At 42.6% G+C, this 72089-nt stretch overlaps 1 protein-coding gene across 1 annotated transcript; it reads left to right on the plus strand.

Moving 5' to 3' along the window:
* The first annotated feature begins 370 nt into the window (after positions 1 to 370).
* LOC134358939 (tumor necrosis factor receptor superfamily member 6-like) lies at positions 371 to 51092 on the plus strand. Its single transcript, XM_063071640.1, has 11 exons — positions 371 to 691; positions 5231 to 5402; positions 23265 to 23396; positions 27686 to 27797; positions 33539 to 33609; positions 37554 to 37640; positions 40301 to 40329; positions 41540 to 41558; positions 42140 to 42162; positions 44127 to 44142; positions 47435 to 51092. Exons 1-11 carry the CDS (start codon positions 650 to 652, stop codon positions 47740 to 47742), a joined length of 1011 nt encoding a protein of 336 aa, XP_062927710.1. The 5' UTR covers positions 371 to 649; the 3' UTR covers positions 47743 to 51092.
* The last annotated feature ends 20997 nt before the right edge of the window (positions 51093 to 72089 follow it).

Here is a 72089-nt window from a genome sequence, read left to right on the forward strand (position 1 = left end):
TGAATCTGGTAGGCTTCAATGTGATTGACTATCTGTTCTCTCCATTCCCCTTATAATTTATATAACCCACTATCAGTGTATTCCCCCTTAGCCTTCTCCATTCCGGGAACAACAAAGCCAGCCGATCCAGTCTCCCTATAACTGAAACTATCTCATTATGGCAAATCTCCCTTTCACCCCCTCCAATGCAAAATATCCTTCCTGGGGTGTAACGACTAGAACTGCACACGTTTCTCCAGGGGTGGTTTAGACAGCTTTTAAAACGACACCACCGGTGAGCCCACTCCTGCCGAGAGAAACCGGGACCTTGTAAACATTCATCCCAAAGGAGCGTCTCTCCGGTTAAAGGAAGTAGTTCTCCCTCTGCCCGAACACGGAAGCAGCAGTCGCAGTTCTGTGCTTTGATCTTTGAAGCTGAACTTGAACCCAGACCCGCCATCTGCGACCCAGAAGCCCAGTTTGGGCGCAGGGGAGGGGGGAGGGAGTGTGAAGGATGTAACAAATTTTATGTATTGGCGAGGGAAGGGCGGGTCTCGTGTGCCTGCAGACGGGTTATTTCCAAAACTGGATTCAGTTTGTTTCACTTTTTGTTCAGTCTCTTTTGCTTTGGAGGCGCAGGGACTTCACTCGGTTCGACTGGTTTGGGAAAATGAAGCTACTCCATCTCACGGCCCTGTTAGTTGTAGTGCAGGTAAGCGCACGAAAACTGCGACTGCTAGGGGCTCAGAGACCTTTCAGTCAACACTCCAGATCTCCAGCGGTCGGGAGAAATAGCTGAGTCACTCTACGATAGCTGGCCGTAGTTGTTTGTTTGTGTATTATTATGACGAGTCGGGTTGAATGCCCCCGACAATCCTCAACAGTTCGGTCGTACGGCGAATATTGCCAGCCTAGCCCGTTGTACTCATTGCATCAGCCACTTCGTCCCGGGTGCGTTGTTCGGGCTTGTTTCTTCGCCGTGGCGACAACTCCCTAGGCTGACCGACCGGGACTCCTCTTGGGCTAGTGATCCGCACCTGTGTCGCCGCGTGGCGGAGAAGTCTCGATGTGTTTTCATTTCTGACTCTAGCCTTTATTTTAGTCGGCATTAAAATCCAGAATTCATGACAAGTTAACAGGTCGCTGCAGGGTTTGAAATCGTTCATACAAGGTTAGAATGGGGTTAATGTCGAAGTGTCGGGAGGCCCGAATTATTAGTGACAGTGATCGAAACACGAAAAAATTGCTGGAGTACACTTTTCACCCATTCTTGGGATGTCGACATCTGTTTATAATAGTAACTTTAGCCATATCCTTCTGAGGGGTGAATTAGAATCAGATTTCAAAATCAGGTTTATTATTTCTGTCTTGGAGGACCTGAAATTTATTGTTTTGCGGCAGCAATACTGTGCAAAACATAACATTGCTATGAATTACAAAATAAATAAGTAAATAGTGCAAAAAGAGAATAATGTGGTAGTGTTCATGGGCTGTTCAGAAATTAAATGGTGGCGAGGAAGAAGCTGTTCCCGAGTCGTTTGGTGTGGCCTTCAGGCTCCTGTACCCCCTTCCTGATGGTAGTAGCAAGAAGGGAAGAAGAGGACATAATCTGGATGATGACGGTGTTTAAGACCATAAAATATCGGAGCAGAATTAGGTCATTTGGCTCATCGAGTCTGCTCCGCCGTTTCAATGTTTAATGACGATGTCGCCTTCTCGGGGGACTGTCTCTTTAAGATGCCAGTTACCCATGTTGTAACCGGGAGGTGTGCTGCTCGATTTCGCTGGCAGGAGACATGACACCAGATTTTCTACCGTAAAAGTTATTAGTGAAGTAGGATAGTGAGGGCAGTAGTGAAGTGAAAAGTTACGGGTGAACTCAGTCCCGATGAAGGATCTCGCCCAGAAACTCTTTTCCGTGGATGCTGCCTGGCCTGCAGAGGTCCTGCAGCATTTTGTGTGCGTTGGTCTGGATTTTCAGTAGCTTGAAGACCATATCGCGTTTGTAGTGAACTAGGTTGATTGGTATGATCGTGGCAGTGTATTGAATTGATTGAATTCCCCAGCTCTGGCTCGAAGGGAATTCCCCACCTCTGGCCCTGAGGATTTGAACGTACACTGTCAAATTGTTAGTAAAGGGCTCTTGTTTAGCAGAAACCACACCCAATATAAATTTGTTTAGCTGCTACTTAGGCATTTCTATGACTTAGTGCCAGGCCAAAAGATATTGCTAAAGATTTCTTCATTTTTGGGATGAATTTTAGCAATGGTTTTGGATTAATAAGAATATCTGCATTCAAACTTATTTAAATATCTACTACTTCCTGTGCTAAATATACATAACTCTTCGAAGAGGGAGATTTTAATAAAAGTAAAAATTTGTGAAGGCATTAATGAAATGAAAATATTTTAGTTTCTAGTTAATTTTGTTTTTTTTAATGGAAAACATCAGGGACCAGTACATTTTGGCCCAGTTAAGCCACTGCCCCAGTTAACTGAAGTTTCACAGAAATAATAAAAAGGTTATAAAAAGACAAACTACTTTTTAACTGAGTAATAGATTATGTATTTAAATAAAAAATCAAAGAAATTGGAACACTGAATACTGCTGCAACACTATAGAACTATGTATTGGTTCCTAATAGTTAAAGGAGTAATTTGTCCAGTGTACACTGCGGTTTTCTTTTGATTAACTGTAAATGAACATGATCAGTGCAGATAATGGACTGGCTTCATACAGTGCTTTTGATATTTGTATCCTCAAATCTCCATTTTCATTGTAACATTCAAGATGATTGTAGATATCTTCAAATTCTTTGTAGGCCCTAACTTGTAAGTAGTGAAATTGTTTTATTTTCATTCCCGGCAGTTTCTGGCACTTCCAAACCCGAATGCTTGAAACTGCAATGAGTAAAACAGTTCCAAATTATCTTACTGCTTATTTCTCACTACTGCTCTTCCGGCACAAACGCGTGAAACTAATACTAATTAAAAACAGCTTGCTCAAGCAGAGTGTAGTGTCCAATGGCCACACAAGTGCATGTGACTGGCGCTAGCTGGAAGCAGTCTTCTGTTCAAATTAAATGGCATAGTGTCTCAAATAAATGAAGGAAATTCCAGCGATTTTCTCAATTTAGCTTTTGTTCTTTAAGAGTTGTCCCAAATAAATATTGTAATTTATGGATTTTTTAAAGTACTGTACTGCTGCAGAACAATAACAAAGCAACAATTTTAATGACATTTGCTAGTGATATTTAACATGATTCTAATTTTGATTTTTGACAAATTAGACTCACTGAAGTCTTACGTACCATAAATGTCTGATGCTGCAACAAATACAGTCTATCTGTAGCTTTCAAGTTCAAGTTTAATCTCTTGGAGGCTCGGCTTCTGGTTTAGAAGGGGGGAACGCAGAGTGGCAGTGGTGAGGAGAAAGTGAGGGCGGTGTAGAAGAAGATGGGGAGAGTGGGGAGAGTGACGGAGTAGCGGGTCATGTGAGTCTGTGTCTGGTTAAGCTTATGTCAAGAGGGCAGTATTGCAAGTGGTATGAGGATCACCACCTACCAGGCAAGACCTTGACATTTCCTGCAGTATTGCTTCATTTTGTGGGACATCACTTTTCCCAAGGCTCTAGTAACTGTGTCACTGGTGGGGGAGGGGTGGTAGGGTAAGGGGACGCCTGTCCCTTCATCCTCTACCTACTGCTGTATAAAGTCTCCCTAGTGGAATATTTCCCACTTACTGGAACAACAATGACTCTTTTGCTAAAGTTACATTTTCTCCTTCTCCCTTGCATCGACAATGATTGTTGCTGCTACAGTATGTGGCCTCTTTGAAGAAGGAGTGGAAATGTGGATGCCCCTCTGCAAGGTGCTGACTGCTGTGCTTAGCCGAGCATGGCCCTACTGGGGTCTGTGCAGATCTTATTTTAGCTCCTCTTTCCGGGTGTAAATCATTTTAAATTGCTTTCAGTGTCTTTTTGGGAGAGAGGTTTTAGTCAAGTACACTGTTGACATTGGAGTACATACACGGGGTATGTACCATGAAAATGGGGGCAGTAGCTGCACAGAACGTTCGAAGATGAGCACAAACTAATGTTAACATAAATTATACATAACTTACAAGTGCAAAATAAACAGCAAAATATATTTAATTACACTACTGCAAGATTGAGAGAGAAAGGGGAAAAAAGTGTATAATGCGGTAGTTTTGAGGTTGTCTGGGTTGTTTAAAGAACTTGGTGGCACTGGAGAAGAAGCTGTTGTTGAACCATGAGGTGTGAGTCTTCAAGCTCCTTTACCTCCTCTTTGGCGGCATTGAGAAGAGAGGATGGCCTGGAGAGTGGGGTCCCATATGATGAATGCTATCTCCCTCAGATGTTGCATGTCCCAGATGGTGAGAACAATGGAAATAACCAAGTCCTCCATCCTAGCATTCCTGAGCACTGGAGTTTCCATGCCAGGCCGTGGTGCAACCTGTCAGATTGCTTTACATTTGTGTAAAGTGTAGAAATTTGTTAGAATCCTCGCTAAATTGCCAAATTTCTTTAAACTTCTAAGAAAGCAGAGGTGCTGGTGTGCCTTCTTTGTGGTTGCCCTATGCTAAGTAATTCTATAATGCTAAATGCAATAGTGTACTATTGCCACAAAAACATACAAAATCTAATTTTTCTTTTTTAAAAAATAGCTTTATTTGCCACATGCACATAACTGAAGCAAACAGTGGAATGCGTCACTTTGCGTCAAATTAAATCGGTGAAGTTCGTGTTGGCTAGCTTGAAAGTATTGCCATACTTCTGGCACCAACAAAGCACGGTCACAACTCACTAAACCTAACCTCCATGCCTTGGGAATGTGGGAGGAAACTGGAGCACCCTGAGGAAACCCAGGTGGTCACAGGGAGAACTCTGTACAGACAGCAGCAGGAATTGTTCTCCAATCTTACAGCTGGCCAATGTAAAGCAATATGCTAGCCACTACACTGCCGTGCTGGCCATGTGAATGTTTCAACGATTAATTGACTTACTGTATATATTTTTGTGAATGAGTTGTTGATATATAAGTACATAAGTATTTTTGGAAATATTGAAATAAGCCTAAGAACTAGTTCAAAACTCCATTAAGATAATATTTTAAACAGCTTGAACATGGTGTTATTTCATAATTTACTTTTTTAAAATATAAAATCCAATGTTGTCAAAGCATATTTTGTGGAAATTTTGCTCATCACTGTTGTGTAAAATGTTTTACAGAATACAAAAGGGGCCCACCTAACAACTTCAACAACTTCTGAAAATGATCCGTCGATTGCCAGCACCTACAGTTCGTCTCATTTCAGCTTGAGACGATTGAAAAGGCAGAGTAACTGCACGCCTGATCAGTATTTGTTTGAAGGTGTCAAGTGTTGCAATAAATGCAGGGCAGGTGAGTGTGAATTCTGAACAAGCACAATGCAATGTTTTGCAAGAACATGTTTGATCAATGTGCAGACTTTTGAGAGAAGCTTGTTAAGAGTAGCTTGGGCCACCTTAGACCTGAAATTCTCAGCTGCACAGCCCACTCCCCCAAGACAAATGTAACCCTTCCCCAAAATAGGGGGATTCACAAGCGGCAAGTGATTCGCAGTGGTGGACTTGATGGCTCCACCATTGGACTCCTTAATGGGCATCTAAATTAAATCCATAATATTAATTAAGACCAAAAATAGAAGAAGCAAAGATCCTACCTTCATTTACATGAAACACCAAATCCTCTTCTCATTACTACCATCAGAGAAGAAGTACAGGGGACTGAAGATGCATGTTTTAGGAACAGCTTCTTCTCTGCCATTGGAAGATTTCTGAAGTCTATGAACCCATGAATGTTGCCTGTCTACTTTTTTTTGCACTATTTAAAAAATTATTTTTATTGCAATTTTACTAATTTTCAAAATCTTGCCACAAACTCCATTGGAAGTTTGAGGAGAATTGGAATGAAACCAAAGACACTGGCAAATTTCTACGGATATACTGTGGAGAGCATTCTAACTGGTTGCTTCATGATCTGGTGTGGAGGGGCCACTGCACAGGATCAGAAAAATCTGCAGCAAGTTGCAAACTCTGCTCCATCATGACACCAACCTCCCTAGCATCGAGGACGCTTTCAAAAGGCGATGACTCACTAAGGTGGCATCCATCATTCAGGGCACCCGTCGCCCAGGACATGCTCTCTTCTCCTTGCTACTGTAACATCCTGGTAAAGGTTTCACTGTTAAAGTTGTAGGGTATTTCATGTAACGGTCTTTCTGTAGAAGCGATGTTTGGGTTATTGTTAGAGATGACGGGTGCTTAGGAATTTGACACACGCTCGGTTTCAGAAACAGCTTCCCTTCCACCAACAGATTTCTGAATGGACAATGAATCCATGAACACTTGCCCCTCTCTTTTTTGCATGACTTATGTAACTTATTTTTTATATATACTTATTGTAATTTATAGTTATGTATTGTGATGTACTACCGTCACAAATCAAATTTCACAACATATGCCAGTGACTTTAAACCTGATTCTAATTCAAACAAACAAATTTCATGACATACACTCTGGTCACTTTACTAGGTTCCTCTGGTATCTAATAAAGTGGCCACTGAGTGTATGTTTGTGGTCTTCTGCTGCTGCAGCCCATCCACTTCAAAGTCCAACTTGTTGAACTTTCAGAGCTGCTCTTCTGCACATGTTATTTGAGTTACTGTCTCCTTCCTGTCAGCTTGAACCAGTCTGGCCATTCTCCTCTGACCTCACTCATTAACAAGGCATTTTCACTGCCAAGAGCTGCCATTCACTGGATGTTTTTTTTGTTTCTCGCTCCATTCTCTGTAAATTCTGGAGTGTTGTGCATTAAAATCACAGGAGATCAGCTGTGTCTGAGATACTCAAACCACCCCGTCTGGCACCAATAATCATTCTATGGTCAAAGAAACTCAGATCACATTTCTTCGCCATTCTGAAGTTTCACCTTGGGTATGCAAAGCAAGTCAATGTCCTCACTCCTCTTGATTGATGAATTTTAATGATTTACCACTCTTCGGGTGAAGTAATTTCTTCTCGTCTCAGACCTGAGTGGCCAATCATTTATTTAGAGGTTCTGATATACCCAACTGCTTCAAGCAAGCTTCTATTATACCAGTACCTAAGAAGAATGTGCTGACTGCTTCCATGACTGTCGTCCAGTAGCACTTGCATCCGCTGTGATGAAGTGTTTTGAGAAGTTGGTGATGAAACATATCAACTACCTGAGAAGCAACTTGGATCCACGCCAGTTTGCCTACCAGCACAACAGGTCCACAGCAAAATGCAAACATAACGATGTCCTATATTGAATAAGCTCTGCATTCAACACTATCATGCCCTCGAAGCAAATCAATGAGCCTCAGTCCCTTTGAGTGCAACTGGATCCTTGATTTCCTCACTTGCAGACCTCAGTGAGTTTACATTGGCAACAACATCTCCTGCACAATCTTCATCGGTACAGGTGCACCCCAAGGCTGTGTGCGTAGCCCCCTGCCGCACTCGCTTTACACTTATAACTGTGCGACTAAGAACAGCTCCAATGCCATACTTCATTTTGCTGATGACACCACCATCATTGGCTGAATCAAAGGTGGTGATGAATCAGTATATAGGAGGGAGACTGAAAATCTCTCTGAGTGGTGCCACACCAACAGCCTCTCACTCAATGTCAGCAAGAGCAAGGAGCTGATTATTGACTACAGGAGGATGAAACCAGAGGTCCATGAGCAAAGAGATCGGAGGATCGGAGATGGAGAGGGTCAGCAACTTGAAATTCCTTGGTGTTACCATTTCAGAGGACCTGCCCTGGACCCAAGATTACGAAGAAAGCATGGCAGCTCCTCTACTTCCTCAGAAGTTTGAGAAGACTCAGCATGGCATGTAAAACTTTGACAAACTTCGACAGATGTGTGGTGACAGTGTATTAACTGGCTGCATCATGGCCTGGTCTGGAAACACCAAAGCCCTTGAACGGAAAATCTTACAGAAAGTAGTGGGTACAGCCCAGTCCATCATGGGTAGAGCCCTCCTCATCATTAAACACATAGAAACATAGAAAACCTGCAGCACAATACAGGCCCTTTGACCCACAAAGCTGTGCTGAACATGTCCCTACTTTAGAAATTATCTAGGGTTACCCATAGTCCTCTATTTTTCTAAGCTCCATGTACCTATCCAGCAGTCTCTTAAAAGACCCTATCGTATCTGCCTCCACCACCGTCACAGGCCGCCCATTCCACGCACTCACCACTCTCTGCGTTTTTAAAAAAACCTTACCCCTGATATCTCCTCTGTACCTGCTTCCAAGCACCTTAAAGCTATGCCCTCTCGCAATAGTCATTTCAGCACTGGGGAAAAAGTCTCTGACTATCCACATGATCAATGCCTCTTGTCATCATATACACCTCTATCAGGTCACCTCTCATCCTTCGTCGTTCCAAGGAGAAAAGGCCGAGTTCGCTCAACCTATTCACGTAAGGCGTGCTCTCCAATCCAGGTAACATCCATGTAAATCTCCTCTGCACACTTTCTATGGTTTCTACATCCTTCCTGTAGTGAGGCAACCAGAACTGAGCACAGTACTCCAAGTGGGGTCTGACCAGGGTCCTATATAGCTGTAACATTACCTCTCAGCTCCTAAACTCAATCCCACGATTGATGAAGGCCAATGCACCGTATGCCTTCTTGCTAACCCATCCCTCCACTTCCTCATCCAGGTTATTTATAAAAATCGTGAAGAGTAAGGGCTGCAGAATAAATCCCTGAGGCACACGACTGCTTACCAACCTCTGTGCAGAATATGACCCATCTACAACTACTCTTTGACTTCTGTGGGCAAGCCAATTCTGGATCCACAAAGCAATGCCCCCTTGGATCCCATGCCCCCTTACATTCTCAATAAGCCTTGCATGGGGTACCTTATCAAATGCCTTGCTGAAATACACATACAGCAAATCTACTGCTTTACCTTCATCAATGTGTTTAGTCGCATCCTCAGAAAATTCAATCAGGCTCATAAGGCACGACCTGCCTTTGACAAACCCATGCTGCCTACTCCTAATACTATTATGTCATATTCATAGTCATAGTCATACTTTATTGATCCTGGGGGAAATTAATTTTCGTTACAGTTGCACCATAAATAATTAAATAGTAATAAAACCATAAATAATTAAATAGTAATATGTAAATTATGCCAGGAAATACGTCCAGGACCAGCCTATTTGCTCAGGGTGTCTGACCCTCCAAGGGAGGAGTTGTAAAGTTTGACGACCACAGGCAGGAATGACTTCCTATGACGCTCTGTGTTGCATCTCGGTGGAATGAGTCTCTGGCTGAATGTACTCCTGTGCCCAACCAGTACATTATGTAGTGGATGGGAGACATTGTCCAAGATGGCATGCAACTTGGACAGCATCCTCTTTTTAGACACCACCGTCAGAGAGTCCAGTTCCATCCCCACAACATCACTGGCCTTACGAATGAGTTTGTTGATTTTGTTAGAGTCTGCTACCCTCAGCCTGCTGCCCCAGCACACAACAGCATCTTTCCAAATGTTTATGAACATCTTTCCAAATGTTCATACATCTTACCTCTCAGGATCTTCTCCATCAACTTACCAACCACTGAAGTATAATTTCCTGGGCTATCTCTACTTGCCTACATGAATAAGGGAACAACATCCTCAGCCCTCCAATCCTCTGGAACCTCTCCTATCCGTATTGATGCAAAGATCATTGTCAGAGGCTCAGCAATCTCCTCCCTCGCCTCCCACAATAGCCTGGTGTACATCTCATCTGGTCCCGGTGACTTATCAACTTGATGCTTTCCAAAAGCTCCAGCACATCCACTTTCTTAATATCTATATGCTCGAGCTTTTCAGTCCACTAAAAGTCATCTCTACTGTACCGTATAGCCTACTTTATAATAAGGGACTACTTTATGTTGTAGTAACATGTCGTTGCATGTGCTATTAGGCGCGTATTGATCTGTATGTGCACATCAAGTTCGGACTCTACCTGTAAAGAACCATGGAACTTTGTTCCCATCTCCAGCATTTTTATTAATAACCTAGTTGCGTAACCAGGCTGCATATACAACAAATTGGCGACGAGAACTATGAACCTACATCTTATCGGAACACTGCGTTTTAGTTGATAGCGACACTCGGAGGAGAAGAGAGAGAAGGGAGATGAAAAGGAATGACACACGCATCTAGATGGAGTGTGCTCGGGGCGCTAGCAAAAAGGTCACGTGAGTCAAGTGGAACGTGCAGTGACTGCAAGGAGCTAGCTAAAAAGAAAACAAGGAAAAACGGGGCTAAATTAACATAACAAAGATGGCGATGATCGGAACCATTACAGCATTTGATAGTAGTATTGAAATCTGGGTAACTTGCATTGAAAGAGTGGAGTTATATTGTGTTAATGATGAGAAGAAAGCCAGCGTCTTACTCAGTGTTATTGGAGCAAAAGCATACGGGCTGCTACGGAGCTTGTTAACCCCTGAAAAGCCAGCTGACAAAATGTTCAAGCAATTAGTAGACACTCTCCAACAGCATTTGAACCCCAAACCACTGGTCATTGCTGAAAGGTTTAAATTTCACAAATGGAATCGAAGCAAAAATGAAAGCATTTCTGAATACCGTGCTGAATTAAGCAAATTATCAGAACATTGTCAATTTGGAGCGGGTCTATCGGACGCATTGAGGGACAGGTTAGTGTGTGGCATGCACTGTGAAACCACACAGAAGAAGCTTCTGTGTGAAAAAGACCTTACATTAGAGAAGGCGCTGAACATTGCAATATCATTGGAAACAGCAGCACAGAGTGCTTCAGGAATACAACAAAAATCTCTGGAATATACTGCAAATAAAACGTCACTGAGCAGACATGAAGGAAAGAAATGTTACCGTTGTGGGAACATGTCACATGACCCTGAGGACTGTTGGTTTAAAGACAAAGAATGCAGAATCTGGCAAACAGGGCCACATTGGCAGAGTATGCAAAGCTAGTAAACAGCAGAAAAAGGGCAAAATACAGAGAAACAAGAAACCCCAGAAAGGAAAACACAACAATGCACACAAAATGAAAAAGCAGTTCTGATGAAAATGACTCAGACAAAAGTGAATTGTCTGGTCTGCAACTCCACAGCGTGAAAGAGACAGATGATCGAAGAGTAATATGGATCACTCCACAAGAGGCAGGCATGAGACTGAAAATGGAGTTGGACACAGGCTCAGCTTTAACAGTGATCTCTGTACAGGACTACAAACAACTGTTTTCTCACATACCTCTGAAACGAACTAAACTACTGCTAAATACTTACAGAGGACAGAAATTGCGTCCCAAAGGTAAAATTAAAGTGACAGTGACCTACAGAGACAAAACACAGCAGCTGAACCTCTATGTACTGAAAAATGGAGGACCGCCGTTGCTGGGACGTGAATGGCTTAGGAAAATCCAGTTGGATTGGCACACCATCAAGGCACTAGTTGTGTCAGCAAAGGAGGGCAGCAAGACTACATCTGAGAGACTGTCACAAATACTTGCTGACTCTGAGGAAGTGTTCATGAAAGGAATAGGAACACTTCACGGCATGAAGACAAATATTGAGATTGAGGAAAATGTATGTCCAAAATTTCACAAAGCCAGACTAGTGCCATATGCAATCCGTCCTACAGTAGAGGCTGAGCTGAAAAATCTGGAGCAGTCTGGGGTCCTGTCAAAGTTGGATTGGAGTGAATGGGCCACACCTATTGTTCCAGTGATGAAGAAAACCTCCGCACAAAACCAGGAAAACCAAGCAAGGTGCGCATATGTGGAGACTTTAAGGTAAATATTAACCCAATTGTAATGCAGTACATGCAACCACTAATCAGACTCCAGCGATGATGTTTCTGACCAGGAACCTGAGGTCCTGCATGGATCTTCTCAAACCAGATGTATGGCGGGATGTGGAGAACAGACAGTTCAAACACTTGAATGCTAAGTCAACACAGAGCTTCAGTGTGGGACAGTCAGTTCTTGCATGTGATTACCGGACTGAAAAGTGGCAGCCGGGTACAATTTTTGCCGTAGACGGGCCACTGATGTATACGGTGAAGGTTGGAGAGAACGTATGGAGACATCATGTGGACCAAATCCTGGATGCTCAGGTGAAAAACACGCCACTACCTTGCCCGGGATCCCCTGACATAGAAGCAAACACTCCTGATATGAGCACATCTGCCTCATCTACAGATAAGCCTGTCATCAGTGCTGATGACCCACCTGATGTACCTGTGGAGACTCACTCCCCAAAGCAAACATTTCAGGACAGACGTTACCCGGAGAGGCAGGGAAAATCTCCCCAGAGACTTGAGTTCTAAATGGGTCTTAGACCAAAAGTAAAAAAAAGAAAAAAGGAGGCTTGTTATAATTTGATATTATTAAGTTACTTCGTTATAATTTGTAAACAAATGGTAGGCGTTTGTATGTTAAGGGTAAATATATTTGTTTAGCATAGTGCCCCAGAAAAAAAAACAGTTGATACACTATTAAAATAAAAGGAGAGGAGTGTACCATATAGCCTACATTATAATAAGGAACTACCTTATGTTGTATTAACATGTCATTGCATGCACTATTAGGCACGTATTGATCTGTATGTGTGTGTCAAGTTCGGACTCTGCCAGTAACGAACCATGAAACTTCGTTCCCATCTCCAGCGTTTTTATTAGAAACATAGAAATATAGAAAATAGGTGCAGGAGTAGGCCATTCGGCCCTTCGAGCCTGCACCGCCTTTCAGTATGATCATGGCTGATCATCCAACTCAGAACCCTGTAACTGCCTTCTCTCCATATCCCCGATCCCTTTAGCCACAAGGGCCATATCTAACTCCCTCTTAAATATAGCCAATGAACTGGCCTCAACTGTTTCCTGTGACAGAGAATTCCACAGATTCACCGCTCTCTGTGTGAAGAAGTTTTTCCTCATCTCGGTCCTAAAAGGCTTCCCCTTTATCCTTAAACTGTGACCCCTCATTCTGGATTTTCCCAACATCGGGAACAATCTTCCTGCATCTAGCCTGTCCAATCCCTTTAGAATTTTATACGTTTCAATAAGATCCCCCCTCAATCTTCTAAATTCCAACGAGTATAAGCCTAGCCGATCCAGTCTTTCATCATATGAAAGTCCTGCCATCCCAGAAATCAATCTGGTGAACCTTCTTTGTACTCCCTCTATGGCAAGAATGTCTTTCCTCAGATTAGGGGACCAAAACTGCACACAATACTCCAGGTGTGGTCTCACCAAGGCCTTGTACAACTACAGTAGTACCTCCCTGCTCCTGTACTCGAATCCTCTCGCTATAAATGCCAGCACACCATTCGCCTTTTTCACCGCCTGCTGTACCTGCATGCCCACTTTCAATGACTGGTGTACAATGACACCCAGGTCTCATTGCATCTCCTCTTTTCCTAATCGGCCATTATTCAGATAATAATCTGTTTTCCTGTTCTTGCCACCAAAGTGGATAACTTCACATTTATCCACATTAAATTGCATCTGCCATGAATGTGCCCACTCACCTAACCTATCCAAGTCACCCTGCATCCTCTTAGCATCATCCTCACAGCTAACACTGCCGCCCAACTTCGTGTCATCCGCAAACTTGGAGATGCTGCATTTAGTTCCCTCGCCTAAATCATTAATATATATATTGTAAACAACTGAGGTCCCAGCACTGAGCCTTGCGGTACCCCACTAGTCACTGCCTGCCATTCTGAAAAGGTCCCGTTTATTCCCACTCTTTACTTCCTGTCTGCAAACCAATTCTCTATCCACATCAATACCATACCCCCAAAACCGTGTGCTTTAAGTTTGCACACTAATCGCCTGTGTGGGACCTTGTCAAAAGCCTTTTGAAAATCCAAATATACCACATCCACTGGTTCTCCCCTATCCACTCTACTAGTTACATCCTGAAAAAATTCTGAGATTTGTCATACATGATTTTCGTTTCACAAATCCATACTGAATTTGTCCGATGATGTCACCGCTTTCCAAATGTGCTGTTATCACATCTTTGATAACTGACTCTAGCATTTTCCCCACCACCGATGTCAGGCTAACCAGTCTATAATTAATGACATAGTTCTGTACCAAGCCACATACACTACACCTACAACTGCCAAGATCCTTTTCTGTAGTGAATACTGAAGCAAAGTACTCATTAAGTACTGATGCTGTCTCCTCTGGTTCCATACACACTTTTTCACTGTCACACTTGATTGGTCCTATTCTCTCACATCTTATCCTCTTGCTCTTCACATACTTGTAGAATGTCTTGGGGTTTTCCTTAATCCTGTCTGCCAAGGCCTTCTCATGGCCCCTTCTGGCTCTCCTAATTTTTTTAAGTTCCTTCCTGCTAGCATTGTAATCTTCAGGATCTCTATCATCACCTAGTTTTCTTTGAACCTTTTGTAAGCTTTTCTTCTTAACTAGATTTACAACAACCTTTGTATGCCGTGGTTCCTGTAGCCTACCATCGTTTCCCTGTCTCATTGGAATGTACCTATGCAGAACTCCATGCAAATATCCCCTGAACATTTGCCACATTTCTGCCGTACATTTCCCTGTGAACATCTGTTCCTAATTTATGCTTCCAAGTTCCTGCCTGATAGCCTCATATTTCCTCCTACTCCAATTAAACACTGTCCTAACTTGTCTGTTCCTATCCCTCTCCAATGCTATGGTAAAGGAGATAGAACTGTGACCACTATCTCCAAAATGCTCTCCATCTGAGAGATCTGTTGCCTGACCAGGTTCAGTTCCCCATACCAGATCAAGTACAGCTTCTCGTCTTGTAGGCTTATCTACATATTGTGTCAAGAAACCTTCCTGAACACACCTAACAAACTCCACACCATCTAAACCCCTGTCTCTAGGGAGATGCGAATCAATATTTGGGAAATTAAAATTTCCCACCACAAGAACCCTGTTATTATTACACCTTTCCAGAATCTGTTTCCCTATCTTCTTCTTGATATCCCTGTTTTATATATATATATATAAACACTCAGAAAAGTTATTGAACCCTTCCTGTTCCTAACTTCCACCCACAGAGACTCTGTAGACACTCCCTCCATGACTTCCTCCTTTTCTGCAGCTGTGACATTATCTCTGATCAGCAGTGCCATGCCCCCACCTCTTTTGCCTCCCTCCCTGTCCTTTCTGAAACATCAAAAGCTTGGCACTCTAAGTAACCATGCCTGCAGGTGAGCCATCCAAGTCTCTGTAATGGCCACATCAATCATAGCTCCAAGTACTGATCCACGCTCTAAGCTTATCCTCTTTATTTATAATACTCCTTGCATTAAAATAGACACATCTCAAACCATGGGTCTGAGCATGTCCCTTCTCTATCACCTGCCTATCCTCCCTCTTGCACTTTCTCCAAGCTTTCTCTTATTTGTGAGCCAACTGCCTCTTCCTCCGTCTCTTCATTTTGGTTCCCACCCCCAGCAATTCTAGTTTAAACTTGCCCTAATAGCTGTAGCAAACCTCCCCGCCAGGGTATTGGTCCCCCTCGGATTCAAGTGCAACCCGTCCTTTTTGTACAGGTCACACACCTGCTCCAAAAGAGCTGGCCCCTGCTCCAATCCCTCAGCCACGCATTCATCCTCCACCTCATTCTATTCCTATACTCACATCTACAAGGAATGCTGTTATAGGAAAGCAGCATCCATCATCAAAGAACCCCACCACCCAGGCATGATCGTTTCTTGCTGCTGCCATCAGGAAGTAAATACAGGAGCCTCAGGACTCACACCACAAGGTTCACGTACAGTTATTAGCCCCCTAGAGCCTTTGGGGATAACTTCACTCAACTTCACTCGTCCTATCGCTGAACTGTTCCCATAATCTATGGACTCACTATCGAGGACTTTTCATTTCATGTTCTTGATATTTATTGCTTATTTATTTATTGTTTTTTTACTTTTGTATTTGAACAGTTTGTTGTCTTTTGCACATTGTTGTTTGTTTGTCTTGTTGGGTGTGGTCTTTCACTGATTCTATTGTGTTTACTGGATTTACTGTGTGCCTGAAAGAAAATGATATATGGTGACATACAGTATATGTACTTTGATAATCAATTGACTTTGAACTTTGACCACTGGTTCTAGACAGGGACATATTAACCCTATGTCTACCTTGTCAAGCCATGTAATAATTTTATGCCTTTCAAAGAGAGCCACTTGTATTCTAATCTCAAGAAAGTATAGACCTAGTCTGCTTTATCTCTATTTATATGACATGGGTGTGATCCATCCAGTCAATCTGCTAAACCTTTGCTGCCTATGTTACAAATGCATCCTAGAACAGATTTATACAGAATACAGCAGAGATGGTCCTACATTGGTTCTAGATAACTGGCATGATATCTCTACTTCTGATGTCAAGTATTCTTGTGCCACAGACCATGCACTTAGAAACATAGAAAACCAACAGCTCAATACAGGCCCTTTGACCCACAAAGCTGTGCCGAACATGTTCTTACCTTAGAACTACCTAGGCTTACCCATAGCCCTCTATTTTTCTAGACTCCATGTATCCATCCAGGAGTCTCTTAAAAAGACCCTATTGTTTCCACCTCCACCACTGCCACCGGCAGCCCATTCCATGCATTCACCACTCTCTGCGTTTTTAAAAAAAAATAAATAAATTACTCCTGACATATCCTCTGTTCCTACTTCCAAGCACCTTAAAACTATGCTCCCTTATGCTAGCCATTTCAGCCCTGGGAAAAAGCCTCTGACTATCCACATGATCAATGCCTCTCATCATCTTATACACCTCTATCAGGTCACCTCTCGTCCTCCGTTGCTCCAAGGAGAAAAGGCCGAGTTCACTCAACCTATTCTCATAAGGCAGGGGTCCCCAACCTTTTTTGCGCCGCGGACCGGTTTAATATTGACAATATTCTTGCGGACTGGCCGACTGGGGGGCCGGGGGCGCTGTTCAAGTAGGGTTAGACTCACCTCAACATGTCTTTTATAGTTAGGGTTGCCAACTTTCCCACTCCCAAATAGGGACAAAAGTAGCAGTCAAATCCCAGGACACTTTACTCCAGTAAGACTACCATGACCATGAAGCCTTGCACGAACACCTGTGTGCGCATGCGTGACATGTGCATGTGATGTGCACATGCACGTATGTGCTAATTTTTTCCCCCAAAAATCAGTTTTGCCTTCATGTTCCCGACTATACTGTACATACATTATTTATACTTTATATAGGCTGTGTATTTATCATATCATTCCTGCTTTTACTATATGTTAGTGTTATTTATTTTCGGTTTTATGTGTTATTTGGTATGATTCGGTAGGTTATTTTTTTGGGTCTGGGAACGCTCAAATTTTTCCCATATAAATTAATGGTAATTGCTTCTTTGCTTCATGCCATTTCGGTGCGAAAGGTTTCATAGGAACGCTCCACCTTAGCTGGGGAAATACGAGACAAACCAATTTAGCCCAATATACGAGATGTCCTGGCAAATACGGGACAGTTGGCAACCCTATGTTCAAGTTCAACAGTGCGCGACAGGGAATGAGGAAAGATGCAGCTGACTCATATCGTTTCCACATGGCCCGGTAGCACATGCTTTGCGGCCCCGGTACCAGTCCGTGGCCCGGTGGTTGGGGACTGCTGTCATAAGGTATGCTCCCCAATCCAGGCAACATCCCTAATTTGCTCTGTGAATCTTTAGTGCAACACACACAAAACACCAGAGGACCTCAGGAAGCCAGGCTGCTCCTACAGAGGGAAATGGACAGTCCGCCGAAATGAAATGGCTGAAACTCTTTGTTAGGACTGGAAAGAAAGAGCAGATTCCAGAATAAAAGGCTGGGGGGAAGGGGAGGAGGACCTGCTCCAAGTAATAGATGAATCCAGGTGGGAGGGGAGAAAGTAGGAGGGTGGTGGGTAAAAATGTGAGAAGCTTGAAGAGGTTGGATGGTAGAGATAAAGGACTGAAGAAGTAATCTGATAGTAGAGGACTTGGAATAAAGAAGGGAGATGGGGAACCAGAGGGATGACTTTTAGTGATTTATGTATGACACAACACCTTGTTCCTTCTGATCTGTCACCATATAGAAGTCCACCAGTTTTCTATTTTGATTTTGAGAGGCAGGCCTATGCTAAATTTCTGAGGTCAGGCATGTTTGATGAATGAGAATTAGTGTGGGATGAGGTATAAAGACTTGAGTTTCCGGTGAGCTGAAGTTTATGGAAGGAAGGGGACGGGAAGCTAGGGGCCATTGGAAAATTTGAACCTGGAGGTGAAAACAACTTGCAACTGGGTTTGAGGCTGGGCGACATTTGTAACGGGTTAGCAGATAGAATAGATCAGCAGTGTTATTTAAATAGCCTTAAACTGTTAAATGTTCATGTTCTCATACAAGAATTGCAGCATGTAATTAAGAAATGCAAATTCTTTAATGCTTAAACAGTCTGGATTATTAGTCAGAGGAGGTCTTGTTTGATAGAGGTATACAAGATGAGAGGAGGCATAGATGGAGTGGACTGCCAGGGCAGAAATGGCTAACATAAGGAAGCATAATTTTAAGGTGACTAGAGGAAAATATAGGAGGGGGGAGGATATCAGAGGTAAGTTCTTTACATAAAGAATGGTGGGCACATGGAACAAGCTGCCAGTGATGGTGGTAGAGGCAGATAAAGCAGGGGCATCTAAGAAACTCAGGTACGTGGATGATAGAAAAATGGAGGGTTATTCAGGAGGGAAGGGTTAAATTGATCTTAGAGTAGATTAAAAGGTCGGCACTACATCATCGACTGAAGGGCCTGTACTGTGGTATGTTTGATAACCACACTAAGCTTTGCTGAAACTGCACTGAGATTCTACTTAGTGCTTTGAATTTGTTATTTGGAGAAAGACATGCTCGCCTTAGAAGCCCTGCAGTGAAGGTTTACTAGAATGAGATGGATTTGTCTTATGAAGAAAGATTGAACCAAATGGGCCTTTATGGAGTGTTGAAGAATGGGACAGAATGCATATTGAATTTGTAAGGAACTTGATACTGTAGATGTCTTGAAGAAGTTTAACGTGATGCCTTGCCTTGTGCCCTAACCTCCTGATGGAGTCGTCAGGGCACCGTCATGACAAGCTTTGCACCAGTCTGTTCCATTTGTCACGGTTGCGTGCCAGAGCCTGGGTCACCGCAAATGTTTTCCCTGTCCATGTGAGAAGGTCTTCATGGGGGCCAGCGTGGTGCTGGATGGTCTTGCGGACCTGCTCGTTTGTGATGTGGTCCAAGTATGAGATGCCCAAGACGTTGCGATAGCATCTAATTTCCAATGCCTGTATCTTCCTCTGTAGCTCTGCTGTGAGGGTCCATGTCTCACATGCGTACAGGAAGATGGAGAATACCAATGCACGCAGGAGTCTGATCTTGTACTTCACGGTGATGTTGCTGTCCCTCCACATTGTCTTGAGTTTGGATAGTGCAGTCATTGTCCGTGCCATTCTTGCCAGGACTTCTGGTCTCGATCCTTCATCACTCATGATTGCCCTCAGGTATTTGAACTGCTGCACCGTCTCAAGTTTCTGACCATAGTCTGAGATGTCTGTTGTGATGGCACCGATGGCATTTGCCATGAGCTTTGTTTTCTCGGCACTTATTTCCATTCCAAACTTTGTGGAGGCTCTGTCAAGATGGCTGACCAAGTTGGCCAGTTCGTTCTCTTTTCCTGCAAGTCCATCAATGTTGTCAGCAAATCTTAGGTTTGTGATGTTCCTCCCTCCGATGCTGACTGTGTCCACGTGATCTTAGACAATAGACAATAGGTGCAGGAGTAGGCCATTCGGCCCTTCGAGCCAGCACTGCCATTCACTGTGATCATGGCTGATCATCCACTATCAGTATCCAGTTCCTGCCTTATCCCCATAACCTTTGATTCCTCTATCTTTAAGAGCTCTATCCATCTCTTTTTTGAAAGCATCCAGAGACTTGGCCTCCACAGCCTCCTGGGGCAGAGCATTCCATATATCCACCACTCTCTGGGTGAAAAAGTTTTTCCTCAACTCCGTTCTAAATGGCCAACCCCTAATTCTTAAACTGTGGCCTCTGGTTCTGGACTCACCCATCAGTGGGAACATGCTTCCTGCCTGCAGCGTGTCCAATCCCTTAATAATCTTATATGTTTCAATAAGATCCCCTCTCAGCCTTCTAAATTCCAGAATATACAAGCCCAGTTGCTCCAATGTTTCGACATGTGACAGTCCCGCCATCCTGGGAATTAACCTTGGGAAGCTACGCTACACTCCCTCAATAGCAAGAATGCCCTTCCTCAAATTTGGAGACCAAAACTGCACACAATACTCCAGGTGTGGTCTCACCAGGGCCCTGTACAGCTGCAGAAGGACCTCTTTGCTCTTATACTCAATTCCCCTTGTTATGAAGGCCAGCATGCCATTAGCTTTCTTCACTTCAGATGCCATTACATCTTCAAGGGCAACACTCATGATTTGTTCCAGGAAGACGTTGAAGAGAGTGTGGGAGAGGAGGCAGCCCTGACAGAATCCTACAGAGGCATGGAACCACTCCCCGATGGTGTCCTGAGTGAGCACTGCACTGGTTGCCTTGGCGTAAAGCTGATGGATTGTATGAATCAACTTCTGCCCCATGTTGAATTTCTTCATGGTGGCCCATAAGGCATCATGCCAGACTCTGTCAAACGCCTTCTTGAAGTGTATGAAGATGTGGTAGAACTCTCTCTGGTGCTGAAGGTGTTTCTCACAAAGGGTGCGGAGGTTGAAAATCTGCTCAATGGTGCTTCTGCCCTTAGGGAAGCCTGCTTGTTCCTTGGCAATGATGTCTTCTGCCTGATGGGGGATTCTAATACCTGTGGTCATAGTATAATGATAAGATGTCAACCATGTAGGCTGGATTGAGGAGGAATTTCTTCACTCAGAGAGTCACAGATCTTAGAAATTCCTCAATGCAGAGATCTGTTGAAGGTGAGTTATTAAGTCTATTGCAGGGTGAGACAGATTCCTGGACCACAGAAGACTGAAGGGTAATGCCAAGACAATTGAGTCCGATGCGTGGATCAACCATGACTGTGGTGTTTGGTGGAGCAGGTCCAAGGGTTTCATTGATATACCATTACTTCTTTTCTTTTAAAATCTTTTTATTAATTTTCCAAAATTATAAGCAGAATAACAATATTGATACAGAGAGATTGGAATTATCTTATTGTTGATCATCTAAAAAAAACTTCAAATAATACAGGTGTAATAGATTTCCAAACTCTTAATATAGTTAATCATAGAGAAAAAAGAAAAAATAATGCAAAGAAACCCCCCCAAAAAACAAAAAACTAAATACTAAACCCAAAAAGAACAAAAATTCCATCCCCCTCCCACAAAAACCCAGAAAAAGCCAGAAAGTAGCCAATGTTAAATCTACTGCTAAATCTAACCCCGTCTTTCCAGAAGGCAACCCAAAAGAAATATCTTTATTGTAAGAAGCACCACCCATGGTCAAAAAAGTAAAAAAAAACAGTTACTATAAATTTGAGGAAAAGATTACAACAATTACAAACACAAAATAGTTACTTCTTACTCGTATTTCAAAAAAAAAGACCAAACGCCAGTTCATATTATTAGTTTTCGTATATAAATGATCGGAAATGACACAAGAAGAAGAAAAATTTCTGGGAAGGAGAAGGAAGCAATCCACCATCTTAAGATGTAATACTTCTCCAATAAAGATTCAAAAAAAAAGAAAAATCAAACATTAAAACTGTTACTAAATTGCTCTCAAAAGGAAAAATATTAAAAGTGAAATATACAAAATCACTAACAAAAAAGAGTACTTTCATTTAAAAATGTGATAAATACCTACACTACAGAATCAAGGCAAGAACCCTCAAAATATAAAAATCTAAATCTGTAAGCTAGATATTAGCTTTCTTTTCAAAAAAAAAAGGAAACGAAATACAGATTTTAAAAAAAAGAAGAAAAACAGTGCGTTAATTAGTCCTCAGCAGAGGAAGACAAATGTTCGAGAAAACTTTGAGCTTCGCCCGGAGTCTTAAACAAACGACGAGAATTATCCGCCATAACAACTCTCAAACAGACTGGGAACAGCAACGCTAATTTATAGCCCTTATGATGAAGTTCTGACATCTGTGGTTTAAAAGTCATCCATTCTTTCAATACTTACTGGCTGAAATCTTCAACGATACGAAATTTAAAACTTTGAAATTCGATCATGTCCTTCTGTCGAGCAGCTCGTATCACTTGTTCCTTAACATGAACGTAATGAAACCGAACAATGACTGGTCTTGGTTTAAATTGTTTAGACAGTTCAGAGTGTAAAGTACGCTGTGTGCAGTCTAGCAATGGGGGTTCGTCCAAAATTTCTGGACCAAACACATCCATTAACAATTTGGAAAAGTATTTAGTAGGATCTCCCGTCTCAACGTCTTCAGGAAGTCCGATTAATCGCAGATTCTGTCGTCGATAATCTTTGCTTTATAATGCTTCAACTGCTGAGTTGTCGAAGTTAGCTTTTTTCAAGAGATTCAATTTTTCAATCCCTTTTGCGACCAGCTTCATCTAGTTCCGAGAATCTAATTTGTTGTTGATCGACTTCGCGCTTTAATGATTTAACGTCATCTTGAATCATCTTCAAAACTTCTTCAAACACAGCAAATCTTTGGTTAAGTGTATTTTCATCATTATTTCAACAGTTAATGGAGTCTCTTTCGGTGCTTTAGGATCACCGTCTTCTTTCCGGTCCCTCCGGATCCCTTTCCGTTTTTAACTTCTCGTGCTCTGGTCAGAATTTTTAGTAAATTAAAATTAAAGTTCAAAGATATATTTATAGTATAAACCCTTTAATGTAAGTATAGATAAAGTAAATACAGGTACAGGTATAGATAAAGGTTACAGGTAAGAGAGGTAAAGGGAATGGAGCAACGCCAAAGTGTAGCTCACTCCATGAGCGCCTGCTGGAAAAGCTCGATATACCACCACTTCTATTGTGATTATTCCGATGTTCTTATCAAATTAGAATATTTTAAGAAAGATTCCATTTTCATGAAGGTTCAGAATTTGTAAATGTAATGTTTCAAACATATTATTTTGCAACTAGTTATTTGTAAGACCATTAGAGTTTTGCTTTGGTATTTCTGACTTTCAGTGCATTTCTTTTACTTGCAATTTAGGTACTTATGAGAAGAAATCCTGCAGCCATACTTCTCCATCTGAATGCCATCCATGTGGAGAACAGGAATATACAGATTCTGTTAACCGTTTGTCTGAATGTCTCCCATGTAACCAGTGCCAGGAAGGAAATGGTAAGTAAACTTGAGCAAAGGTGTCCAATCAGATTGCTTCTAAACAGAATGACAGTAAAATAGAATTGGGAGAATCCTACTCCACCATAGGTTCCTGAGCCCTTTTGCCCAGTGCCAACTCTTTGAAAGGGTCTTCAATTCTTGAGATGTGGCTGCCAGCATTCATTATCCTGCCCTAGGTTACCCAACGGTTGATAAAACTGGGCTGTTGCCTTTCCAGAGTCTTATGCCAATCTGAACTCTTCTTACATTTTACACACACACACACACACACACACACACACACACACACACACACACACACAATGCTGGAATAACTCAGCAGATCTGGCACACATAAAATGATGGAATATACAGTAAGGGCAATCTTTTTCCAGTTAAGTACCTAACAAGTAACGTGTAGACACAAGGGATTCTGCAGATGCTGGAAACCTTCCAGCTTTTTGTTCAAGGTTTTCAGCATCTGCAGAATCTTTTTTGTCCACATTTTGCTTGTTAGGTGCTTAATTGAACAAAGATTGCATTTGCTGTATATTCAGGGCTTACCCTGTTATAATTTAACCAACAAACACTTACATAGCTAAGGTTTCTCTTTAGTTTTCTGTCCACACCTCTTTTGACTATTACTGCTGCTTTTTCTTCCACCACGTGTTCTGTTAGTACATCTGAGATCCTAACAACTTTCCCTTCCTCTTTTAAACTTCTTCTGTAATTATGTGATCTGTATCCTCTTTGCTAGACCTCCTACAGTGGGAGCAGATTCTCCTGTTTCCTCTATCTGAAACTCCAGGGCCTGGTGACAACAGGAACAGCCCGTAACAGAAGCACCACTTGACTGTAGCAGGAAGACAAAGCATGCAAATGGCGAAGTTGGGCCAGGTGTGCATACCTGCATGAGATGGAGATGTGCTGGAGATTGTGCAGATGTGCGTGCTTGCTTTGGTGTGTAGGATGTGCAGCTACTGTTTGAGATGGGAGCCAGATGCAAATATGTGCAGTGTAAGTGGTGCAGTGGTAGATTTCTGTGTGTAAATGCATGCAGTTCAAAGGGGACTGAGGTAGAGATGACTGTTGCATGGAGCATGAGAGCTGACAGCTTCTGTACCTTTGTACAGCTGTACAGATATGCCCACCCAGAGGGGGCTCTGTGAGCTGCTGGCTCTGTAGCCGTACAAATGTCTCCAGTCTGAAGATGGACTGTGAGATATGGGCAGTTTGAAGATATTTGAATCTATGTTTGTTCCTTGTGTGGGAAAACAGAGATTGGTGCTCGTCTGATTTGTATTGCTTTATCATTACTCAATCTGTGGAACCATGTGCAGCAACGGAACATCATACAAGGCTTTTGTAAAAATTTTGGTGAGTATTTATGTTTGTAATTCAGCTCTCATTCCTGTGCGTGTGCATGTGTGTGTGTGTGTATCGCTGCGTTATTTGATTAGGCGAGGCTGTCTTAAGAGATTTCAGTTCATTACTAGTCGCTGGTGACTCAATGACCTGCTTTTATCACTCACACAAAGAATACAGTTACATTCCATTTACATCAAAAGAAATGTATTTGTAAATGCGAGATATTTATAGAATTCACTTTTGAGATTAAATCACTTTGCATGGCATCTTTGATTTTTTTTTAAAAAAAGAAGAGATTCATTAGCGGCATAAGATGGCTGTTAATGTTGAAACTGAAAGATGTGACAAAGGATGTATCGTGCCTTTGTACCTGATATTTTTACCAGCATTGAATCAGCTATTACTGTAACTTGCATCAATTGAATTGGATTTTAGGGCTTGGTGGAAAATTATCAGATAATTCTTTGAAAGAGCTAACGTGGCTACAGTTTTAGACTAGTTCAGAAGCTCACTTGGCCACCAGCTTACTCTAAGATTATAGCAATGGAACTTCAAAGTTCAAAGTAACCTTATGTATATGTCACGATATATTATCCTGAGATTCACTTTCTTGCAGGCATTCACAGTGAAACAAAGAAATATCACAGAATCAATGAAAAGTTTCACACAATGAATAACAATCAATGTGCAAAAGAAGACAGACTGTGCAAATCCAAAAATAAATAAATAATACTGAGATCGTGAATCGCAGAGTCCTTGAAAGTGAGCTGATAGGTTGTGGAGTCAGTTCAGTGTTGAGTGAAGTTATTCACGTTGGTTCAGGAGCACGATGGGTAATAAAGAGTACCAACTGTTCCCGAACCTGGTGGTGTGGGACCTAAGGCTCCTGTATCTCCTTCCTGATGGTAGCACGAGAAGAGAGCCAGGTTTGGGTGGTGGGGGTCCTTTTTAATGGATACTGCTTTCCTGCGACAGTGCTCTGGGTAGACATGCTCAGTGGTGGGAAGGGCTGTTTCTGTAACAGGCTGAACTATATCCACTGCTTTATGTAGACTTTTCTGTTCTTAGGAATTGTTGTTTTCATACCAGGCCATGATACAGCCAGCCAGGTTGCGTCATGAAGTTCCATCCATTAAGTTTGTCATGGTTTTAGGTGACATGCCAGATCTGCACAAACTTCTAAGCAAGTACAGGTGTTGCCATGACTTCTTTGTAATGGCACTTACTGTTGGTTCCAGGGCAGGACCTCTGAACCGATGACACCAGGGAATTTAAAGTTACTGACCTTTTCCACCTCCAATCCATGGATAAAGATTGGCTCATGGACTTATAGTTTCTTCCTCCCGTAGTGAATAATCAGCTCTTTGGTTTTGCTGACATTGAGTGAGAGGTTGTTGTTGTGCAACATTGAACCAGATTTTCAGTCTCCCTCCCACGTGCCCAATTGTCACCACATTTGATTCGGCCAACAACAGTGTCACCAAAGTAGTATTGGAACTGTGCTTGGCCTCACAGTCATAAGTAGAGCAGGGGGTAAGGTCACTGCCTTGTGGTGCACCTATGCTGCTGGCGATTGTGAAGGAAATGTTGTTGCCAATCTAAACTGACTGAGGTCTACCAGTGAGAAAAATCAAGAACCCAGTTGCACTAGGAGTCATCGGGGCCTAGGTCTTGGAGCTTATTCATTAGTTTCAAGGGGATGATAGTATTGAATGCTGAGCTGTAGCTAATAAAGAGCATCTTGATGTATGCACTTTCACTGTCCAGTTATTCCAAGGCTGAAGAGCCAGTAGAATGGTACCTGCTGCTGACCTATTGTGACGTTAGACAAATTGGAGTGGATTCAAGTCACTGCAGCCAGGGGTTAATAAATTTCACGACCAATCTGTCAAAGCACTTGATCACAGTGGATGCAGGTACTACTGGACAATAGTTGGCGAGGCAGGTTGCCACTGTCTTCTTGGACACTGGTACAATTGAATCCTACTTGAAGCAGGCGGGTACCTTAGACTACTGAACTGAGAGTTTAAAGATGTCAGTAAACACTCAAGCCAGTTAATTATCATCTGTACCTGGCTGACTACTGAACTTGCGGTGACAGAAAGCTGATGCATTGTGGAAGGGCTTTTTAGGGCTCTGAGCCAGCGTCAGCAGGGAATGTAAAGGTGTGTCAGTTTATCTAGAGTTTGACAACAGCAGATTTGATGTTAGTAAATTTAAATTATAGGTGTTGAGAGTTGTTTGTGAAAATGTTAAATATTTAAGCTGAATAACAAGTCTGAATCTTTCCTTATATTCTTATTTCACCATAGTTTCTTATAACTGATCAGGTGTATTCTGGCTCTCAAAGCATGTACATCAGTCCTATTTTTCCACCTACCTTTCTGCACCGTGTTTTCACCGGGCTGTCAAATCTCACCCACCGCGCTTCTCCTGTCAGCAGGGAACATGTCATTACTTCTCTAAGTTTCTGGTTCAGTGCTGTTCAGTCATTTTTTTTAATTGCCTTTGATTGGGCTTAATGTTAAAATGTGATATGATTGTGGATTTTAAAAAGTAAAACAGAAAATGCTGCAAACACTCAACATCTGTGAAAAGGAAAACATCACCTATAAAGAATCTTCAACTCGAAATGTTAACTCATTTTCTATTGCTGCAAATACTGCCTAACTTGCAAAGTGTTTTCTTGCATTTCCCAGTTTCCTTAGGATTTCACTTATTTTCTTTCTTTTTTTGCTGTATTGCTTTAAAAGTTACCTTATCCCTACAAAGAACTACCCTAATCATCCATGTGGTCAATGATATTTTCTCTGTCATCCTCCAATATTTAATCCAACTTTCTTGTGCAAGGTAGTCATGTAGAGAATTAGCCATATCGTTTCTGCATCTATCCATGCTCTTTGACTATTTCAAAACTATGATCTCCTTTACCTTCACAGGCCAAGAAGTAGAAATTGAATGTAGGGCAACCAGTAACACAAAGTGCCGTTGCATGAAGAACTACTTCTGTAAGACTCCTGAAAAATGCGACAGGTGTTTTCCTTGTAAAGAGTAAGTAAAATGCACTAAGATAATGCTTTGTATATTTAGCTACCATGCACTGCTCGGCTTCACGATGGCACCTTACCTCTTGAGTCAAAAGATTGCAAAATTAAGTATTTTTCCAGGGCTGAAGCAGGATGAAGTTGAGAAGAATATGGACTGATGATTCAGAATTGGGGGTGGGGGAAGAATGATGTGCTGTTGGTGACGGAATCTTTCAAATGAACTATTAAACCAAGGTTTCTTGAGCATTCTTGTGAGCCTTTATTTCCTGTCTGGCATTGTCAGTGCACAGCCCACTGAATCAAGACTAAATGCTTGAACCTTGGCTAACAAGAGCACAAGAATACAAAAAAATAGAAACAGGATTTGTCCTTTGGCTTAGCTAAGCCTGCCTCACCATTCAATATGATCATGACTGATTTAAGCAGGCTTCAACTCCTGTTCTGTGCCAATTCCCCCAAAACCTGTAATTCAAAGTTCGAAGTATGCAGACATCCTACCATGCAAAAACTCATTTCAGGGAGGTAGCACCACCATCCCCACCCCCCCCGCAACTCCGTATCCCTCCCCCCACCCCCTGGGTCAACCTTCTCTGTCAGACTTTGGTTTTCTGCTGAAAAGAACTGTGAAATACTTGAACAGCCTTCCCTGCACTTAGCCTCCCTGATACGTTGTGGTCCCCAAACGCATAAGGTGCATCCTTATTATATTGTCTTATGCAGAAAATGTGACATTAAAATATGTACTTGTATTATAATGGAGTCATTTTTTTTATTCTATTACAACTTTAAGTAAGATTACAGGGAGTTTGGCCTCATCACATAGGACATCAATAGAGTAGCTCCTTAGCAGCTGGCCAGCTAGTTTAAATAACGTTAGCCATGCTAATGAATGAATGACACATGTTAAACTCACCTCAACATGTCTTTTACAGTCATTTAACCCACCATGGACAATAGAAAAGTCACTGTTGCAAACAGTGCGGTGAGCAACACTGTCATTATTTTGGAACCCTATTAAGCGGGGGTGCACTTTAGTGTAGTCTGGGGTGAAGTACGTTTTACATTTCCTTTTTTTGGAACACTCTGCCATGGTGCTGTAGGACACTCAACTGAACTGATGGATGAGGAAAGAGAGAGAGAGGTCGACTGTTAAGCCCGCCCACAGAGAAAACAGATAGGTCTACTTAGCACAAAGAAAGACCAATCAGGATAGTCCCCCGCTCCCTCTCAAATCGATTTCCGGGATATTGTATATAATTTGCGGGTGTCAGGGAGCCGCTATCAATATGCGGGAGACTCCTGGAACTTCTGGGAGAGGTACGATGTCTGAGTATGTATACTCTACACAACCTTTAGATTTTTCTCCTTAAAGGCAGCCACAAAACAAAGAAACCCGCTAGAACTCACAAAAAAAATGGTCAAACACCTAATGTGCAGAAAAGAATCCAAATCATGCAAACAATAAAAGTCAGCAAGTAATATTCAGACCCAAAATTCATAAAAATAAGTCCACAGCCACAAAGCCTGTCATCACTGCAGCTGACCCAGGAGCCTGTTAGTTGCAGGCCAACAACCTTAATTCAACACAGAGACCCATAAGCCTAGCGGAGCAGTGAACTGAACTCCGGCCAGTCCTTCACCTCTGGCCCCGATGCCCTGACCTTTTCAGTCTGGCCTGGCACTTAAATCGGCCAGTCAGAGGGCCGTTCCTCGCTCTCGCGCCTGGGCCCTGCTGCTTCGATACACAGTCAAGCCCAGGACTCTTGACCTTGATTTGGCCTATACCCGACCTTTCTGATTTGGCTTGCGGCTTAAATCAGTCAAACCTTGGCTGAAAGTTTCTCACTCGCGGGTTCGCACCCCGCCACCTCGACTCTGCCTCGTTTTAGTCATAGTCATAGTCATAGTCATACTTTATTGATCCCGGGGGAAATTGGTTTTCGTTACAGTTGCACCATAAATAATAAATAGTAATAGAACCATAAATAGTTAAATAGTAATATGTAAATTATGTCAGTAAATTATGAAATAAGTCCAGGACCAGCCTATCGGCTCAGGGTGTCTGACCCTCCAAGGGAGGAGTTGTAAAGTTTGATGGCCACAGGCAGGAATGACTTCCTATGACGCTCTGTGCTGCATCTCGGAGGAATGAGTTTTGAATTGCCTCCAAGTCTGCTCCAGCAGCCAGACATTGGCAAATACCTGGCTCGCAGGCCTGAGTCCTGCTGCCTGGATTTGACTCGTATACGTCACGCCGTAACTGTCCTGCACCTTCGAGACTTCAGTGCACACCGCAAGAATACCAGGTTGTACTGCCAGTTCAAAAGCTCAGCGCTGAAAGGGAAGTTACTGGCTGTTGATCATTTTTGAGAAAAAGGTGTGATTATTAAAGTAAGTAATAGTTGTTTTTGCTGCCAGCAAGTCATCACTGTACTTCAGCAGCACCTTAAACTGGAAGTTTTTCCTTAATCTTTCAAATATGTGTCTATCTCCACCCTTAATATATATAACATAGAAGCACAAAAAACCTACAGCACAATACAGGCCCTTCAGCCCACAAAGTTGTGCTGAACATGTCCTTACCTTAGAAATTACCTACGGATACCCATAGCCCTCTTTTTCTCTAAGCTCCATGTACCTATCCAAAAGTCTCTTAAAAGACCCTATCGTATCCGCCTCCACCACTGTTACCAGCAGCCCATTCCACGCACTCATAACTCTCTGCGTTTTAAAAAAACTTACCCCTGACGTCTCCTCTGTACCTACTCTTCAACACCTTAAACTTGTGTCCTCTTGCGGCAAACATTTCAGCTCTGGGAAAAAGCCTCTGACTATCCACAAGATCAGTGCCTCTCATCATCTATACACCTCTATCAGGTCACCTCTCATGCTCCGTCGCTCCAAGAAGAAAAGGCCGAGTTCACTCAACCATAAGGCATGCTCCCCAATCCAGGCAACATCCTTGTAAATCTCCTCTGTACCCTGTCTATGGTTTCCACATCCTTCCTGTAGTGAGGCGACCAGAACTCAGCACAGTACTCCAAGTGGGGTCTGACCAGGGTCCTATATAGCTGCAACATTACCTCTCAGCTCCTAAATTCAATTCCACGATTGATGAAGGCCAATACACTGTACGCCTTCTTAACCACAGAGTCAACCTGTGCAGCTGCTTTGAGCGTCCTATGGACTCAGACCCCAAGATCCCTCTGATCCTCTACACTGCCAGGAGCCTTACCATTAATACTATATTCTGCCATCATATTTGACCTACCAAAATGAACCACTTCACACTTATCTGGGTCGAACTCCATCTACCACTTCTCAGCCCAGTTGTACATCCTATCAGTGTTCTGCTGTAACCTCTGACAGCCCTCCACACTATCCACAACAACTCCAACCTTTGCGTCATCAGCAAACTTACTAACCCATCCCTCCACTTCCTCATCCAGGTCACTTATAAAAACCACGAAGAGTAAGGGTCCCAGAACAGATCCCTGAGGCACATCACTGGTCACTAACCTCCACGTAGAATATGACCTGTCTACAACCACTCTTTGCCTTTTGTGGGCAAGCCGGTTCTGGATCCACAAAGCAATGTCCCCTTGGATCCCATGCCTCTTTACTTTCTCAATAAGCCTTTCATGGGGTACCTTGTCAAATATCTTGCTGAAATCCATATACACCACATCTACTGATCTTCCTTCATCAATGTGTTTAGTCACAACCTCAAAAGATTCAATCAGGCTCGTAAGGCACGACCTGCCCTTGACAAAGCCATGCTGACTATTCCTAATCATATTGTACCTCTCCAGATGTTCATAAATCCTGCCTCTCAGGATCTTCTCCAGCAACTTACCAACCACTGAAGTAAGATTCACTGGTCTATAATTTCCTGGGCTATCTCTACTCCCTCTCTTGAATAAAGGAACAATATCCGCAACCCTCCAATCCTCCGGAACCTCTCCTGTTCTCATTGATGATGCAAAGATCATCACCAGAGGCTCAGCAATTTCCTTCCTCGCCTCCCACAGTAGCCTGGGGTATATCTCATCTGGTCTCAGCGACTTATCCAACTTGATGCTTTCCAAAAGCATAAGCACATCCTCTTTCTTAATATCTACATGCTCAAGCTTTTCAGTCCACTGCAAGTCATCACTACAATCACCAAGATTCTTTTCCACAGTGAATACTGAAGTAAAGTATTCATTAAGTTCCTCTGCTATTTCCTCCTGTTCTATACACACTTTCCCACTGTTACACTTGATAGGTCGTATTCTTTCACTTCTTATCCTCCTGCATGTTCACATACTTGTAGAATGCCTTGGGATTTTCCTTAATCCTGCCTGCCAAGGCCTTCTCATGGCCACTTCTGGCTCTCCTAATTTCCTCCTTAAGCTCCTTCCTGCCCTCCACAATTCTCAGTGATGGAGAAATTCAAAAGTTCACAACCCTGTGAGAGAGAATATTTTAACAGTTATTCTTTCTTTCCAATTTGATTGTCTATGACCATTGCCAAGTGTCTACTCAACAACATCAGTATCCCATTAATACTCTTTTCCTATTATTGGATACAGACTATCATTTTGATTAGTTTGCTTTTTGAATGATTAATTTTAAATGCATTGGAAAATGATTCTGCATTCTCATTACATTTAATGAAACTATAGCCCAATCCCTTACTCTTTGGTAAGATGTCCGATTGCATTTCGCTGGCAGTGCATAAACCTGAAAATATAGCTTCATTTGCCATCGAGCTTGGAAGGCTGCAAGTTGCTTTACCTGGGAGTGTTAGGTGCAGTTTTATGCTAACTGTAGTTTAACAGATGAAATCCGAAGATAACTGCAGATGAAGGAAAAATGAAATAAAAGCAAAATGTTAGAAATATTCAGCAGGTTGTGCATTATTTTGTGGATAGAAAGAGATCCTTCAACAGAATCAAGAACCTATGGAACTCCACTTTAGATTTATCCGATGACTTGGCTTCCACAGCTGTCTGTGGGAGTTCATTGCTATGGACGCCCATGGAGGCCAAGTCATTGGGTATGTCTAAAGTGGAGGTGGATAGGCTCTTGAAAGGTTATGGGGAGAAGGCAGGATAACAGGGTTGAAAAGGATAATAAATCAGTCACGATGGAATAGTGAAGTAGACTCAATGGGCTGAAGAGCCTAATTCTGTTCCTATGTCTTTTGGTCTCTGACCTGAATTATGAACTTTTTTTTCTCTTTCCACGGATGCTGCATGGCCTGCTGTGTGTTTCCTGCATTTTCTGTTTTTGTTGTATTTTAATAAAGCTTGGTGCAAAATTTCCAGTTTTCTGGTCGGGGGTTTAAGGAGTAGTGGAAAGGCATATTCCTGAATTGGGGGTCCTGTGGCGTTGAGAAGGTGGGACATTGCTTTGGTTCAACCTGTACTAGCTCTGACCAAGGAGGCTTCAAAGTGTTGTCGTGTTTGTTGTCATCAGCTGGCTGCCCCCAGTTGGAAAATTATGAACACAACAGCAGTGTTTAGTGGTGTCAACCTGTGCCAATTGATTTGCTTCTGCTTTGTGGTTATCTGAAATTGGGGTGCAAGTACTAAATCTCAAATGTGCAGAGTTATTAGTGAGTCATGTAGCATTGTTAAAGGAAAATAAAAGCTGTTCATCCTTTAGGCACAGCTCTTCTATCAGAAGTAATAGACTGAAGATTTAGTTTTTGATTACTAAAATCGGTTATTTCCCTAAGCACTTTATTTCTTTCCCAAGGTGCAACACTAACACTGAAGAGATTGTACGGATTTGTACAAGAACCAATGACACAGTCTGCAAAGCAAAAGGTATGTTTCTCTTTTTCTGTCCATTATCTGTAGTGTTAACTATGCCACTCAAAACTACTGCAAACAGGTTGACAAATTACTCAGGTGGTGTTACTATAGGACAATTTTCTGCAGAGAGAATTAAGCAATGGTTAAACATGCTGGTTAATATGTTGCTAAAATATTATAATCAGAGTCAGGTTTATTATCACTGGCATGTGACGTGAAATTTGTTAACTTAGCAGCAGCAGTTCAATGCAATACGTAATCTAGCTGAGAAAAAAAAATAAACAAGTAAATCAATTACGTATATTGAATAGATTAAAAATATCGTGCAAAAACAGAAATACTGTATATTTTTTAAAGAAGTGAGGTAGTGTCCAAAGCTTCAATGTCCAGTTAGGAATCGGATAACAGGGGAAGGAGCTGTTCCTCAATCGCTGAGTGTGTGCCTTTAGGCTTCTGTACCTCCTACCTGATGGTAACAGTGAGAAAAGGACATGCTCTGGGTGCTGGAGGTCCTTAATAAAGGACACTACCATTCTGAGACACCGCTCCCTGAAGATGTCCTGGGTACTTTGTAGTCTAGTACCCAAGATGAAGCTGACTAGATTTACAACCTTCTACAGCTTCTTTCGGTCCTGTACAGTAGCCCCTCCATACAAGACAGTGATGAAGCCTGTCAGAATGCTCTCCACGGTACAACTATAGAAGTTTTTGAGTGTATTTGTTGACATACCAAATCTCTTCAAACTCCTAATAAAGTATAGCTGCTGTCTTGCCTTCCATATTTTCATCAATACATTGGGACCAGGTTAGATCCTCAGAGATTTTGACACCCAGGGACTTGGAGCTGCTCACTCTCTCCACTTCTGACCCCTCTATGAGGATTGGTATGTGTTCCTTTGACTTACCCTTCCTGAAGTCCACAATCAGCTCTTTCGTCCTACTGACGTTGAGTGCCAGGTTGTTGCTGTGGCACCACTCCAGTAGTTGGCATATCTCACTCCTGCATGCCCTCTCGTCGCCACATGAGATTCTATCAACAATGGTTGTGTTGTCAGCAAATTTATAGATGATATTTGAGCCACAAAGTCATGTGTATATAGAGGGTAAAGCAGTAGGCTAAGCACACACCCCTGAGGTGCACCAGTGTTGATCGTCAGCGAGGAGGATATCTTTTCACCAATCCGCACAAATTGTCATCCAGTTAGGAAGTTAAGGATCCAATTGCAGAGGGAGGAACAGAGGCCCAGGTTCTGCAAGTTCTCAATCAGGATTGTGGGAACGATGGTATTAAATGCTGAGCTATAGTTGATGAACAGCATCCTGACATGGGTGTTTGTATTGTCCAGGTGGTCTAAAGCCGTGTGGAGAGCCATTGAGATTGCATCTGCCGTTGACCTACTGTGACGATAGGCTCCAACAATAGCTTTCTTGGCAAACATTTTTCATGAGGACAAATATAGATTTAAAATAATTGCCGAACAGTCATAATTTTTTTAATATGCTGTTTTCTCCTATCTTTTAAAACAGATGATTTCCTGATCAACATATTTGAAGAGTGACTGACATTTTCTCTGTTACTTATTCTTCATTCTCCTCCTGCTTGGTTTACTCTGTCAATCACATGTGAGTTCAGACAGTGGCTGTTGGTGGGATATTAAATTGCATAACTGGTCCCATTGTCTGTTTCACCCCAAATCCCTGTCCATGCATCTCCTCTAGTGAGCAGTGGTTACTGATCAGAACTGGACCCCCTTTCCAGTTTTTTTTTGCTTCTCCTCTCAGACTTTGTTGTTAAAGGTTTGATGCAGTCCCTGTTTGTGTGAAAAGCGAGATTGGCTGTCAGTACAGATGAGCCCTGGAATCTGAGATCCCTTTCATTTTAACCATGTCACCCAAACAAGTTTCCAATAACTGTTGATATGTTTTTTTTATATCCTAATCAGTCTGCTTTTCCCCCCTTTGCTCAGGAGATCAAATAAAACTGGGAGGGTATTGAGGAATGAGGCATCCAAACTGTACGAGTCTGGTCAGATGGAATACGTTGTCTTTTGCTCTTCTGTTTCGTACATTTCTAGTCTGTAATATTCCAGCCTATCTTTGGCCAGAATGCTGATTCAACAACTTCAGGCAGCTCTAAGTTTGCTGCATTGTACTGAATGAAATTTGTGGGAGTAACAAATTTTGTGTAGAATATGATAACTACAAGAAAATTGAAAATCGCAGATATGGGTAATCTGAATCAATGAACATGCTTTGGGCCGATTGCAGACAAGAAAAAGCCTGTAGATGCTGGAAATCCAAGCAGCACACACAAAATGCTGGAGGAACTCAGCAGGCCAGGCAGCATCTATGGAAAAGAGTACAGTCAGCATTTCAGGTTGAGACGGTTCAGGACTGGTGAAGGGTCTCAGCCCAACGTTACTTTTTAATGCCCGTTTTGAAAGGGAGAATATAACCACAACTGTGAAGATCCCTGCTGCACCTGATGACCCTGTGATCTCTGACTCAGAGGCCTTTAAAGAGGGTGAACCCTCGCAAGGTGGGAGGTCCTGACGGAGTACCTGGTAAGGCTCTGAAAACCTGTGTCAACCAACTAGTGGGGGTGTTCAAGGACATTTTCAACTTCTCACTGCTATGGGCGGAAGTTCCCACTTGCTTCAAAAAGGCAACAATTATACCAGTGCCGAAGAAGAATAATGTGAGCTGCCTTAATGACTATCGCCCAGTAGCACTCACATCTACTGTGATGAAATGCTTTGAGAGGTTGGTCATGACTAGACTGAACTCCTGCCTCAGCAAGGACCTGGACCCATTGCAATTTGCCTATTGCCTCAATAGGTCAATGGCAAATGCAATCTCAATGGCTTTTCACATGGCTTTGGAGTATCTGGACAACACAGGCACCTATGTCAGGATGCTGTTCATCGACCATAGCTCAGCATTTAACACCATCATTCCCACAATCCTGATTGAGAAGTTATAGAACCTGGGCCTCTGTACCTCCCTCAGCAATTGGATTCTTGACCTCCTAACCGGAAGACCACAATCTGTGCGGATTGGTGATAAGATATCCTCACCACTCTGTTTAAAAAAAAAACTTATGAGATATGCTAACTAGTGGAGTGGTGTCACAGCAACAACCTGGCACTCAATGTCATTAAGACGAAAGAGCTGATTGTGGATTTCAGGAAGGGTAAGACGAAGGAATACAACCAATCCTCATAGAGGGATCAGAAGTGGAGAGAGTGAGCAGCTTCAAGTTCCTGGGTGTCAAGATCTCTGAGGACCTAACCTGGTCCCAACATATCGATGCAGTTATAAAGAAGGCAAGACAATGACTATACTTCATTGAAGAGATTTGGTATGTCAACAAATACACTCAAAAACTTCCATAGTTGTATCATGGTAGCATTCTGACAGGCTGCATCACTGTCTGGTACAGGGAGGCTACTGCAAAGGACTGCAAGAAGCTGCAGAGGGTTGTAAATTTAGTCTGCTCCATCTTGGGTACAAGCCTACAAAGTACCCAAGATGTTTTCCAGGAGCAGTGTCTCAGAAAGGTAGCGTACAATATTAAGGACCTCCAGCACTCAGGGCATGCCCTTTTCTCACTGTTACCATCAGGTGGAAAGCCTGAAGCCACACACTCAGTCAGGACTAGCATTTTCCCCTCTGCAATCTGATTCCTAAATGGACATTGAAACCTTGAACACTACTTCATTCTTTTAATATATATTATTTCTGTTTTTTGAATGATTTTTAATCTATTCAATATATGTATACTGTAATTGATTTACTTATTTTTTTCTATATTATGTATTGCATTGAACTGCTGCTAAGTTAACAAAAATTTCACGACACGTGCTGGTGATAATAAAGCTGATTCTGATTCGAGATCATCACGATGGTGTCTGTAATTATCATGGATGTTATATCTTATTTTCTTTTGCTTGTAGGAAAACAAAATTACCTATGGCTTATTGTTTTGGTACCAATACTAGTACTGGTACCTCTACTATACTGGAAAAGGAAAAGCCTCCCATGTAAGTCCAAGTACATCCAGGCTGTTCTGCCCTTGTAAGGAATGACAATCAGACTTATCGTGCCTAATATTGGTTTAAATACCGAACATTAAGCAAAGTTGGACAAAGTTTGGTGAAGGATGCATATTAGATGTTGTTTACATGGAATTTAAAAGGTGTGTGACTGGTTAGCAACATTATATCCTGTGGGGTTAAGGGGTCAAGAACAAGAAAATGGATTAAAAGCAGACATTAGAGAACAGTCATAAATGCTTGATTTCCAGGTTAGAGTGTGACAGATGGTGGTGATCTCTAAGGGCCAGTATTGTGATTGAGAAGATTAGGAAAAGGCATGGAATCGCCAGTCCATACTGAGAGCTGCTGTATTTTGTGCCTGTCTTTAGGATCATGGCTTACAAGCCATCATGAAACAAATGTAAGAGGCAGATCAATGTTTGTGGGCAGCTAAATTTGAGAAAGGTGCTTCCTGGTCTGTCCTGATTGATGGGGTCAAAGGTTTCAGTGAGATCAGAACCTCACTGTGTTTGGTGCTGCTCGCTGTGTTTCTGTTCTGTAAACTGCATCATCTGCATTCCAGCAATATGATCCTAAAGCTTAGCCATTAAGCTTTGGAATGCAGGTGGCACTTGTTTTTGAACAGGTTCTGAAGCCGTGCTCCAAGTTACTGTAGACTTGTTCATCTTAAGACGGATGTGGAAACTTTGGAGAGGGTGCAGAGGAGATGTGCCCGAACGCTGCCTGGATTAGAGAGCACGTCTTGAGCAATCTAGGGCTTTTCTTACTGGAGCGAAGGACGACGAGAGGTATCTTGACAGAGGTGTACAAAATGATAAGAGACTGTAGATTGAATGGATAGTCAGAGCTGTTTTCCCAGGGCAGAAATGGTTAATATGAGGAGGCATAATTTGGAGGAAAGGACAGGGGAGATGTCAGAGTTAAGTTTTTTTTTTAACAGAGTGGCGAGTGTGTGGAACAACCTTCCAGATAGATTAGAGGTGTTTACGAAACTCGTAGATAGTCACATGGATGATAGAAAAATGGAGGGTTATGTAGAAGAGAAGGGTTAGATTGATTTTAGAGTAGGTTAAAAGGTCGGCACTATATTGTGGGCCGAAGGGCCTGTACTGTGCTTTAATGTTCTATGTTTGCGGATGTATAAGAGAAAATAGGCTGCACCCTCAATGTCCATGAGAAAGGTCTTCTACAGCAGCTCCTGCTGTGCAACACTGTGCTGGCAATAAAAATCCACACACTGTACAACCGCTGCAAATGACAAGCCTTGCTTTGAGAGGCGTCTCTTGTCAAAGGCAGCCAATCTTGATGGAATTCAGCGCAATTCCAACATGGCTGCACTGCCTTTGGCGTCTGAGAACCTAGGTCTGTAATTAGATATATTCATGGTGTACCGGCCAGTAGTGATCATTGTTCTCCTTTACGCTTCTGACACTGGTATGATGATACCAATGCTCCCTGCAAAATCCCTGAACTCTACTAGCCCGATAAGCAACCCAACACCAGAATCCTTTCTTAAACCAACACCCCTGGTACCAAAGCACTAGTTACATTCAGTTGGCTCCTTTGGGCAGTACGTCATTCACATACCCGACACTAGATTCGCCAAACGCTCTTTTGTGAGCTCTGCCACAAGACAAGATTATCGGGTGGAGGGTGGAAAAGATTTGATATTCTCTTAAGCCTCCTTGCAGAAGTGCAGTATCTCTGCGTACTTGTGGGGATCCCTGCCTGTTGGTGGTTCAAATTGGAGAAGTAGCGTTCAGGTTGGTACGGAAAACCTTGTTTCAGGAGCACGTAGAAACCCTATGAGACCACATGAAAGATCCCACAACTTGATTCGAGAAAAACAGGAGCATTTTCCTCAGTGTTCTGTACTTAATATTCAGCCAGTGTTATCTATACATCATCTGGTCATTAACTCAGTATAAGTGAGTCCCTATATTGTGCAGGAAAGGACATAGAAATCTACAGCATATTATCAGCCCACAATGTTGTGCCAACCATGTAACCTACTGTAGAAACTGCCTAGAATTTCCTTACTGCATAGCCCTCTAGCCCACAAAGATGCTGTTTGTTATCTTAAAGGTAATACTTCAAAAGTTCTTCATTGAAGCCAAGTAAATTTTGATAAGTTGATGTTGTGAAAGGTATAGAAATGGCAATTTTTTGACATTCAATAAGTCAAATACAACACTCTTACATAGGAGATTTTGTATTAATTGAAAATGCACATAAATGTACTGTGACAAGATAGACCATTTTAGTTGCTACTCTACCAGCACTGTAAGAATAACTAAAAGTAGTTTGTTTGCCTTGTTAATATCTTTAATGAGACAGAAGATTGTTTTGGCTGTAGGAACAGTGGTCAGCCATTGAGTTGTAATTGAAACCTGACTGGCCTGTCATACAATTGCAAAAATGACTGCAGTATTGTTCAGTTTAATTACCGGTTGTATTGTTCCTTTCACTGCTACTTACTCTGAAATGCAGGAAGTTATGTAATGTTAACTGGTAAGCAGAGTGTGTTCCTGCCAATGTCTTGAGAAATACTCAACTAACAGTAAATGGATTTTTATAAATTTGAGCATCAATTGAAATATTTGGGAATCCGTAACTAAAATATGTTTCCATTTATTTGACTTCAGGTAATAAAAAGAAAAGTTTTGATACTAAGGTAAATATTACCCCCAAAGAAATTGAAGAAAATTTATGTAATGTAACATTTAACTAGAAAAATCCCTATTGTACATAAGTTGGATTTTGAATTTCTAATTCACTTTGTGAAACTTTTCAATGCTACAATATTCCAAAAATTAAGTGATTTGTAAAATTTAAAAATGGGGAAGGACGAAGCGTCAGCAATTTAAACATGTGCTATGGACGTAGTTTCTTTGACAATTATTATGATCAAGACTTCCTCCTGTGCTGGATGGCCTGTTTCATGCCATCTGTTACAGAATAATGTAGCCTTGTAAATATTTTGTGAGGAGAGCTCAGTATTTATAGCTTTTAGACTTTTTTAGTATGGTAGTTCTTTCAGGATGGTTATATCACTCTCACTTATTTTTGCAAGAGTAGATACTCGAGTTTCCAAAACATGTGCTGCATACTGCACATCGTGAAACCACATACTATGAACCACACACTAGGTAATACAGACATAGGCAGAGTCTGTGGGTTCAGGTCACACCCTAGCAACCTTAAATGCAAATTCTAGTCCAGGGATTCCCAATCATTTTTATACCATGGACCAATACCATTAAGCAAGATGTCTATGGACCCCAGGTTGGGAACCCTTGTTCCGCACAAAATTTTCATTGCAGTACTTTTCATCTACTCCCGATATATTTGAAGTGGCCTAGTTCATATATTTACTGTTATGCTGTATGCATTTCATTTTGGCAGTTCTGTAAGAGCAGCTTGTTTGGGTTATTGTTGAAGGGTAAGAGATGAGGAGAAATATGTGCCATCCAATTAGGATGGTTGAATTAAGGGGAGGTTTCTCTGGTGAGGGACCCTAACTTTGACCGAGGGTCCAGTGCGTGAGTGACAGAGAAGTTCAAGGTGAGCCCGAACTTGTGCACATTTGACTCTTTAATTAGAATGGGCACTTTTCTTTTCGTTATTCTTTACTAACTCTTTAGTTAAGATTCATAAATATAATTCCTTTAATCGTATGTAGTGTATTGTCTGTTATTCCGTGGCACTAGTTTGTAACAGCCCCAAGGATGACACAGCGTCCACACAAACAGGGATTTGGGGGGGGGATTGAGTAGTCTCAATCTCTCGAGTTTGGCAGAGCTTGAGTGTGTCGTCCCTAGACTTATGCAGCCAAGGAAACCAAGGTGTTTCATATTTCTGAAATATTTTGTCTCCTTTCACAGGAATCTGTGGCATTCATAGGTAATTATTTATTTATTCAGATTTACTTACCAGAAAGTTGGGTGTGTAAATATAATTGTTGTCAACAGTCATATTCTGTCATTATATATAGAATATATTTATTGTATCCCCAATCTTTCCCCAGACTGCATCTGTTATTTTCATATCAGAGACCTTCCACTCAACTACGGATCTGCCATTGATAATCCACATTCAAAACCCAACTGTTAATGTAATTGGCACCAGTTAATCCAACACTGCCGTTTTGCTTTCCATCTATTAGTGCATGTCACGATCATAATGTCCTTGTATAGCCAGTCCAGGATAGATCATTCCATCCTTTGCTTTTGTAAATTTATGCATGTTTATTTAAAATAATTTTTGTGGAAATCCACATGGTCACGAGGAGAACGTACAAACTCCTTACATGCAGTGGTGGAAATGAACCCGGGTTGTAATAGTGTTACGCTACCGTGCCGCCATTTTGCATAGGGCCGAAGCTGACACGAATTTATAATGGGAATACCTTGCAAATATTTTAATTATTTTTAATAAGTGATCATTAATTATTGAAGACTTAACTGGTTTTATTTATGTTCCAGGGAGCAATAGCCCTAAACCAGAGGTAGGTAGTCATTCGATGTTTCATGAGGTATGGAAATTATATATAACCGGACATTGTGTTAAATATCTGATGATTAGCCAACTCCCAAGAGGTAGTCAAGTAGCGTTAATCTGAGGTAAAACACATAAAGCGCTGGGGGAACTCGGCAGGTCAGGCAGCATCTATGTAAATGAAAAAACGGGTCAGCATTTCGGGCTGAGACCCTTCACCAGGACTGGAAAAAAAATGTTGGATATACAGCATCTGCAGACTTTCTTGTGTTAGTAATCTGAGGTGTTCTGTCTGGATGCAGGATGAGCAGGGGCAGGTTAGAAGGAATCATCTTGATCTGAATTAATACCACACCGCTGAATGACCAACTCTCTCTGGGAAACTTGCTGTGGGCAATAAAACCATCCCTGTCAGCAATGCTCAGAAAACATCCTGCGAAAGAAAAAGAAATCCCATAATAGACTTTATGAAAGCTATACAGAGCAGATTTCCCAATTGAGCATTCCTTGTGAGGAATTGGAATCAGATTCTGGCTTAATTTCACTAACACGTTGTGAAATTTGTTGTTTTGTAGGAGTATGATGCATAAAAAGAAACCAAGAAGCTACAATAAGAAATATATATATATATATATATAGAGAGAGAGATAAAATAGTGAGGTCATTGGGAATACTCATTGGGGCAATAAATGCAAGCCCAACTGGTGACATCCATATTCCTTGTGGGGGCGGGGGGAACAGTGGAAGACAACTGGTCTGACAATTCTTGAGGTGAATTCTTTTGATTCTGCTCATGTAGATCAATTGATATAGGATAATAGCAGCAGACTCAGCCAGTGCTACTTATATATATCCTAGCTGTGAGGGTTGTATCAGGAAAATTGGTCTTCATGTGAATATAATCAATGAACATATTGAGTCATAAACCCAAGAAATTCTGCAGATGTTCGAAATCCTGAGCAACATCCACAAAATGCTGAAGGAGCTCAGCAGCTCAGTCAGCATCTTATGGAAGTGAATAAACAGTTGATGTTTTGAGTTGATATCCTTCAGCGAGACTGGAAATGAAGGTGAGGGGAAGGAGTACAAGCTAGATGATCAGTGAGGTCAAGTGGGCGGGAGAGGGAGGATGAAGTAAGAAGCTGCAAAGTGATAGGTAGAAAAGGTAAAGGGCTGGAGGAAAAAAAAAAGAATCTGATAGAAGAAGAGAGTCAACCATGGGAGAAAGGGAAGGAGGGACACCAGGAGAGGTGACAGGCAAGAGAGGTGAAGAGAAGAAGTAAAAGGGGAGCCAGAGTGGGGAGTTGAAGAAGAGGGAAAGGAGAAGGGGAAACATTACCAGAAGTTAGACATCGATGTTTGTGCCTCAGGTTGGAGGCTAGCCAGATGGACTATGAGGTGCTGCCCCTCCAAGCTGAGAGGGGACATCATGGCAGTAGAGGAGGCCATGGACCAACATGTCCGAATGTGAATGGGGATTGGAATTGAAATGGTTGGCCGCCGGGAAATCTGGCTTTTTTGTATGGCAAAAAAAGAGTTATTTCTGTTGTCATGAAAATGTTTTACCAAATCAATTGCTAAAGTAGTTATGATAAAATGATACTGTATCTGTTGGGGATTCCCCACGATTTAGTTTTCAGTAGGTACATTTAGCTCATACTTTCCTTCTCACTTCCAGGAAGAAAGGTGCAGAAGAAATACTTTATCTGTAGTGTGTGGGAAGAGAGCTCAGATTCTGAAAACCACAGCCAACTGAAATTTTTCCCTCACATTTTCACAACTTCACGTTTTCAAAATTTCTCAACACTTTACAGTGTTTTGTAAAGTAAGCAAAATATATCTGATGCTTGTTCGAGGGGGTAGAATTAAACCTGTGGTCTTCAGAGAACTAAGATATTTCCTTCAGTTTGACATTTCAGAACTGTTTTTATGTAATTATTTTCTAAAAAAGTTATTTTCTTTTATTTCTCACAGGAACCAGCTGTACCAGGTATTGGTTACCACTGTATATGGCTCGTACACATTCTCCTTCCATAGCTCTGTTCAAGAACACAACTTCCTGCGTTCTTTATATCCTTTTATTTAGTTACAGAGAGACAGATTGGACTTGAAGGAACTTTTCTGAGATTTCAAACATGTGAATGAAAATTAATTGTATAATGGTAATAGTACAACATCTGACATATTTTGGGCCATTTTCACATTGTGTCGAGTTTATTGTCCTATGTACAAGTACAGTGAGGTCCAGATACAATGAAAACCTCGCAGGCATGTAGATTCAAACAGCACAGAGAGCATAAATTATACAGTTTATGTCTAATTTATGTTCTGGACCAGAAAAAGAGTTTCATTCATCAATGATGTCCTTATTTCTGCTGGCTGGCCAACAGTTGGTTAATGGGGTATGGGATTGCTGACTCAGTTGGCCTAAACTTGATGGACCTCTGACTATCCTAGCAAGGAGTGATCTTCTCAGGCCGAAGAGTGAAACCAAAGTGTTGCTGACAATAGTTCTAACTGGTTATTGCTGTGCTAATGATACCTCTGTAAAGAATACACCAAGTGACACTGAATTTAGCTCATCACATCTAGCCAGTTCTCTGTGGGAACAGTTTTTATTGAATCCCTTAGCCTTCAGTTATTTCCCTGATCTTTTCTGAGAAAAATACAACTACCACACTCCTGATATTGAAGTATTTTATGTTCCAGACTCACCCATGTGGCTGACTGAGATTGACCTTGAGATCTAGGACACTTAGCCAGCAAGTGATAATGAGATCCTAACAACAAAAATCTAAGTGAAAATAATAATTTTCCTGTTATCCAGTTCTATTATGCACACAGTACCTAGTGGGCCCATTCCGAGCTCTTACCCATTGTTTCTCCAGCCTGCAGGAATTAAGCCCCTTCCAGTGACAACTAGGCTGTCTTAAATGTGTTCCTGAGGTGACAGTAGCCTCTAGTTCCTACATAAATCATTGAGTAATACAGCAGGGAAACAGGTCATTTGGTGCAACTTGTTCATGTCAATCAAATTGCCTGACTGAGCTATTCCTATTTGTCCACGTTTGGCCCACATCCCTTAAAAACCTTTCCTATCCATGTATCTGGCCACATGTCTTTTAAATCTTGTTACTGTGCCTGCCTCAGTTGTACCTGGCATTGCACCTGATACCACAGAGGTCAGCTGAGGGTGTGAGATAGTGGCAGATGGACTCACAGCACCTTTAGGGTCGTCAGCAAGTGAGGTGTGTATTTTGTGAGAGGCGGTGAGGTCCAATTGTGGGCTTTGACAAGGATGGTGCATAGTGATTGGGTAAAATGTTCCCTTTCTCTTCCTTAGTAGAAGAGACTGGGGGTAAAGGATATGAAAGCTGGGTATGCAGGAGAACAGGGGTGTTTCCATATGATCACTATGGAGTATCCAGGTTACTGAAAATATTCCGAAAGGTATACTTATAGTAAGTTGCAGTAAGAAAGGAGGGTTGTGACCATCGGGAAAGGCAGTAGGTGTAGACAGAAGGTGTGGGAGTCCCTACTGGTCATGCAAGTATGAGACAGAAATAGCAGGATAGAGTAGGTGAATGTGTGGCTAGAGCTGAAGGAGAAGAGGAAGAAAACTAGGTGGAAAAGGGAGAAAACAGGGAGGCATGGGTTACCTGAAATTGGGCTGTTACTTACCCACAAAGGAATGCATAAAAGTTTGCAAGTCCTCAGGGCTGGATGGTACTTATCCCTAGTTGCTATGGGAAGCAAAAGAGGAGATAGCGAGAGCTCTGATAAAGAATTTTGCATTTTTTGCTAGTTGTGGATGAGCTGCCAGAAGCTAAGGATGCTTAATATTGTTCCTTTATTAAAAATGGCAGCAGGGAAGAATGAGGTAGTCACAGCCCTGTGGTAGGGAAATTATTGGAGAAAATTATAAGATTGATGTTAACTTGGAAAAGGGGGAACTAGGGTGAGAAGATAGGGTGGTGAAGAAGACATATGGCAAGCTTGCCTTTATAGATTGCAACACTGAATATCAAAGTTAGAATAAAATGTTTCAATTTTACCAAACACTAATGTACAATTCAGGGTGTTACAGTATAAGAATATTGCAGTAACACTGGAGAAAGTGCAAAGGAGATTCATTATGTTGCTGGTTGGATTGGAGGACTTTAGTTATTGGGAAAGTTTGGAAAAATTGGGCCACTTCTAACTGGAGTTTAGGAGGCTGAGAGATGACCTCATAAGTAGATATCACAATCTTTTCCCTGAAGTATGAGTATCACTAATAAAAGGGTATAATTTTTAGGTGAGGTAAAGGAGTTTTAAAAGGTATCTGGAGTGGCAAGTGTCTTTACCCATAGAATCGTTGATATCTGGAACCCATGGCCAGATAAGGTGGTGGAATCAGATGCAATCACTATGGTTAGGAATTTAGACAGGCAGTTGAATAGGCAATGACTGGAAGGATATGTGGGCAAATGGGACCTGTAGATGGACAAGGAGGTCAGTATTAGGTTTGAGTCAAAAGACATGTTTCTGTGCCATACAATTCAATGACTTGCACCTTTCCTGCCTTCTGTACTCATGTGACCTACAGATTTTCCTACCAAACCCATTTCCTTCCTGCACCCGAACAAACCTGCTTCAAATTTAAGCACTGCCTTACTACTGCTGTCTGTTCTGTACACTTGATTGAGCTGGTTAAATATATATCTTGCTTGGAAGTTTTTAAAAATTTGCTAGCCAGTACTTAAATGACCCGTCAGTTCAATGAGAAGGATATGAAAGTTGTCAGGATCGTGGACTGGGATGCAATTAACATCATGGTTTAGAATAGTGAGAGAGTTTGGGGCCTGCTTCTGCTGTCATTTCTTATGTTTTGACACAATCTTCATTGGTATTGACTATACTTGTAAATGATAAAACCAAATAAGATCCCTGAGCCCATTACCTAAGTGTACAACCTTGATCCTGATCGGACCACTCACCATCAAGGGCTAGAAAGATCAACAGTTCCTGATGTTCATCTTCTGCTTTTCTTGGTGTTTTAACTTTTGTTGTGGCCTTTGCAATAAGTCTTGATTGTTCACTGGGGAGGAAAGGAGAGGACTATGTGGTGGGGAAGGTTGGAGAGGGATTGGTAGTTTCAACATTATTACTGTGCAGAAATCATTCTGAATATTGAGAGGAACATATATATTGATTCACTATGTGCAGAGGACATTTACATGTAAGCTTTCTCCCTCTCTGACTTGGTATTGATTACAATATCTCTTTTTTTTCTTGAGCAGACATTGACCTCACAGAGGACATTCTGCAGTTCATTGCAGGAGAGATTGAACCAAGAGCCTACCACCAGCTTGGGATACATTTAGGGCTGGGTGAACCTAAATTGCAACAACTTGAAGCTGATTACAGAGATGATACAAAGCGGCAAGGATATTCTATTCTATATTCCTGGCTCCAGAGTCATGGGAAGAAAGGAGCTTTCCCTAAACTGATAGAAGCACTCAGAAGGGAAAGTTGTGCTTACGCAGCTGATAAAATTATGGACGTATTGATAAATAGAAAAGAAAATGATGTAACTGTCCTTGAGTGAAACTGGCCAAGAAACTGAGCTTGTGTATATACCTTTGATACTTTCTTTCTAGGATGGCTCTAATAAAATGCCTACATTATTCAGAGACTCCAAGGTGTTGTTACAAGTTATGACCGTGCTCTGAATTCAGCAAAAGCTTCGTGGGTACAATAAGATAAAGTCAAATTTGAAATGTCAGAATTCCAGCAAAGACTGACTAAAAATTTAAGGAGATGAATGAAGTAATCAGTTGTCTAGAATTAAAACTCTGAAGTAGAAGTCTCTCAGTGTGATGGTTATTAATTGTTATTTCACCCAATGGAAACACTGAAGAAGTAGATTTTTGTGATCATCATCTAATCTTGGGTCGATGCAGGAAAGTGTAATATAGAGAAACTGTCTCACTTTAAGCTTGTGTTACAAATTAACATAGACTTGGTACCATCCAAGTATTTTACCAGTCTCCATGGCATATTGGACAAACATGCACTGACGTATGAATTTTTTGATTTTTAGTGTGAATTTACCTTTTGCATTTATAAAACCTTTCTCAAAGAACTAGTAATATTTGATCTCCATCTCCTTTGTGTACATGGATTTCTGGGGTCCGGTAGCTCAAAGAGACCTTTTAAGATAGGAATGTATATATTTTTTATGTTGATTCTAGGACATCATTGGCTCAACACCTAGTGTTAAGAAAAATCAATAAAAACTTGATGTTGAGAGGTTGCTAGTTGTATCTTAAACCAGAATTGCTTCACTAGGGAGCCAGATACTTAACCTTTCATGTAGGCTAAGTATGGCAAATTCTCTAGGGCCATTCTGATGCATTGTGGCTGATTGGATCCAATGCTATTGTGACGAAAGGCCTGCAATCCCCCTCCTAACTCCTTGCTTCTCACTTGACTGTAACTGACCTTGAGTGACCTAATTCTCTGAAACTGCCAAAAGAAAAATTTTTCGAAATTTATATGTTGAAGGAGGCATCTTTTCCCACCTTATAGAATGTTCACAGTGTCTGTATGTTGTTTATATTATTAACTTTGTATGAATTAGGGTGACTATTGTGGGTTTTGAGCACAATTTGGAATATGAAGGTCCTTCAATAACTTTAAAGTTAAAGAAACAATGGTTGCATTTTGTATCAATGAGAAATCTATTTTGTCCAATGAAACTCAAATCATGTTCGTCAATTATATGTGCCCAAGAGTTATGTTGGTGTCACTGCATGGCATAAATCTTGTGCTATTTCTTCAGCAATAAAGCAGGAAGTGCATTGGGCCAAATGTTCAGTAATATAGTGCTCATGAACTCAATGTAATGATTAACAATTCTAGACTACTCAGCAATGAATGTTTGGATTGAGTTAGAGGTCTTTAATGATTTGGCAGAAAAGGGAGAGAGAAGAAACGGGGCCCATTATGCTGCCCCTGTCCTTTTTTTCTACATGTTTGACTATGTGAGCAGACTTCATGAACATATTATGTTCTGTTCAATATTTCTTTAGCATTCAGTTAATTATATGTCAACAAGTAAATATACAGTCAAATATCTGTAAATTAAAACTGAATGCTAGAAACAATGTGAATGCTCATACGTAGTTAATTTTGTATATCCTTATGCATTGTATTGCACTGAAGTCTGCTAATTAGATTAGATCAGATTAGATTCAACTTTATTGTCATTGTGTCGAGTACAGATACAAAGCCAATGAAATGCAATTAGCATCTGACCAGAAGAGCAAAAGAATAGTACTATTTTCAAAATAACTGTGAATAAAAAGTTAAGTGCTACAGCATACAAATATAGAAGTACTGAGACAGTACAATATGGATGCAATACTGCTTAGCGCTGTGATGAGAGGTTCAGCAGGGTCACAGCCTCAGGGAAGAAGCTCTTCCTGAGCCTGCTGGTGCGGGAGTGGAGGCTCCTGTAGCGCCTACCGGATGGGAGGAGAATAAAAAGTCCGTGGTAAGGGTGAGATGCATCCTTGATAATGTGTTTCGCCCTGCCCAGGCAGCGTTTGTAGTAGATGTTCTCAGTGGTGGACAATGGGTGCCGATAATCCGCTGAGCAGTTTTCACCACACGCTGGAGTGCTTTGCGGTCTGATACGGGACAATTGCCATACCACACTGAGATGCAGATGGTGAGTATGCTCTCAATGGTACAGTGGTAAAAGTCCGTCAGTATCCTGGGACAGAGGTGAGCTTTGTTGATGCTCCACAGGAAATAAAAGTGCTGTTGCACCTTTTTGATCAGGATGGAGGAGTTCAGGGACCAGGTGAGATCATTGGAAAAGTGGACACCAAGGAACTTGAAGCTTGATACATGCTCCACTACAGCTCCGTTGATGTAGGTGGGGACATGACTGTGGCTCCTAGCATGCCTGAAGTCCACAATAATCTCCTTGGTCTCCTGAGTGTTAAAGGCCTGGTTGTTATCGGCACACCACGCGGCCAGGTGCTGGACCTTGTCAAATGGGTTTATTTGCACAATAGAAAGAATATAACGAAAGGATTTGAAAATACCTCAACTTGATTCTCTCTTTATTCTTCTGTGATGTATTAATACCATAAAATTTATGGTTTTTTTGGTGAATATCCTTGGTTTAGATCAGTGAAAAAAATGAACTAGTGTTGATTTTGTCTGTTAGATCAATACAGGAAGAATCTTCCATATTGTATGACTGGAAGTTGTAAGCGCTTGTGAGCACAGTGAGAATTTACTGAGATGGGATCACAATAGATTACAGCTATATAATGAGCAAAATTGTGCATAAGAACAATTTTCCTTGTCCAATGTGATTTTTAAACATACAGTATATTCAATTGAGAATCTATTTTGTCCACTGATTAATTAGAACAATTTGTCATTTTTATTACATTTTTATGAACAATGGAGTAATAAAAACAATGGTGAAATCAAATGTATTTTATTCTGCAGTATTGAGTCTTTACATAATTAGAGATATGGCTTATAAGATTATTTTGATCATGGCTAATCAAAAATATTTTTATCAATAACCATCAATATTTAGATACAACATAATTTCACAAATGCAAGTTTTGGAATTTTTTTTGTGAGAAATCTAAAAATCTTCATTATAATTTGTTTGAGAGATCCTTTCCTGAAACACATGTTGGAAATATCCAGCAAAATAATCAGAAACAATCACTGCCATAGGCTGTGATATTTGTTGTTTTGCAGTAGTAGTACATCATTTTAAAAATCTATAAATTACAATGAGATATAGTCACTATTCTGCAAAAAGTCTTAGCCACATTTATATAGCACAGCACTATAGCAATTTTCGGTACTGTATTGCATTGAGAAGGTAAAATTGGAAGGGAGAGGGGAGGGAGCGGGAAGCATGAGAGACATTCTGTAATTATCAATAAACTAATTGTTTGGAATCACATTGTCTTGCCTTGTGTCTCAGGGCTGATTGTGTCTGCAGCTGAGCCACCCCTGCCCCTGGCACGCCTCTGCCACCTATCCCCCACCTCTCCTGCAGCACACCGCGCTGGTCATTCCCAACTTCCTTTACTCTCTCCAGATTACAAACTCGTTCTCTGCTGTGTGCTGAAAAATACAGTACTGTGCAAAAGTGTATATGTGTATATATCTCTCGCTCTCTCTTTCTAAGACTTTTGCTCAGTACTGTATGAAGAATTGTTCAAAAAGAGAGAAGAATATTGAGATAGTGTTCATGGGTTCATTGCCCATTCAAACATCTGATGACGGAGGGGAAGAAGCTGTTCCTGAAATATTGAGTGTGTGTTCTGTACCTCCACGTTGGTGGTAACAATGAGAAGAGGGCACATCCTGGGTGCTGGGGGTCCTTAATGATAGATGCCGGCTTTTTGAGACCCCGCCTTTTGAAGATGCTAGGGAGGTTACTGCCTATGATGGAGCTGGCTGAGTTTACAACTTTCTGCAACTTTTTCCGATCCTGTGCAGAAGTCCCTCCGTTCCAGTCTGTGCTGTAACCAGTTAGAATGCTCTCTGCGGTACAGTTGTACACGGTATGTGGTTGCCCACAAGAAATCTGATCTGAGTTTTCCTATATCTGATCAATTCTAACTTCTTTTTCAATATGTTGTGGAAGTACCTACCGTTCAAACCCCTCTTCCTGTCACTCTAATGCTTTGATGTGTCATGACACTGACACATTGTGGGTCTTAAATAAAGTACACATCCAATCCACCTTGTCAGGTATAGAAATTTTTGATGAAATAGTTGACTCTGCTGATTGGAATCCATGTTCCCTTTAGTTCAAGCTATGCTTCGATATCTATCAATTCAGGTTGAAGTTTGTCATACAAATACGTACAAGGTATAAATAGCAGTCGACGTCAGGGTCTCGGCCTGAAACGTCGACTGCACCTCTTCCTAGAGATGCTGCCTGGCCTGCTGCGTTCACCAGCAACTTTTATGTGTGTGGCTTGAATTTCCAGCATCTGCAGAATTCCTGTTGTTTGCTTTTTTAAATACCATGAGAATGAGCTTTTTGCAGCAGTAGCACAGTATATCAGAGCCGGGTTTAATATCACTGTCATATGTCTTGAAATTTGTTGTCTTTACAGCAGCAGTACAATATAATTCATAATAGTAGAGAAAAAACTGCGAATTACAATATATATATATATAATAGTTAAGTAGTGCAAAAATAAAAATAGAAAAATGTAGTGAGGTATATTACAAACATGACAAATGTACTGTAAGTTAACAGACTTCAATTAACAGAAATTACACATAAGTTACATGTGTAAAAATAAACAATGGCACTTGTGCAAAATTGAGAGAGAGAAGAAGCAACATAATTCGATGCAGTGTTAGGGCTTCTTAGGTCAGTTGGAGAACCCGGTGGTAATGGGAAAGAAGCTGTTACTGAACCTCGAGGTGTGGGTCTTCAGACTTTTGCACCCTCTGCTGATGGCAGCAATGAGAAGAGGGTGTGGCCCTGATGGGGAGGCTCCCTGAAGATGGATGTTACCTTCTTGAGGCATCACCTGCTGTCAATGTCCTTCCTAGCAGGGAGAACTCTACCCATGATGGAACTAGCCAAGTCCGCCACTCTGTAGCCTTTTGTGTTCTTTGCATTGCAACCAGTCAGAATGCTTACCGCTGTTCATTTGCTGAAGCTTATCAGGGCAAGCTATCTAGTTCCTTGGTATAAAGCAACACACATAAAAATTGCTGGTGAACGCAGCAGGCCAGGCAGCATCTCTAGGAAGAGGTGCAGTCGACGTTTCAGGCCGAGATCCTTCGTCAGGACTAACTGAAGGAAGAGTGAATAAGGGATTTGAAAGTTGGGGGGGGGGAGGGGGAGATCCAACTTTCACCCTGCCCTCAAATTTACCTGGTCCATTTCCGACGCCTCCAACTTTCACCCTGCCCTCAAGTTTACCTGGTCCATTTCCGACACCTCCCTCCCCTTTCTAGACCTTTCTGTCTCTGTCTCTGGAGACAGCTTATCCACTGATGTCTACTATAAGCCTACTGACTCTCACAGCTATCTGGACTATTCCTCTTCTCACCCTGTCTCTTGCAAAAACGCCATCCCCTTCTCGCAATTCCTCCGTCTCCGCCGCATCTGCTCTCAGGATGAGGCTTTTCATTCTAGGACAAGGGAGATGTCTTCCTTTTTTAAAGAAAGGGGCTTCCCTTCCTCCACCATCAACTCTGCTCTTAAACGCATCTCCCCCATTTCACGTACATCTGCTCTCACTCCATCCTCCCGCCACCCCACTAGGAATAGGGTTCCCCTGGTCCTCACCTACCACCCCACCAGCCTCTGAGTCCAACATATTATTCTCCGTAACTTCCGCCACCTTCAACGGGATCCCACCACCAAGCACATCTTTCCCTCACCCCCCTCTCTGCATTCCGCAGGGATTGCTCCCTACACGACTCCCTTGTCCATTCATCCCCCCCATCCCTCCCCACTGATCTCCCTCCTGGCACTTATCTGTGTAAGCGGAACAAGTGCTACACATGCCCTTACACTTCCTCCCTTACCACCATTCAGGGCCCCAAACAGTCCTTCCAAGTGAGGCAACACTTCACCTGTGAGTCGGCTGGGGTGATATACTGCATCCGGTGCTCCCGATGTGGCCTTTTATATATTGGCGAGACCCGATGCAGACTGGGAGACCGCTTTGCTGAACACCTATGCTCTGTCTGCCAGAGAAAGCAGGATCTCCCAGTGGCCACACATTTTAATTCCACATCCCATTCCCATTCTGACATGTCTATCCATGGCCTCCTCTACTGTAAAGATGAAGCCACACTCAGGTTGGAGGAACAACACCTTATATTCTGTCTGGGTAGCCTCCAACCTGATGGCATGAACATCGACTTCTCTAACTTCCGCTAATGCCCCACCTCCCCCTCGTACCCCATCTGTTACTTATTTTTATACACACATTCTTTCTCTCACTCTCCTTTTTCTCCCTCTGTCCCTCTGAATACACCCCTTGCCCATCCTCTGGGTTCCCCCTCCCTTGTCTTTCTTCCCGGACCTCCTGTCCCATGATCCTCTCGTATCCCTTTTGCCTATCACCTGTCCAGCTCTTGGCTCCATCCCTCCACCTCCTGTCTTCTCCTATCATTTTGGATCTCCCCCTCCCCCTCCAACTTTCAAATCCCTTACTCACTCTTCCTTCAGTTAGTCCTGACGAAGGGTCTCGGCCTGAAACGTCGACTGCACCTGTTCCTAGAGATGCTGCCTGGCCTGCTGCGTTCACCGGCAATTTTTATGTGTGTTGCTTGAATTTCCAGCATCTGCAGAATTCCTGTTCCTTGGTATAAACTTGGTTTTTGACCCTGAACCTACCATTGAAGAAAGCCGGCACAAAGCAGGATTGAAAAGTAGGTGTGAAGGAAGAGCCTATCCTCTGGCTAAGCTTGTCACGAAATGAGAAGAATAAAATCACCTTAATTTTAATACCTCTGCCGCTTTTCCATCTCACTCCATAGGGCAATAAACTTGTTAGGCTCTGTGTTTTGATCCATCCCCAGCTGTTGAAAAGGTAATTAATTTTTCTTGATAGATACTTCTGTGAATTCTCATATGCAAAATCATACTTCATAATATAGTCTAAGCATTCTCACTCAAAATTTCAGGTACAATAAGGATGAAGTGTTTTGGGAGGTTGTTGATGAGACATATCAGCTCCTGCCTGAGAAACAACTTGGCTCCACTGCAATTTGCTGACTGGAACAACAGGCTCACAGCAGATGCCATCTCATTAGCTGTTCGCTCAACATGGGACATCTGGACAGCAAAGATGCATACATCAGAATGTTCTTTATCAACTACAGCTCGGCATTCAATATCATCCCCACCTTCAAAACTAATCAATAATCTACAAGACCTTGATCTCAATACCTCCTTGTGCAATTGGATCCTTGGTTTCCTCACTCGCAAACCCCAGTCAGTTTGGATTGGCAACAATATCTCCTGCACAATCCTCATCAGCATAGCTGCACCACAAGACTGTGTGATTAGCCCCCTGCTCTATTCGCTTTACACTTATAAATGTATGGCTAAGCACAGTTTCAAGTTTGCCGATGACACCACAGTCACAGGCCGAATCAGAGGTAGTGTCAACTCAGGATATAGGAGGCAGATTGAAAATCTGGCTGAATTGTGCCCTAACAACAATCTCTTATTCAGCAAGAGCAAGGAACTGATTATTGACTTCAGGAGGAGGAAACCAGAGGTCCATGAGCCGTACCTCATTGGAGTTTCAGAAGTGGAGAGGGTCATCAACTTTAAATTCCTGGGTGTTATTATTTTGGAGGACCTGTCCTGGGCCTAGCACACACGTGCAATTATGAAGAAAGCATGGCAATGCCTCTACTTCTTGTGAAGATTTGGCATGACATGTAAAACTTTGATAAACTTCTTTAGATGCATTGTGGAGAGAATATTGACTGACTGCATCACAGCCTGGTGTGGAAATACTAATGCCCTTGAATGGAAAATCCTACAAAAAGTAGTGGATATGGTCCAGTCCATCATGGGTAAAGCCCTCCCCACCACTGAGCACATCTGCACGAAGCATTAACACAGGGAGCAGCATCCATCGCCAGAGACCCCCACCACCCAGGACATGCTCTCTTTTCACTGTTGCCTTCAGGAAGAAGGTACGGGAGCATTAGGATTCACACCACCAGGTCAGGAACTGTTATTACCCCTTGACCATCAGGTTCTTGAACCAAAGGGGATAACTTCACTCAACTTCACTTGCCCCATCACAGAAATGTTCCCACAATGCTATGGACTCACATTCAAGGACTCTTCATCTTCTGTTCTTGCACTGACATCCTGGGCCCAGGACAGGTCCTCCAAATGAAAACAGCAAAAAATTTAAAGTTGCTGACCCTCCCCACCTCTGATGCTCTGATGAGAACCAGCTCAAGAACCTCTGGTTTCCTCCCGATGTCAATAATCAGCTCCTTGGTCTTGCTGACATTGAGTGAGAGGTTGTTGCTGTGGCACCACTCAGCCAGATTTTCAGTGCCCCTCCTATATGCTGATTCAGCCTATGACCTGTACTGACTGCACTCTCCCACATGCACTGTGTAACTTCGATGCCTGTGACTTATGATGCTGCCTCCTAGCAATGGCGTCAAACACATTATTTTATGTTTCCTATACGGTATGCTTCCCAAGAACAGTGGCACTTAGATGGTCTGACCTATCCCACACAAGAAGAAAAGAATTGACTGCAGTATCAGAGAGCACATTACAGATGAACGACAATCCATAGACTGGGCTGGAGTTATCAAACTTGCAGCAAGGTGGCATGCAATGTGCTTATTATCATGGGTGAAATTCTGTTCTTAAGAGTACAAGTTGGAAATGGAATTGGAATTGCTTTGTGCCAAGATAGAATGAAAAACTCTCCTTGCATACTGTTCATACAGATCAAATCATTACACGGTGCAATAAAGTAGTACAAGGCAAAACAATAACAGATTACAAAATGAAGTGCAACAGCTATAGAGAAAGTGTTCTGGGAATTTAATGCTCGTAACTCTGTTAGATCCAGGACAAACAGACACCTTTGAGGAAGAGTTTCCAGTATTGAACAATAATTAAGCAGAGTTATTGCCCTTCTCTTTGTAGGGTTTGCATGTGTACATCTTTTCAGACAGAATAGGGAATACCTGATTATATAACCTGTTTCTTAATCACAAATTAGAATTTGATCTTCTATGGTTAAAGACAACCTGCCAACCAGTGTATGTTGAAACTCTGTAGGTTTGGTTTTACATCACAGGGGAAGAAAATCTAATGGACTCACCTGTTCCACTCACCATTCCAATCCATGTCAGGGATTAACTTTCACAGATACCAATGAGAGTGGGTTCAGATGAGAGCCCACTGTAAAGCATTCTGAAATAATCTTTTGGTATTGCTGGGTTTCTGTCGGTTCTAATGAGTCACTTTGAACAAAGGTACTTATTCTAAACCTACAGTGAGAAATTCACTACACATGGTGTGTGCATTTAAAATACATGTGATGATTCACCCGATCCTCTGATCACACAACTTGTTTATAAATATGTATAAGGATCAAGGACCAACTTTATTTGCCATATAGAGTATATTTACATGCATTAGGAACATGATGCGGTGTGTTGGTTTGACATATAACAAAAAATTCAACAATTGCAAGAATAAAGAATTATATATAAAGTATAACAAAAGGTTAAAATACAGATATGGATCAAAATGTGTATAAATGCATAAATACCAGCATGTACTTACATAGTTTGAAGTGTCTACGGTGTAGTAACAGTGGTAATAGATAGAAGGGGTAGAGGGGTCCTAACTAGAATGGTTGATCAGATTAGCTGCTTGGGGGTAGAAATGTTTAAAATGGCTTGAGGTTTTTGTTTTAATAGCCCTATAGCACTTTCCAGAACAGAGATTTTAGAAAAGGCATTTTTCTTGGTGGGTAGTGTCTGTAATTTTATTTTTCTGCTCGCTTCATTGTTCCAGACACATACAAGTTCTAGAGTGATAGTAGATCCAGCCAATGATCTTTTCTGTTGTCCTGATAGTTTGTTGTAGTTTTCATAAAAATACCACAGCATAAGCGCACCATACTGCATTTCATCTTTACTCGAAGAGGGCTGACTCAACATCTGTTGGTTTTACCAGCTCCACTGCTCCCTCTGCCTGTCTCTGATATTACACCTGCCCTTGGCACATTGCTGCTCTGTAACTCGCCGTTCTGTTTCAATATCAGGAATCGATTAAACATTACATACTGCTGCATTGTCTCTCGCTATTGTTATGTGATCCACCTGATTGTTACTGATATAACTTTCTAGATATAATACTCAACCTTTTAGATTATTGATCCAGAATACCATCATAGGTCATTTGATCATAATGGATCATTTGTCTGATGACTTTGATGACTTTATGTTGGGGAACACTTTGCATCAGTGACCAAAATGCCATTAGTTTCAAGGTAATTATGGAAAAGATAGGTCTGGTCCACAAATTGAGATTCTAATTTGGAGAAAAGCCAATTTTGATGATATCAGAAAGGATCTGGCAAGTGTGGATTGGGACAGGCTGCTTTCTGGCAAAGGTGTACTTGGTAAGTGGGATGCCTTCAAAAGTGAAGTTTTGAGAGTACAAACTGCAATTTGTACGTTCCTGTTAGAATAAAAGGCAAGGATAGCAGATTCTTGGAGCCTTGGTTTTAGAGAGATACTGAGGCCCCGGTTAAGTAAAAGGAGGTACTTAGCACGTATAGGGAGGTGGGAACAAATGAGGTAATTGAAGAGTATAAGAAATGCAAGAGAACACTTAAGAAGGAAATCAGGAAGCTAAAGGAAGATATGAGGTTGCTCCAGCAGATAAGGTGAAGGAGAATCCTAAGCAGAAATATAGCAAGGGACAAAATTGATCCTCTGGAAGATCAGAATGGTAATCTGTGCATGGAGCTGAAAGAGATGGGGGAGATTAAATGAATTTTTTGCATTTGTTTTTTCTTAGGAGATGGACACACAGTTTGTAGATATGAGGCAATGCCACAGTGAAGTCATGGACTCTGTACAGATTACAGAAGAGGAGGTGTTTGCTGTCTTTAGGGTAAATTAGGGTGGATAAATTCACAGCAGCTGATAAGATGTTCCCTCAGACCCTGTGGGAGGCCACTGCAGAAATTGCAGGAGCCCGAGCAGAGATAGTTAAAACATCCTTAGTCACAGGTGAAGTGCCAGAGGATTGGAGGATAGCCAATGTTCCCTTGTTTAAGGAAGGTTCTAAGAATAAGCCAGGAAATTATAGATCAGTGAGCTTGACATCAGTAGTGGGAAAACTATTGAAAGGTATTCCAAGGGACTGAATATGTATGTATTTGGATAGGCAGGGACTGATTAGGGTTGGTCAGCATGGCTTTGTATGTGGTAAATCATGTCTAACCAATCTTACAGGGTTTTTTGAGGAAATTATCAGGAAAGGTGATGAAAGCAAGGCCTTTGACCATGTGGACTGTAGCAAGGCCTTGACAAGGTTAGTCAAGAAAGGTCAGCTACTTCACATTCAACATGAGGTAGTAAATTGGTTTAGATATTGGCTTCAAGGAGAGTGGTTGTAGATGGTTAGCTCTCTGACTGGAGGCCTGTAACTAGTGGTGTGCTACAGGGATCATTGCTCAGTCTATTGCTGTTTGTCATCTGTATCAACGATCTAGATGACAATATGGTAAATTGGATCAGCAAATTTGTAGATGACACCAAGATTGGGGATGTGGGGGACAGTAAGGAAGACTATCAAAGGTTGCAGTGGGATCAGTACGAGTTGGAAAAATGGGTTGTAAAATGGCAGATGGAATTTAATGGAGACAAGTGTGAGGTGTTGCACTTTGTGAGGACAAACCAGGACAGGCCTTAAATGGTGAGTGGTATCACTGCAGGGTGCAGTGGAACAGAGAGATCTGGGAATACAGATCCATAATTCCTTCAAACTGGTGTCACAGGTAGATAAGGTCTTAAAGAAAGCTTTTGGCAAGTTGGCTTTCAAAAAACAAAGTATTGGGTACAGGAGTTGGGATGTTATGTTGAAGTTGTATAAAATGTTGGTGAGGCCTAATTTAGAGTACTGTGTCCAGTTTTGGTCATCTACCTACAGAAAAGAAGTAAATAAAATTGAAAGAGTGCAGAGAAAATTTAAAGGATTTTACAGGGAAAGGTTGAAGACTTCATTGCTGAAGATTGAGGGGAGTTTTGACAGAGGCATACAAAGGTGATGAGGTGTTTGGATACTGTAAATGCAAGAAGGCTTTTACTGCCGAGGTTGGGTGAGATCAGGGGTTAAATTGAAATGTTTAAGGGGAACTTCAGGGGTTACCCATGCAAGTGGTGGATGTAGGATTGATTTCAACATCTAAGAGAAATCTGAATTGGTACATGCGTGAGAGGAGTATAGAGAGCCACAGTCCCAGAGCCACAGGTCGATGTGGGCAGGCAGATTAGTGGTTCAGTGCAGACTAGTTGGGCTGATGGGGATGTAGTGTTCTATGACTCTATTACTCTACTTACTGACTCAGTCGTAGTTACTCAGATCATTGGCTTTTTCTTCAATTGTTGTCTCTCTTTGTGTTGGGTTGTACCAAGTTCATCATGTATGAAGACACGACTGTATTAATAACTCTGTCAGTGCAAAACCAGTAAAATATATTGATGATTTGTTGTAACATTCGAGAGACAAAGATGGATTTGCCAGCTCTAGAACATAGAAATCTACAGCACATTACAGGCTGTTCGGCCCACAATCTTGTGCCGAGCATGTAACCTACTCTAGAAGCTGCCTAGCATTACCTTGCCACATAGCCCTCTATTTCTCTAAGCTCCATGTGCCTTTCTAAGAGTCTCTTAAAAGACCCTATTGTGTCCGACTCCATCACCATCACCAGCAGTGCATTCCATGCACCCATCACTCTCTGTGTGAAAAACTTATCCCTGACATCTCCTCTGTACCTACTTCCAAGCACCTTAAAACTATGTCCCCTTGTGTTAGCCATTTCAGCTCTTGGAAAAAGCCTTTGGCTCTCCACACAATCAATGCCTCTCATCGTCTTGTACACCTCTATCAGGTCACCTCTCATCCTCTGGCGCTCCAAGGAGAAAAGGCCAAGTTCACTCAACCTATTCTCATAAGGCACCCTCTCCAATTCAGGCAACATCCTTGTAAGTTCTCGTAAATCTCCTTTGCACACTCTCTATGGTATCCAGATCCTTCCTGTAGCTCTAGTTAGAAGGGTCAGGGAAGAACTGTGATAAAAGGAGTGAGGCATGGAATTTTTCACTGTGTTTACCAAAGGTGCTTCTTAATCATCCCTGGCATCCCACATTTCTGGCCAGTTCCTGCTACTGATGCCTCTTCCAGGTTCCAGGTATCTGATTGTATTCCTAGCACAGGGAACAGCCCACTGCCTCATCCCAGATGTTGAGACCAATATCTGTGAATCATGGATGTGGGCTTGTTTATAGGGCCTGGTTCCTGCAACATCACACTTATGTTGGAGCAAAGGTAAGCCAGGGGATGACAGGCTGGTGAGTCTGACATCAGTAGTGGGTAAGTTACTGAAGGGTAATTTGAGAAACAGGATCCATCACCATTTAGATAATCCACTGGGCTTTTTCTGTAGAAAAGTAGCTGCAGCAGACACAATGACATCATTTAATAGTCAAGGTAAGTACATAGATAGGAAAGGTATAGAAAGATATGGGCCAATGGAACAGGCTTAGGCGGGCACCTTGGATGGCATGGATGGGTTGGGTTGAAGGGCATGTTGCAATGCTCTATCACTAAATGACTCCATAAACCTTTTAGGGATTTTTGAAGAGGTAACCAAGAGGATAAGTGATGGTAGATCAGTGAACATGGTCTGTATGGATGTTAGCAAGCCTTTAACAAGGTTTGGTTGGATTGCGATTCTAGAGGTAAGATAATATGGGATCCAGAGAGAGATAGCTAATTGGATTCGTCATTTGTTCAGTGGTAGAAGTCACAGTCATAGTCATAGTCATAGTCATACTTTATTGATCCCAGGGGGAAATTGGTTTTCGTTACAGTTGCACCATAAATAATAAATAGTAATAGAACCATAAATAGTTAAATAGTAATATGTAATTATGCCAGTAAATTATGAAATAAGTCCAGGACCAGCCTATCGGCACAGGGTGTCTGACCCTCCAAGGGAGGAGTTGTAAAGTTTGATGGCCACAGGCAGGAATGACTTCTTATGACGCTCTGTGCTGCATCTCAGTGGAATGAGTCTCTGGCTGAATGTACTCCTGTGCCCACCCAGTACATTATGTAGTGGATGGGAGACATTGACCAAGATGGCATGCAACTTAGACAGCATCCTCTTTTCAGACACCACCGTGAGAGAGTCCAGTTCCATCCCCACATCACTGGCCTTACGAATGAGGTTGTTGATTCTGTTGGTGTCTGCTACCCTCAGCCTGCTGCCCCAGCACTCAACAGCAAACATGATAGCACTGGCCACCACAGACTCGTAGAACATCCTCAGCATTGTCCGGCAGATGTTAAAGGACCTCAGTCTCCTCAGGAAATAGAGTCGGCTCTGACCCTTCTTGTAGACAGCCTCAGTGTTCTTTGACCAGTCCAGTTTATTGTCAATTCGTATTCCCAGGTATTTGTAATCCCCCACCATGTCCACACTGACCCCCTGGATGGAAACAGGGGTCACCGGTACCTTAGCTCTCCTCAGGTCTACCACCAGCTCCTTAGTCTTTTTCACATTAAGCTGCAGATAATTCTGCTTGCACCATGTGACAAAGTTTCCTACTGTAGCCCTGTACTCAGCCTCATCTCCCATGCTGATGCATCAAAAAACTTCTGAAGATGACAAGACTCTGTGCGGTAGTTGAAGTCCGAGGTGTAAATGGTGGAGAGAAAGGGAGACAAGATAGTCCCCTGTGGAGCCCCAGTGCTGCTGATCACTCTGTTGGACACACAGTGTTGCAAGCACACGTACTGTGGTCAGCCAGTCAGGTAATCAAGAATCCATGACAGAGAGTGATAGATGAAAGTTGTTTCTCAGAATGTAGGTCTATGTCACAGGGGTCTGGGCTAAGCCTCTTATTGTTCGGCATTTATGTATTGTGCAAAAGTCTTTGGCACATATACAGTATATAGCTAGGGTGGCTAAGACGTTTGCACATCACTGTGGTAATTTTACATATTGCACTTTACTGCTGCTGCAGCGAAAAAACAGATTTCACGAAATATGTGAGTGATGACAAGCCTGATTCTGATAATGGCTCTCTATTGTGGAGTGAGAGCGGGAAGGGGGTAGGGAGAGGGGAATCATGGTTGGGTACAGGAGAAGGGAGAAGGGAAGGAGCAGGAAGCATCAGAGAGAAATTCTGTAATGATCAATAAAGCAATTGGTTGGAGTCAAATGGCCTTTGGGGTGTTTCAGGGCTCAGCACATCTGCACCCGTGCCCCCCCCCATCCCCTGGAACTCCTTCTCTGCCACCTTTCCTACCCCACCCCACCCCCACGGCACTCCACTCTTGCCAGTCCCGCCAGATTTAAAAAACTTGCTCTCCGCTCCACGTTGACAAATACAGTACCGTGTGAAAGTCCGAGGCACCCTAGCTATATAGAGTATTCGTGCCCGATATTTTTGCAGTTTTGTATATAAATGGCTTGAATGTGCATGTATGTGATAAGAAAGTTTGCGAAGATACTAAAGTGGGTGGCATCATAGACAGTGAAAGTGAACTTGGTCAGCTAGTTTAGCTGAGGACTGGCAACGGGTTTTCAATTTATTAAAGTGTAAAGTATTGCATTTTAGGAAGTCAAATTAAGATAAATCTTATACAGTTAATGACAGTGTCCAGAGGGAACATAAGGGCCTGGGAATACAAGTACGTATGTTACAGGTTGACAGGATGGTGAAGACTGCCTTTCATCAGTCAGGGCAATGAGTATATTAGGAGTTGGGACATTATTTTGCAGTTATATAACACATTAGCTAGGCTGCACTTGGAATATTGTGTGCAGTTTTAGTTGCCCAGTTGGAGGAAAGACATCATTAAGCTAGAAAGAGTGCAGAGGAGACTTACAAGGGATTTAGGAGCTGAGTTGCAGGGAGATGTTAGGTGGGCTGGGACTTTAAGCAAGGAGCAGAGGAGATTGAAAGGTGACCTTATAGAGGTGTATAAAATCATGAGGAACATAGCTAGCATAAAAGCAATATTCCAAAGGTAAGGAAACAATAATTTAGAGGGTAAAGGTTTAAGGTTTGATTGGAGGGGTGGAGATACATCTCAACTACAGGAGGTCTAAGGTGCTCCTTTCCTCTGCTAACTTGCAGGTCAACCTCGGGCACACGTTTAGCCCCCTGATCAGGGTCACGTAAAGCTATGGGAGCAGGTGGTGGATGGTCGTATGAGCATCTGGTGCGTATCACAAATACTGGTCAAGTGACCACCGGTGCCAGGTCGACAAACTCCGAAGAGTATTGGTAATGGCTGGGGTCACCCGTCTGGTAAAATACTGCCCAGAAGAAGGCAATGACAAACTGCTTCTGTCGAAAAAAATCGCCAAGAACAATTATGGTCATGGATAAGACCATGATCGCCCAAGTCATACGACATGTCACATAATGATGATGATGAGGTTTAAGGTAAAAGGTAAAATTTTAAAGGGAACCTATGGGGCAAATTCTTTATACAGAGGGTGGTGTACATCTGAGATAAGCTCCCAGAGAACACAAATGGGGCAGGTGCAATAAGAACATTCAGAACACTTTTGATTAACTACATGGACAGGAGGTGTTTAGGGATGAAATATGGGTCAAATGAGACTAACCTGGAGGGCACTATGATTAGCCTGGACAGATTGCATTGAAGGGCCTGTTCCCATGCTATAGGAAATTATGGGTCTCACTGTATCATCTAACCACAGGGCAAATACTCTCAGCAGTTCTGTGGTTTAGGATTTCCTTTAAAAAGCTGAAATCCTGATATCAAGAATCAATGCAATGAGTCAGCAGCACAAAGCTAAATTTGTGTTTGGCTGAAAAAATGTATATGTTTCTGCATTAGGAACTTCTGTATATAAACTATTTTTATCATCTGGGATTCTCGTGGAGTTTGCGATTTGTAGATTTCAACAGCATGGCAATGAGCCCTTCAGCCCACCACGTCGTTGACTATATTTTTGCCCGTCTACACGAATTCCATCTGCTTGCATTATGATGGGATCCTTCTCTGCCTTCCTTACTTTATATATATAGACATCCGTTAGCCTCGTGAGACCATGGAATGGCGCCTTGGAAGGTTTCCCTCTCTACGCCACCGATGTTGTCTGAGGGAAGGGCACTAGGACCGATACAACTTGGCACCGGTGTCGTTGCAGAGCACTGTGTGGTTAAAAGCCTTGCTCAAGGACACAACACGCCGCCTCAGCTGAGGCTCAAACTAGCGAACTTCAGATCACTAGACAGATGCCTTAACCACTTGGCCACGCGCCAACTCTCCTTACTTTAGTGCCTGTTTAAATGCTTCCTAAATGAGGTAATTTTATCTGATTTCACCACCTTCACTGCAGTGTGTTCCAATATTGCCCTCTTTTTGTCAAAGTTTTACTCCTTATATCCCCTTCTGAACTCCTTCCTCTTCCTTATGCTCTTGTGTTTTAGATGTCCCTTCCATGGAATATAGATTTTGACTATTTATCCTATATATGCCTCTCATAATTTATATACTTCTACCAGGTCACCTCCTGCTCCTCACAAGTCTCCTTTGCTACAGGGAAAAGAAGCCCAGTATTTATTTATTAACTGAGATACAGCATGGAGTTGGCTCATCCAGTCCTTTGAGCTGCGCCACGCAGCAACCCTCGATTTAACCCGAGCCTAATCACCGTACACTTTAGACTTACCAATTAACCTACCAACTGGTGCAGTCCTCGGACTGCAGGAAGGAAACCCGAGCACGCGAAGAAAGCCTGCACGATGACGGGGAGAATGTTACAAACCCCTTACAGACGGCGGTGGGAATTGATTCCGAGTTGCTCGTACCGTAGCACGCAGTGCTATTGTGCAGCCCTATCTGATCTCTCCTTGCAACTAAAATCTTTCAATCCAGGTGACATCCTGATAAATCAACTCTGCACCCTCTCCAGTGAAATCACATCCTCCCCATAGACTAAATTCAACAATTTATGTTTAACTAGTCTTGCAACAAAGGAACAACTGCAAAAATTCATGCTAATATTTTTAGTGGAAGTACTTAAAATTTGAGTAGAGTTATTGGTAACAGATTCCATTTAATGTACCTCTCTGCATTTTTCCAAGCAATTACTGGTTTGGTCATCCCAATCTAAAAAAAAAGACATGTCGAAACATTAAAAGGAGTATCTGGGTAGATTCCTTGTAACATTCATTAACTGCAGTCTATTATTTTAATGAGAAGATTAACATTTACCAGTTGGGTGATATTGGCTATTTTATTTCATTTGTTACTGTATAGTAAGGAATAAGATGGCTGCCAGCATCCTCCCCTTACACATTGGTGACTGGTGTTGCATAGAGCAGTGCTGTGCAATAAATGTTCGAGCCTATTTAGTGACTCTAACCCTAATCCTAACCCAGCCACCTGTCCTTTCTGCGGCTGGGAGGAGTCAGTGTACCACGTGTGCATGGAATATGAAAGATTGCATCCTCCATTTGAACATCTGAAGGGTCTGCTCCTAAGACCATACTTCAGTACAGAGGGGTGTGGATTGCTTGGGCAAGCTCCTGGTTGGCTTGTTCCTGGGCTTAGCCAGGCTGGTCACTCACAGGTCACAGGTCCAGGTAATGGGCAGCAGAGGGTTCAGCCTGCGCTGACTGCATACTCCTCTTCTGGGGTTACATCGGTGCCCGGGTACACCTGGAAAAGGAGCACCTTGTCTCAGTAGGCACAATGGATAATTTCCGAGAATGGTAGGCCCCTCAAGGGCTCCAGTGCTTTGCAGATAATAATAATCAGATTTTAATTTGGTTGTAAACAGTTATGATGGCCTGTGTATTCCATAATGTTTTTGTTAGTAAATATAGGCATCCGTTAGTCTCATGTGGCCATGGATTTGTGCCTTGCAAGGTCTCTAGGGCGCAGGCCTGGGCAAGGTTGTATGGAAGACTGGCAGTTGCCCATGCTGCAAGTCTCCCCTCTCCACACCACCAATGTTGTCCAAGGCAAGGGCACTAGGGCTGATACAGCTTGGCACCGGTGTCGTTGCAGAGCAATGTGTGGTTAAGTGCCTTGCTCAAGGACACAACACGCTGCCTCAGCTGAGGCTCAAACTGGCAACCTTCAGATCACTAGACCGACGCCTTAACTACTTGGCCACGCGCCACTATGTTAGTAAATAAACTATTGTGAATAAAAAAGGGAATGGGGTGTCTTACCAGTATGACAATCCTGCTTCACTCATATGGAGAAATGACACTGTAATTCTTCCTCTCTGGGGAGATGGGAAAGTGGCTGAGTTAAAGCCAAGACGTCCAACATACAGTCGTGTTTCTCTTCCAGTACCAGTTAGACCCAGATTTGAGTGTGTGTGAGCCAGATTTGTTGCACAAGCCCCTCTACTTTAAGCAAATGGGTGGAGGGCTTCATGTTTCTGTACCTTCTGCCCAGTGGTAGTCTGAGCTCAATATGTCCAGTTTTACATGTGTCCAAACACATTGTAGCCTCTTACAAGGTGGTGTGGTCCTTCTACCCAGGTTTCAGATCTCCCTTACTGTAACCTGGGAGAAGTTACAGTAAGGAAAACATCCATGTGCTTTTTGCATTTGGAAGGAGACCAGCCTACGGTCATTATAAGTAATGGCATGACATAAGACTGTGTGCAATGTAGGCTGTGTATTCTTAAGATATATCTTTTTATGGGAGTCAGAGTGGAGATACTTTGCTACCAAAGGAGATATAAGCTGCTCCTTCCCTCCACCTGCCTGCAGGTCACTGTTGGGCAAGGTGTAGCACCTTCATAGCACACCCGATCAGGGTCACATGAAGCATGGGAGCAGGTGGTGAATGGTTGTATGAACAGCTAGTACGTATCACAGGTCATGGTTATGCAATCACTGACCCCAGACGGACAATCTCTGAAGAGTATTGATAATGGCTGAGATCACCCGTCTTGCAAAGACATTGCTCAGAAGGCAATGGCAAACCACTTCTGCAGAAAAATTTGCCAAGAACCATCATGGCCATTGACAAGACCATGGTCGCCCATGTCATGCGACATGGCACATAATGAACGAATGAATATCTCTTGAGTAACAACATCATTTTTTTTCTTTACACCAAGTCTCATAATGGTACCATGTACCAGCTCATAACTTACATAACATTGGTTTCAAAATGTAGGATTTTCATGGGGATCTCCTTGATTTGAAGTAATCTGTCCTCAAGTCTATACTGTCTATCCTCAAAGCAGTTTGTACAGCAAATTTCATATCATGTAGGTTTGCATATTGATTAATGCCAATAACATAGAGGCTACTTCATGACTTTTGGGAAAGCAGCGCATCAGATTCGGCAATTGCGCTCGTGAATATGCATGTTTCAGCTAATTACTATTTCATTGTGATACTGTTTAACTCCATTCACTCCATCGTAGTATTTGTTGAGACGGACATAGCTATGCACCATTATCTGCATTCCGCCTTGCCTGAGAAATTGGTCTGCTGAGTCAACTGTCTCTGAAGACTAGCGATATTCGTTTTATTCTTAGTTGTTCTTTTCAGCCGCAGTGTAGGCTTTGTTTCCCATTTAAGCGTTTTAGTTAACAGCCCTGTTTGGCCTAGTGTTTATTGTTTTCGTTTTCCCTTTGACATTGTTCATATTAAATTCTGTGAAATATTGACCTGGTTCAGTGTCTCCCGCTCCGCACTTGGGCCATGTCCGAACCATGGTGACAATTATATGTTCTTGTATATATATAGTTTGTCCATCGTCGTTGAAGACCTTGATACCATGAGTCACTTTGAGACTGGATGCGGTGTGTCTGAAGGTGACTGGTCAGGCCAATTCAGGCACGAAATGTCCTGGCACATGTTGGGCAGACGTGTAGACACTGCAGTTGTTGCGCTGGTGGGTCTGGACTTGCGCAGCTCGCGCTTACTTTATATTTTATACATTATTGTCGCCAAACAATTAGTACTAGAACGTACAATCATCACAGCAATATTTGATTCTGTGCTTCACACTCCCTGGATTACAAATATTAAATATTAAAGATATTAAAAATAGTTAAAATTAGTAAATATTAAAAATTTAAATTATAAATCATAAATAGAAAATAGAAAAATTGGAAGTAAGGTAGTGCAAAAAAAACCGAGAAACAGGTCCGGATATTTGGAGGGTACGGCCCAGATCTGGGTCAGGATCCGTTCAGCAGTCTTATCACAGTTGGAAAGAAGCTGTTCCCAAATCTGGCCGTACAAGTCTTCAAGCTCCTGAACCTTCTCCCGGAGGGAAGAGGGACGAAAAGTCTGTTGGCTGGGTGGGTCGTGTCCTTGATTATCCTGGTAGCACTGCTCTGACAGCGTGTGATGTAAAGTGAGTCCACGAATGGAAGATTGGTTTGTGTGATGTGCTGCGCCGTGTTCACGATCTTCTGCAACTTTTTTCGGTCTCGGACAGGACAACTTCCATACCAGGTTGTGATGCACCCTAGAAGAATGCTTTCTACGGTGCATCTATAAAAATTAGTGAGGGTTTTAGAGGACAGGCCAAATTTCTTTAGTTTTCTCGGGAAGTAAAGGTGCTGGTGGGCCTTCTTGGCAGTGAACTCTGCTTGGTTGGACCAAGTCAGGTTATTTGTGATATTGACCCCGAGGTCAATATGCTTTGCTATTCTGCAGTTAGCTTCTGTATCAATAGTCACTGCTCGGGAGAGGATGCTGCCAAGGTAAGTAAACTGGTCCACTGCCTGTAGTTTCTGTCCTTTGCTTGTGATTTTGGGTTCTGTGTACGGTGCATGAGGAGCAGGCTGGTGCTTGACTTCGGTCTTTTTGATGTTGATGGTGAGTCCAAAGTTGTCACAAGCCGTGGAGAATTTGTCCATATTGACTTGCATCTCTGGCTCCGAGCCAGCATACAGGGTGCAGTCATCGGCGAAGAGGAAGTCTCTCAGAACAGTCTCCTTCACTTTGGTAATAGCTTGAAGTCTGCTCAGGTTGAAGAGCTTCCCATCCACTCTGTACTTGAGGCTGATTCCAGCATCACTGTCCTGGAAGGCATCATTCAGCATGGCAGAAAACACAATGCTGAACAGTGTGGGTGTGAGCACACAGCCCTGTTTGGCACCATTGGTGACTGGAAACGCCTCAGAGGATTCTCCGCCGTCCAGCACTCTGGCCATCATGCCATCATGGAACTGGTGTAGCATCTGTGGTAAACCATATATATATGTTGTAACTGGGTTACCTGTCTGGACTCGCCCCTCTGCTGACTGCTCCTGTGGCTCCTCCCACAGACCCCTGAATAAAGGCGATTGTGTCACTGCTCCTCCCTCAGTCCAGGAATGACATTCAGCATGGACGTGGGTCCATTTTACTGTTAATAAAAGCCTTTCAGTATTTACTCTACTTCCAGTCTTTTGGAGTGACTGATAGTGCATCAATTTTATTAGCAGTAATTTTAAAACATGGAACATGTTCTGAAACCCGACAAGTTAGACCTCGACTCGCAAACACTGAAGCCAGAAATGCTTTCGAACTCTGGCTGGCTGGCTTCGAATCATACCTGGAGGAGATTGAAGTGACCGAGTCCGGCGCGAAGTGCAGAGTTCTCCTCTCCAGGGTCAGTCCACGGGTCTACTCAATGATTAGAGACCAGTCAAGCTACGACGGCGCGATGAGTGCCCTAAGAAGACAATAACTGCGGCCGGTAAACACCGTCTATTCGCGACATTGCTTAGCGACGCGGCAGCAGCAGCCTGGAGAGTCGAACACTGAGTTCGTCCGGGCCCTACAGACACTCGTGCGGGCCTGTGATTGCTGAGGGCTGACGGCCGAAGAGCATGCGGAGCTCCTAGTAAGACACGCCTTCGTCACGGGGACTAGGTCATGTGTATGTGCACCGGCGGCTGCTGGAACACGCCTATCTTACCTTACGTTCGGCGATTGAGCTGGCCAACATGCTGGAGGCCGCTCTGCACCACTCTGACGCTCTCCAGGCACGCGATCTCCCAACGGCCTCATGGACGCCGCAGACCCCGCAACCTGTTGGCGAATCAACCACGGCTGCTGCTAGTCACGAGTCCGCGTAGTACTACTTCTGCGGACTCGAGAAGCATCCCCAGAAATGCTGTCCAGCCCGAGAAGCTACCTGCTCCAGCTGTGGAAAGAAGGGCCACTTCGCCAAGGTCTGTAAGTCCAAACCGCGAGCGGCATCGAGCAGCGCCGTGTGCGAGGCATGGGGGTCACCATCTTGGCCGTCGCCATCTTGCCTGCCGCCATCTTGCCTGCACGCCGCCACCATGTGCGAGACATGGAGGCGGCTATCTTGGTCGGCATCGCCTCGCACTGCCTACGACCCACTGGTGCTCACGAGTCACCCCACCACTCCGGACCACGACAGCGACTCAACTCTGGCCTCTGTGACCCTCGACCAAAGCGTTCCCCGCCAGCTCGCAAGATCAATGATGGACATCCTGGTGGAGGGGCGCAGGACAAGCTGCCTGTTTGACACAGGCAGCATGGAGAGTTTTATCCACCCGGACATGGTGCAGCATTGCGGACTCGCGATACGGCTGGAAAGTCAGAGGGTCACCATGGCTTCTGGGTTGCATACAACAGACATCCGGGGGGGTTGTGTAGCGATGCTAGTGGTGCAGGGCACAGAATATCGAGACTTTACATTACTGTTCATGCCTCAACTGTGTGTCCCTGTGCTATTGGGGCTCGACTTCCAGAGCCACCTGAAAAGCGTGACAACCCAGTATGATGGGCCCCTCCCACCAATCACTGTTGTATATCCCCAGTTTTGTAGGGATACGTCACATACCCCGTGACTGACCGCACATACACACACACACACACACCGACCCGCACATCCCACCCAACGCCATGCCAACAGCCGCACTACCGACACCACTTGCGGCCTCTCCACCCTCAGGATCCCTCCCCCACCGCTGTTCGCCAACCTGACCCCCGACTGTAAACCTGTGGCAACTAAAAGCAGGAAGTACAGCGCGGGGGACAGAGCTTTCATTAAGTCGGATGTGCAGTGGCTGCTTAGGGAGGGGGTCATTGAGGCAAGCACGAATCCTTGGAGGGCGCAGGTGGTTGTTG

Source organism: Mobula hypostoma, chromosome 19 (assembly GCF_963921235.1).
Source record: "Mobula hypostoma chromosome 19, sMobHyp1.1, whole genome shotgun sequence".
In the NCBI taxonomy this organism is placed as follows: domain Eukaryota; kingdom Metazoa; phylum Chordata; class Chondrichthyes; order Myliobatiformes; family Myliobatidae; genus Mobula; species Mobula hypostoma.

What these genes read in the sequence shown, in the direction of transcription:
- LOC134358939 (XM_063071640.1), top strand. Translation starts at nt 650, where the DNA reads ATGAAGCTACTCCATCTCACGGCCCTGTTAGTTGTAGTGCAG. An exon ending in AGGTGTTTTCCTTGTAAAGA is followed by an intron (nt 27,798 to 33,538) that starts GTAAGTAAAATG and finishes TTCTTTCCCAAG; the next exon opens with GTGCAACACTAACACTGAAG. An exon ending in CACAGTCTGCAAAGCAAAAG is followed by an intron (nt 33,610 to 37,553) that starts GTATGTTTCTCT and finishes TTTTGCTTGTAG; the next exon opens with GAAAACAAAATTACCTATGG.